The sequence below is a fragment of the Zingiber officinale genome, chromosome 5B, assembly GCF_018446385.1.
Source record: "Zingiber officinale cultivar Zhangliang chromosome 5B, Zo_v1.1, whole genome shotgun sequence".
NCBI classification, from domain to species: Eukaryota; Viridiplantae; Streptophyta; class Magnoliopsida; order Zingiberales; family Zingiberaceae; genus Zingiber; species Zingiber officinale.
The window spans coordinates 138,407,028-138,463,138 of record NC_055995.1 but is presented as its reverse complement, the minus strand read 5'-3'; the positions used below and the strand labels follow the sequence as shown (position 1 = coordinate 138,463,138).

The window sequence follows — 56,111 nt, the reverse complement described above, 5'->3', positions numbered from 1 at the left end:
ATGTTGCTGTATTAGAAAAGCCCTAATAGATTAACTGGATTAGATAACTAGGTAAAGAGAAGTCATACTAGGTCAATTGAAGTGGATACAAGGCAAAAGTTGACACCAAGTAGGAAGTTTAAATGGATCAAACGTCCAGCAGGTCGATGGGTCAGCGAGGATCGAAAATCAAAAGAAGCCCTGAGGTTGAAGGATCGGATCCTGAGCAAGAAATTCAAACAGGTCTAAAGGACCGGATATTTGACTGACAAATAAACTCTCTTTAATAGAGTGGGTAAAGATGTGTTTTCTTAAGGGGGAACAGTAGACGCATGTTCAACCCATGATTTCACTAAAAATCCAAAATTGGGACAAAATAGATGTGAGTTGTCTCTTTTATAATATTATTATTCTATCTATGCTACCTCTGCGCGATGCAAGAGTTTGAGATCAAAAGTTGGTCAAATCAAAGTACTCAGGGTGATCAGATAGGATCCATGTGGCTGGAGGTTCAGGTGATTAGAGAGGATACAAGCACTCAGAAGCAGATAAACTCACGATAGAGTCAGATCGGATGAGGCCTAGCTAGCTAGGGTCGTTCTGAGGTTATATGAGCAACCACAATGGGCTATAAAAGAAGCTATGGACAGCAACCTTAGTACAACACTACTTTCGATCGACTTTCAACTATAGTATTGCTATGAAATTCTGATGCAGTGCTTGCGTACTGCTCAGACAACCACCTTCAACCTCGAATCTTTAAAGTTATCAGTATACTGATTGTTTATTTAATTATTTAGCTCTTTCGTATTTTAAATTGTAAGGAACGGTAAATCGTTCCTTTCCTTGGATTATTTTTATAATCCGAATCTTTGCTTCTAAATCGTTATTCGAAAAAAACAAATTAAGTAAACTATCCATAAGAAGCCATTAAATGTAGATTCATTACATTAATGATCTTCTTAATGTCGATCCTATGAATATGGAGAAAGGTACATTTAAATATATAGACGTCAAAAGTACAGTGAAATAAATTTGAAGTCGTCAATTTCTAAAAATTAACTCATAATCATTACACCAAAAATATCATACATCCATCATCACACTTTAAGAGCACATCAAAAATCATTAAACAATCATGGATCTTAGACTAGCAGCACAAGCTACAAACGAATACAAATAAATACGTTTCTTTAATTGTATTTTATTTCCGCGGTATGCTTTTCAAATATAAATTAACGAAACTCGCTATTCAACCCACGTTTTTACAATCGTACACTTTTATGCTCCATATTAAAAATATTTTATACAAAACGGCAATATTTTTAGAGCTGTTTCGACTTTAAAACAGCTTTAATTTTGATCTAGTTATGCTCAAATAAATAAATAAATAATATCATCCTGAACAATTCAAATGTGGTGAAATTTTATATAAGCAATTCTAAAATAATATTATTTTGTACAAAATAGTTCTGAGGTGGAGTATAAAAGTGCATGTTGAATATAAAATTATAGATTGATATTATTTTAATATATATATTTTAAAAAAAATGTAGTGATTGAATAAATAAGAGTGTTTTTTTATTTTTCTACCAATATAATATTAAAGAAAGAAGGTTACTTATTTTAATTACAAATAAAGTAATAAAAATAAAAAATTATTCAAATATTTTATATATCAGTAATTTATAGAGATTATATAATTTTTTAGTATTTATTTTTAATTTAATTAAAACATTAATTGAGTAAGAGAGAGTGGAATAACGTAATGACGAAAATATCATTGTCTTGCTGCTCGGGAAGGCTGTCCTTTATGAAAGCAGATTCCATCCTCCGAAGTAAACAACCTCCGACTACGGACGTCATCTTGCCTTCCAGCAATAATCAAAATGAATACTAAGAGCGACGCCTTGATTGCACCGGCCGATCATTTGTGGAATTCGCTCGGAACGAGCTGCCTTTGGCGATGGCGACGATGGCGAGTGGATGACTTGATCATCTAGCTTTCATCTGCCTTCGCACTTCCTTAAAACGATCGTTTTTTCTTTCTCTCCGCCGAGTCCCAAACCCTAGATTCGTTTCTCCCCATTTCGCTGCTTCTCGATTCTCTACTACGCCGGCCACAACAAGCCCCCGCTGATTCAGGTTAGTTTTCTGTTGTTGTTTTTTTTTTCTGTTTAATTTGGTAGTGTTCATTCGATGGGTTATTCACTTACTCTGGTTATTCGCATTTATATGTGCAATTTCATTGAGAATTATATTACTTCTTGCCTTGATTAAAATCTTCCAAGGGTTTTTTCTTGTCAACTATTGTATGGGGTTGGGCTTTTCCTTTTCTTCCCATTAATTTGGTTCTACCTTCAGTTTCTTTATTCCTTTCAACATCAAGTAGTTTAGTCTTCATGTGAATCAACTCAAAGTATGTGTGGGAAATAACATGGCGGAAGTGTTCATGAAGTAATATTCTACCTCAATGCTACATGTACTCAGGGAAGTACACTTGCTAACTTCCTTTTTTTAAATAATATTTTAGAATCAAAATGGAAGGATCTGGTAGAGGTAGCAGTGCTGACGTTGTCTTGCAAAATTATAAGCTAGGAAAGACTCTTGGAATCGGGACATTTGGCAAGTTTAAAATTGCAGAGCATTTGTCGACGGGCCACAAGGTTGCTATCAAGATCCTCAACCGTCATAAAATAAAGAGCATGGAAATGGAAGAAAAAGGCATGTCTAGATCTTTCTCCATCTTGAATATATTCATTGCATTACTTAATAAAAATATCAGTAACCATTTTTCTAACACCTTGATTTACATTTCAGAAAGTTTGAGGATTAACATTGATTGAATATGACGATATTTTTTTATTCAAAAAATACAAATAATTTTAGTTCTTCTATGTTTCAGAGCCCTATTGTATGACCGTGTGATGTTAATAGTAAGTTCATCTAATAACCGGTTTGATTAGAATTGTGGTACCTCATATCTATTGAGGAAATGCTAATTAGATAAGAACAAAATCTACTTTGCATTGGACAATTTTACTTGTGAACTTGGAAGCTTTTCCCCATCTTTCTTCTTTATATGCTATTCTGCACTTGCAAACAACCTATATAGAAGGATCTAATGGTCATTAATTCTGCAAATTGCAAATACACAAAAATTTCAGAGCTCTTGATTAACAAGGAAATTAGCTTAGGATAATAAATTTTAAACTAAAAACATGCCTAAAATTTGTCTGAGATTGAGAAGTATTGTTGTTATAATACTCTTGATGCAATTAAAAAGATTATGTTAAAATAAGTCTGGGCATGGACTTTTTTTTTTAAATCTCTTTTTTACTTAAGTACTTTTATTTATGATTTCCTTCAATGGGGTCTAAAGCAATTTCTTCTTGATAAAGATTAACAAGTAAAAATGAACCATTCAAATATATCAGACGACTTATAAATTTTAGCATACTTCAAACTTACAACTAATTTTAGTTTTTCTCTTTTCCTGCCTCTTTGAAACTGAGACTATTTTGCTAGTCTTATGTAATCATATATTGTAAGATCTTAAAAGGATGACTCTTCTTTTTGCTTTCATCATTCAATCAATGATTAAACATCTTCTAATTTAAAGATTTTCTTCTCTATAGTGAGATTGGTGATTAGTTGTGCAACATTGTCCTCTAATACATATCAATCATCCAATATCCCAACATGCCCATTGCATTGACCATGCCATGTGATGTTTCGAGCAAATCTCAGACATTTTTAAGTTTATGTGTGATGCCCCACTGCCCTCTTATGTTTTCTGTCTGATTGATATATTTAGATGACATGATTTTGCATTGCAGTGAGACGAGAAATCAAAATTTTAAGACTATTTATGCATCCTCATATTATACGTCTTTACGAGGTGATTGAGACACATTCAGACATTTATGTTGTCATGGAGTATGTTAAGTCGGGCGAGCTATTTGATTATATTGTTGAAAAGGGGAGGTTACAAGAGGATGAAGCTCGTCGCTTCTTCCAACAGGTACTTGAGAATTCTTTCTTTCTCACACCTCATCCATAGATATATCTGAAAATCAGAGTTCTAACATTTTATTACCTAATGGGAATTCTGTAGATTTTTCTGGTTTGGTTCGTGTTTAGGTCATGCATGCTCAATGGTCAGAAAATCCTGTTTCATCCAAATGCTTCCAAGAACTATTTTCCCTTTAATTATTTTCTGTTCAGTGTGTCTTTGGGAAGAGAGATTCATCCATATTTTGTGTTGTTTTATGTGCCTTATTGAGATTGATATCACCTATAGAACATATAGTGTCATGTCTGACTTTCTTCCTTTCATTTTGGTTAAAAACCAATGTCATCACCAAATAGATTATATCTGGCGTGGAGTACTGCCATAGAAACATGGTAGTTCATCGGGACCTAAAACCAGAGAACTTGTTGTTGGATTCAAAGTGCAATGTTAAAATTGCCGACTTTGGCTTAAGTAATGTCATGCGTGATGGCCATTTTCTGAAGACGAGCTGTGGGAGCCCAAATTATGCTGCTCCTGAGGTATTTAGAAATTCCTCTTTGTTAGTCTCTTGTTTTCCGTTTTACTTGGACTTTTACTGTGATGCTGAGTTAATTCGTTTTAGGTTATCACTGGAAAATTTTATGCTGGACCTGAGGTAGATGTGTGGAGTTGTGGTGTCATTCTTTACGCTCTTCTTTGTGGTACCCTTCCCTTCGACGATGAGAATATACCAAACTTGTTTAAGATAATAAAGGCAAGAAATCTTCTAACTCATTTTTTTGTGTTCTGGTTCCGCAAGCATAGCATATTGATGGATTCACCATTGTCGATAATCCAGGGGGGGCTATATACTCTTCCTAGTCATTTGTCTGCTCTTGCTCGGGATTTGATTCCTAAAATGCTGGTGGTCGATCCTACGAAGAGAATAATTATTGGCCAAATTCGTGAACATGCATGGTTCAAAATTCGTCTTCCTTGCTATCTGTCTGTTCCTCCACCAGATACGTCACAGCAAGCTAAAAAGGTTAGTTGTTTTGGAATCGTTACTTAAGTAGTACTCTTTCTATTCTAAATACTCACCTAGAATTTCTAAGAACACGTATTATTTTTTAAAAAAAATCCTAAGAAGGTCTGATTAAGGAATTACTATTGACTACTAGATTTGTGGATCCAGTTGTGAAAAAAATGATACGGATTAGAAGAAAATCTCAATTTTCATGTTATTCTCAGACTATGAAGTTTCTTCCCCTTCTAATCAGTATATGTGTTTGAGATTTGTTACATGAATTCAGACTCCTTTTATTTGTAAATGATAGATACTATCATTTAAGACTGCTGTGTTAATTGCTTATATTTTTAATTTCTGACTCTTTTGATGCTGTTTCGGCTAATCAAAAATTTTCATATGTTTTACATTCTCAACCCGGTTCTTGGTAGATGACTTGAAGATTCTATAATCTGCCTCACAAACAGTTGACCATTCTGCAGATCGACGAAGACATCCTTCTGGAGGTGACTAAAATGGGCTTCGACAAAGACCAGTTGATCGAATCTCTTCATAACAGGATCCAAAATGAGGTATTTTCTGCAATCAAAGTGCTTCTCAGACAACTTCAACTGATTGTATTAGTCTTCATAAATTAGGCAACTGTTTCGTACTATTTGCTCGTCGACAATCGATTCCGCGCCACGAGCGGCGGCTACCTTGTCGGTGATTTCCAAGAAACCATGGTGCGCAGTGCTTAATCTAAAATAGAACTGCCATGGCTTGCTCATGAAACTATGGATTATCTGCATGCATTTTCCATTTTGCAGGATTATTTGCATACGAGTTCAAGTGACATAGCAATTCCAAATCGCCTACCAAGTTTCCCTCATACCGAAAGAAAATGGACCCTCAGACTTCAGGTGCTCTCACTTGCTCATCTCAACCAAAGCATTTAATAGGTCCTTTAACTTGCACAGCTTTTGGTCATCCAGACCCGAGCCCATCGTGAAATCATGACAGAGGTACTCAAGGCTTTGCGAGACCTGAATGTTTCATGGAAGAAGAATGGGCATTACAACATCAAGTGCCGTTATCTTACTGGCCGTGCTGACGGCGAAGGCAATGTCGAAACAGACGGTGCTGGAAGCATAACCACGGCAGTGAAGTTTGAAATGCAGGTAAAACCAATCTCAGCCATTCTTTCATTACAAGAGGATCAACCACACGTGTCTTTACGTGTTTTGCAGCTTTACAAGACCAGAGAAGAGAAGTACCTCCTGGATTTGCAGAGGGTGAGCGGTCCTCAGCTTCAATTTCTTGATTTGTGCGCTGCCTTCCTTGCGCAGCTTAGAGTTCTGTAACAAAATTGTCATTCGCACTCGACTGTCTTATAATTCTGGGAAATAATTCAACAATGCATTTTTTTTTTAAAGAAGATATTCAGTGCGTTTGAATACATGATTCCAGAGCTGCATCATCATAAAATAACTTTTTTTTTTTTACAGACTTGGGAAAAACATAACCCTAGAGTTTGGTAAGCAGTCAGGAGAAGAGGGATCAGCCGCCGAAGCCGTAGAGGGTGCGGCCCTGGCGTTTGAGTGAGTAGACAACGTCCATGGCCGTAACGGTCTTGCGGCGGGCGTGCTCAGTATAGGTGACGGCGTCGCGTATGACATTCTCGAGGAAGATCTTGAGCACGCCGCGGGTTTCCTCGTAGATGAGTCCGCTGATGCGCTTAACGCCGCCGCGGCGGGCGAGACGGCGGATCGCCGGCTTCGTGATCCCCTGGATATTGTCGCGGAGGACCTTGCGGTGCCGCTTCGCACCACCCTTGCCGAGCCCCTTGCCTCCCTTACCACGGCCGGACATGTCGACAAACGAAGACCACCAAAATCGAAAGAAACGACGGCCAAGCGGAGGGAATTTTGAGACGGTGTGGGCGAAAATAAGGGGCCGAAGATATTTATACAGAAGTTTCGGGGCTGCAGACAACGAGTGATCCGTGGGATGTTGCTTATCAGTCGTCCGATTCGGTTTCTAGAGCTCTGATCTGTCAGGTTGCTGAGTTCGGATCAGTGACGTGGACGGAAAGTTTGGGCTGACTTTCAGTATCCGTCGGGCCGTGTGTCCGGGCTTATTAAGATTTAATTGTGTAACATGAATTGACGTATTTATAAAATAAATTGGTTTTAAAAATTCTATACAAAATAGATAACTGAAAGCGCATCATCGAAATAATAATTATAGATAATGATACTTTAAAAATTGAATCCTAACTTCTTGACTATAAATCTATGCGCCCCCAATTATACTTACGATCTGAGGACTTGAAATTTCTATTTACTGATTTAATTAGGGGTGGTTCGGTATCTTACACTAAATCGTGCGAAAAATATTTATATCCATATCCTATTGAAATTTTAATATGATATAAATTTATATTATTTATATAAATTTTCAGTACGATATAGATTTCATAATTAATATAACAAAGTATGCCATTTTTTAAAATTATAAGGACAAATTTCTTTTTGGAAATACTCTGAGTTCAACTCATTTCAACAAATTCATTGATGTTTAAGCTATCAATCTGTTAGAACTTTACCCATAATATGTTGGAGGGACAATATTTATTTATTTGTTTGTCAAGATGACTTTAGTTGATAATCTTAAACTATCGGTCTAGTTGAATAGGTCGATCGTCAATTTAATATATCGATGAATTTTTTGAGTACTGAGTCGAGGACTTTGAAACCGATGGCTCAAGACGGGCGTCGACCAAATATGAAGTTTATATCTGAGTTACGTGAAGAGCGTCTCCCAAAGAATAAAGGTGCCTAGTCTTACAACGAAATAATCTTCTTAAAATAGATTCATCCCATCTGACGATGCTAAAAAATCATACTTGAACATCTATGACTTAGCACAGATTAATATGACAAACTAAACGTATACCTAAACATTATCATAAATATGTATCGAATCAAAAATTACTCAACAAAAAGATAAAGAAGAACTAAGAAATTTCTCATGATAGAAGTCTCTCTTTCTTTCCGCTTTATGCTCATGCTTACTTCTCGATTCTCCCTTCACGTTGAGATCAAGGCTGCTTTATAGAAGTGATCAACTGTATGAACAATCACCTTTAAGGAAGGTGGCATATTCTGAACATGTCAAGCAGCTTACATGCACATCAAATACATATGGCAGTCATGCAAAGTACTAACAAGGTTACTTTGCATGCAATGTGACGCCATGAGAACAACTGCATTATATGCAACTAACATGTGACTATGCAAGTGACATATGACGTTAAGAATTCAAGAAAGGTATAAATTACGAACTAATGTATGTGGACTCATTGTATCCCGACCACGGTCCATTTTGTATAATAATGTTCACACAAAAAACTTGGGGATAGTGTAATTGGGATTTTGGATTCACACCTCCTTATATACTATGATTAGTTATAATGCCATTAACTAAGTGTGAGACTAATATCCCATAAATCATATTTCTATTTATATTTTTCTAACAACCCTCACATAAATGGAAACAAAGTATGTGATAACCTTCTACAATTGAGTCGTGTATAGGAGAGGTAAGTGTTACCCTTTGAACCTAACCTTGTGAACATCTGTTTGCTCACTGGCTAAGCAGTGGACACGATGTCTTTGGACTATTTTCCATTTGTGTAAGCATGGACAAATTTCACCCAACACTCTCCCTGATATAGCTCAGGTCTCGTGAGTGTGTTCATTCTTGGCCATGAACACGTCTGGTTCTGTGAGAAGCGTTAAGAATTGTATCGCCATTTTTCTTCGAAGTAGCCCTACTTCTTACTCACATAGGTGATCTTTCGAGAGTATTTTCTATTACTCCAATGTGATCATTAAAAGCAAGAATGTTTACCCTTCATCTGATCACTGATTCATCGGGTCAATCCTCTATAATGATTGTCTTTCAATATAATTAGGGTGTCCCTTCAAACCTAGTTCTTAGGATCTCCAGTCAATATAGGTTGGGTTTCCTTTGCACCTATAGTCAGCATCGACACTTACATCAAGCTCATTCCTCACAATGAGCTAACAATTAACTCTCTATTTAACCCTTTGTTAGTGGATTTGCTTGATTATCCTTTCACTATACATAGTTCAAAGTGATAACTCTCGTTGAAAGTAGTTGCCTAATAGTATTGTGTTTACAATGTATATGTCGAACCTTACTATTATATAGATGACTCTGCGCTCGACCAATTGTAGATTGACTATTGCAATGTATACAAATTGCCGACGCAGTTTTCAACCATCACCATATTTGTCAAGAGCTACAAACTCAGATTTCATTATGGATCTAGTTATTATTATTTGCTTAAAAGATTTCTATGAAATAGTTGCACTTCCCAAAGTGAAGAAATATATGGACTTAGAATCTTTTATATCTGATATCTAATTTGTGTCGTTGCATCCTTCAACATAGTAGGATATCTCATGTAATGCAGTCTATAATCACGAGTATACCGCAAGTACCTTAATACTCTTGTTATCTATTTTCAATACTTAATATTGAGATTGTTCGTGTATCTACTCAGCTTGCTTACTACGTATGCTAAATTTGGTCACGTACAACTCATTAAATATATCAGACTTCCAATCACTCTGAGTACTCTAGCTGAGAAATACTCTCATCTTGATTTTCGATAGATGTTGACTCATATCTATCGGAGTTAATGCCACCGCAGTATCACCCTATCGCCCGGGTACCATTCAGATGTTTGATCAAATTCTGGGTTGGTTATCGTTCTATTTAACACTCATAGCCATGTCGACATTCATAGCTCGTGATTCACTCGCCGTTATACCTTGCACTCGTCGTCCACGTCTCGTTTGTCGCTCTGTCATGCCCCCTTGCTCGTATCTCACTCATCGCTTTACCCCGCATTCATCGCCCCGATCGGCACTTGTTTTTTACTTGTCATTTGCATAATTGCCCGATCACTTTGTTCAATATCGCTCAAGCGTCTTCCCGATATCACTCGATCTCCCTCAACATCTGATCGATCGGTGGCTCGGCATGCGCTTCGCATTATTTCTCGTCGCTCTATACTATTTGAGTCACTTGCTCGGCATCGCCACAGTTACTCGTTCAACGTGATAAGACAAGTCCAGTGATCTGATTTCGCGTTCGGTAGCGATTTTGTTTTGGGTTTGGTCTAGTCAGTCGGGCTTGCACCTCCTTCGACTAAACTTGAGGTGGAGACTTGTGATGTGGATATAGGTTGAGGGGTAGAGAAGAAATTAGGGGGAGGAAGGAGGGCATTTTGATCTTTTTGCTGGTTAGGGCTTTAAGAGGGGAAATGAGGCATTGTAGCAAAGGAGGGTGTTTCTTCTCCACCGCCGCCAACAGGAAGAAGGAGGAGGTCTTTCTTCCTCCCTCCCACACTCCTCGCCGGCGCCGCCGCCGGCCGCCACCTCTTCTCCTCTCCCTCTACTTACCGCGTCGCCACTTCGGCTCCCTCTTTCGCTGCCACCCTCGAGCGATGGCCGCCGGCGACGACCACCTCTCTACTCTTCCTTCTCCTCGCGACGCCGGCCATAGCCTCTCCTCTCCCTTCTCCTCATGACACCGGCCACATCATCTCCTTTTCCTTCTTCCTCTCCATGCCTCTGTCGTTGCGGGTCAGATCAACGCCAACACTAGGAGGGCTTTTTCTTCCATAGCTAAGAGGAACTAAGGGAGTAGCTCGTGTTTTCCTTCTTCGCTGCCACCACAGCCGCGAGGGACGCTGCCGCCACCCCCATTCGGTGCTGCCTTGCCGGAGGGTCTCGTCGCCGCCGGGTCCTTCTCGTGCCACCTCTGCCCTTCCTCTTCTCTCTTTCTCACACAGCCACCTCCTGCCATCGCCGGCTTAGATGCACACCGCCAGAGCCCTCATTTTCTCCCTCATTCACGCTGCCACGCCCCGACAGCCCATTGCCCGCCTCTTCCTCTCTTCCAGCTGCCACCATAGTTGTTGGAGCCGCTACTGGCACCTCAAATTCGTTGGTCCGGTTCTCCGGCGCTCGATCCGTAGTGTCGTATGCTTCCAATGTCGATCAGGCCCCGGAGCCCTCGTTGTCATTATGTTTTGACTAGACTTTTATGATGTTTTATGTCTTGGCTTGCGTGTCGATATTTGTATCCCGACCTAAGTGCCAATGTTTTTTTATCCCGGTCTGCGTGCTAAGGTCGCATCCAGTTTCATGCCACCGCGTTCAGCTCCGCGTCGTCAGATCCATCTCCTTGTCCGGCGCATTCATCTACCCTTCCGAGTCACGACAACTCGAGCAGCGTCCCATCCGAGGGCGCCCCTTGGGCTAGGGTACGTTTTTCGTACTCGCCCCTCATTTATTTCATTATTATATTATTGGTCTGTTACTCATATAATTGTTGGATCTGCCTCGAGTCTCGGGATTCCAGGGATCGGGGGCAACCCGGTCATTGGCTATAGGTAGCATTGACCATAGGACTTTTGACGACTTGGTCAACACAGAAGCCATCTCAGCACACCCCCCCTTCGGAACATCGCGACTCAGTCAACATTCCATCCACCTCACCCGACGGTCCATCCGACTCAAATTCCAGACAGGATCATCCACGTTTTGTCAAATATCGAAACTCAAATATCTAGACTCTAGGCTTCAAGCCTAGTCAACCTAGTCAACCTTGACCCAGGGGATATTGCACCAACATATTATATAGAGCTTAGAAAATAAGAAGCTGATTTTACCATTATCAATCGACCGATGCTTGCACCAGTCGACTGGTACTGGCCAACGGTAATTCGTAGAACCCACGATTATGCCAACAACTCTTTAACAATCTATTGATGCTATTACCAGTCGACTGATTCTTTTAACCCTCGGGTATAAAAATATTCTATGTCCTATCCTAATCGATTGCCTAATCGATTGATCTCATCATCAGTTGACTTGACTGGTAAAATGTTAAATCTATGGCATCATATAATAACGTTAAGTTGATAAGAAAAGTTCAAATGAAATCTGCAAACATTTAAACTTACCGGTGATATAGCGATGGGATATCTGAGCGGCATCAAGAGGGTCAAGTGAGAGCGCAATAAGAGCATTACCGATGACTATGACTGTAATACGTTGGTTTCTTTGAAACTGCTCCTTGAGTCCGTGAATGATGCTCGTAGCTTCAATATGGTCGTCCACATAATACACTGGTTGAAATTGACACTCAAGGGCGGCATCTTTATCAATATACTTTCGGTAATCCTCAAAACTCGTCGTCCCCAATGCATCGCAGCTGACCTCTCGCAAGCATTGGCTTGAAGAGGTTAGCAGCGTCTAGAGTACCTTTTGCTTCGCCCGCACCGAAAACCAAGTGGATTTTGTCGATAAGAGAATGACCTTGCTTTGGCCTCCTCAACCTCCCTGAGGATCGCTTTGACGCGGTCTTGAAATTCATCGTGGTCCTTGACTCCAGCGATCAGTGCACTCGTGTCGAGCGCCACAAAGTGAACATCCAGCAGATTACTCGGGACATGCCCGCGTGCGATACGCGGAGCAAGACCTCGACGATTTCTTGAATAAGATCGCAGTTGAAGATATTTAACATCACAAAGAGCATCTTCTTCAATACAATATCTTCTCCCAACTCATTATCAATATATTAAATAACAATAGATATTACTGAAAATCAGTACCAGTTTCTCATTTATCTGTTGATTTTTGAAATACTTTTATGCTCCATCTTAAAAAAATTTTTATACAGCAATATTTTTTTGTACTCTAAGACAGCTTCATCTTACAAAATAAATAAATATCACGTTGATGCGGTGGAATTTTATATTTAGTAATTTTAAAATAATATTATTTTATATAAATAATTATAAAATAATATTATTTTTAACAAAATTGTTCTGAGGTGGAGTATAAAATTATAGATGAATATTATTTTAATAATCTTTTTTTTAAATGTGTCAATATAATATTAACGAAAGAAGGTTACTTATTTTAATTAAAAATAAAATAATAATAAAAAATTATTTTAGTATTTCATATCAGTTATTTATAGTATATAATTTTAATTTAAATTAAATTTATTTATATAAATGGTTAAGGTAATATATAAAAAATATAACGATAAATATGTTAATATATCATAATAAATATAGAAATAATGATAAATATAGTTATAATTATTTAAAAATGGTAGATAATCCGTAAATTTCTTAATTTTTGATTAATATCCGTAATTGTTATTTTGTATAAAACTGACCATCGGTAGTCGGATTTCCCTCCCTTCGCACTCCCTTACACAGATATCGTTTTAGCGCTTCTTCCTTCTCTCTGCGAGTCCCAAACCGAAGTTCCGATTCTTCACAACGGTTGATTCAAGTTAGTTTCATGGGTTTTTGTTTTTCTTTCTGTTTTACACGTGCAATTTCATTGAGAATTTTGTTGTTACTTGTCTTTTTTCAAATTAATCTTCCAAGGTTTTTTTCTCGTCAACTATTGTATGGGTTTGAGCTTTGTCCTTTTCTTCAAGTTAATTTGATCGTACGTACCTTCAGTTTCAGTTGGGTTAAACAATTATTAGAACTTCTATGATGTTAAGCTTGTATACTAGTTCAACCTCCATCTTCCTCTTTATTCCTTTCAACATCATGTAGTTTAATTTAGTCTTCCTGTGAATCAACTCAAAGTATGTGGGAAATAACACGGCTGAAGTTATTCTTGCTATCTGTCAATTCTGTCGTTCAAGTAATATTCTACCTCAATGCTACATGTACTTAGGGACTTAAACTTTCTAACTTTTTTTTTTAATAATATTTTAGAGTCAAAATGGAAGGATCTAGTAGAGGTAGCCGCGCTGCTGTAGCCTTGCAAAATTATAAGCTAGGAAAGAATATTGGCGTTGGGTCATTTGGCAGGGTTAAACTTGCAGAGCATTTGTTGACGGGCCACAAGGTTGCTATCAAGACCCAAAGTCGTCATACAATAAAGAGCAAGGGAATGGAAGAAAAAGGCATGTACATAGATCTTTCTCCATTTTGAGTATATTCATTGCATTACTAGATAAAAATATCAGTAACCATTTTGCTAATACCTTGATTTACATTTCAAAAAGTTTGAGGATCACATTAATTGAATATGGCGATATTTTTTTTAAAAAAAAATACAGTTACTTTGACTTCTATTTTACTGAGCCCTATTGTTTGATGGTGTGATGTTAATAGTATAAAGTTCATCTAATAACCGGTTTGATTAGAATTGTGGATACCTCATGTCTCTGGAGGAAAAGCTAATTAGATAAGAACAAATTCTACTTTGCATTGGACAACCTAATTTTAGTTTTTCTCTTATCCTGTTTCTTTGAAACTTAGAGTACTATTTTATTTTCTAGTTTTATAGGATCAGATTATTGTAAAATCTGAAAAGATGCCCATGGAATCCCAACATATATTGTCTTCTAATACATATCAGTCGTCCAATATCCCAACATGCCCATGGAATCGATCATGTCATGTGATTCTTTGAGGAAATCATATTTCAGATTTTTTTAAATTTAATTTGTCTCATCTTATGTTTTATTTGTCTAATTAATATATTTAATTACATGAAATTGTTTTGCATTGCAGTGATACGAGAAATCAAAATTTTAAGACTATTAAGGCATCCTCATATTGTGCGTATGTATGAGGCGATTGAGACACATTCACACATTTATATTGTCACGGAGCATGTGGCGTCGGGCGAGCTGTATGATTATATTGTTGAAAGAAGGAGGTTACAAGAGGATGAAGCTCGTCGCTTCTTCCAACAGGTACTAATTGAGAATTCTTTCTTTGTCACACCTTAGTTTGTCCTTGATATATCCTAATTAAAATCAGAGTTCTGATACTTTATTATCTGATGGGAGTTCTCTAGCTATATTTTACTACTTTGGTATTCTCTCATTTCGGATAAATTAAAACCTACATCTTCACCAAATAGATCATATCCGGCGTGGAGTATTGCCACAGAAACATGGTAGTTCATCGGGACCTAAAACCAGAGAACTTGTTGTTGGATTCAAAGCACAATATTAAAATTTCCGACTTTGGCTTAAGTAACGTCATGCGCGATGGCTATTTTCTGAAGACGAGCTGTGGGAGCCCAAATTATGCTGCACCCGAGGTATTTAGAGATTTCTCTTTGTCAGTCTATTGTTTTCGATCGGTTTACTTGGACTTTTACTGTGATGTCGAGTTCATTACATATATTTGTTTAATTAGATTATCAGTGAAAAATTGTATGCTGGACCTGAGGTAGATGTGTGGAGTTGTGGTGTCATTCTTTACGCTCTTCTTTGTGGTACCCTTCCCTTCGACGATGCGAATACGCCAAAGTTGTATCAGAAAATAAAGGCAAGAAATCTTCTAACAAGCTCGGTTTTGCATTATTGTGCCAAAATTGTGATAAGCATATATATATAACATATTGATGGATTGGCCATTATATTGTCGATAATCCAGCGGGGGCTATATACTTTTCCTAGTCATTTGTCTGCTCTTCCTGAGGATTTGATTCGTAAAATGCTGGTGGTTGATCCTATGAAGAGAATAACTATCGGCCAAATTCGTGAACATGAATGGTTCAAGATTCGTCTTCCTCGCTATCTGGCTGTTCCTCCACCGCATACTTCACAGCAAACTAAAAAGGTGAGTTATCTATTCTAACTACCCTCGTACGTAGAATTTAATTCTGCTCGACTATATATCTAGCCGGAATCACATGAATTGATTCTATAATCTGCCTCACAAACAATTGACCATTCTGGCAGATCGACGAAGTCATCCTTCTGCAGGTGACTAAAATGGGCTTCAACAGAGACCAGTTGATCGAGTCTCTCCATAACAGGATACAAAATGAGGTATATTTAATTTCCTGCGAATAATCAAGTTAAGTGCTTCTCTGAGTAAAACAACTTTAACTAACTTTATCACTACTCTTCATAAATTAGGCAACTATTTCGTATTATTTGCTCTTCGACAATCGGTTCCACGACACGACCGCCGGCTACCTTGGCGGCGGTTTCCAAGAAACCATGGTGCAGGAGTGCTTGCATACGAGTTCAAGTGACATTGCAATTCCAAATCGCCTACCAGCTTTCCCTAATACCGAAAAAAAATGGGCTCTAGGATTTGAGGTGCTCTAATATAATTAACTTGCTCATCTCTCTTAACCAAAGCATTCAATAGGTCCTTTAATTTAACTTGCGAATCTTTAATTTGGTCATCCAGTCTCGAGCCCATCCTCGTGAAATCATGACAGAGGTACTCAAGGCTCTGCGAGACCTGAATGTTTCTTGGAAGAATATTGGAAATTACAACATCAAGTGCCTTTATCTTCCTGGCCGTGCTAATGACCAAGGCATTGTTGAAACAGAAGGTGCTGGAACCACGGCAGTACTGAAGTTTGAATTGCAGGTAAAACCATTCTTAATTAGTCATGCTTTGATTACCAGAGGATAGAGGATAGATCAATCATGTGTCTTTATATACGTGTTTTGCAGCTTTACAAGAGCTTAGAAGAGAAGTACCTTCTGGATTTGATGAGGGTGAGCGGCCCTCAGCTTCAATTTCTTGATTTGTGTGCTGACCTCCTTGTTCAGCTTAGAGTTCTGGGAAATTCAAACTGATTCAACAATGCATTTTATATATATATATATATAAATAAATAAGATATTCAGTGCGTTTGAATACATGATTCGAAAGCTGCATCTTCGTAAAGATAGACTTTTTTACAGACTTCGCGTAAACACTAATCCTAGACTTTAGAAAGTACTCGCAGAAGTTGGCTCAGCCGCCGAAGCCGAGAGTGCAGTCTTGCGGCGGAGGACCATGCGGTGCCGCTTCGCGCAGTCCACGGCCGGAGGCGTCGACAAAGGAAGAACAATTAAGAAAAAAAGGAAAGAGAAGGTTCGGGTTAGAAGGGATATAAATTAAAAAAATATGGGAGAAAATTTTAAAATATATATATATATATATATATAGAGTTTTGATCTCCTGCGCGCTCGCACAGTGCGCGACTGTGCGCGCGCGCAGGAGATCGGTCAATTTTTTTTTATTTTTTTAATTTTTTTAATATTTTAAATTTAAAAAATTAATTAAAAAATTTAACATTTCCTTATATAAATTTTTAATACCTTAATATATCCCCTTAACATATTACAATACTCAATAAAAGCTTAAATAAAAGCTATTTTAATTTTTTTTTAAAACCAAACACTATAACCTAATTGAAAAGCCTAAACCCCAAAGGTAAAATCTAAAAAAAAAAATAACTTTAACACTATACCCAAAGCCTGAACCCTAAAAATAAAATTTTTAAAAAATTTTTTAATTATTTTTTTTAATTCAAAAATTAAAAAAAAAAATAAAAAACAAATTAAAATCACTGATATCCTGCGCGCGCGCACAGTCGCGCACTGTGCGGCGCGCAGGATATCAAAACCGTATATATATATATATAGGAGATAATAATAAGCATAGTGTGTTAGAGTACTGGATCTTGTCCATAGTATAATTGTATCGTAACTATAATTTGATCGTAATTAATTATATTTTTTTATTGACTATCAAGTATAATATAAAAATATAAAATTTTTTATTAATAATATAAATTCAATTAATCTAACTAAAAATCTAATTCATCATTTTAGGACTAAATATATAGAGGTAAAATACCATTTCGTAAGGGATCATGTAGCTAGAAGTGAAATTGTACTTAACCATGTTGAGTCCAAATCAAACCTAGCTGACATTTTCACAAAACCCTTACCTGAACTTGAGTTCAGTATACCTAGAAGACAAATAAAAATATGTTGGGTAGAATAGTTCTTGATTTTCAAATCTCTATATCTAATTTTTTTTAAAAAATTATCTTCAAAATTACTTAATCTTAAAATTATCTTTTAAAATTCTAGGAAAAATAATGTTTTCAAAATCTCAATCTAATTAGTCTTTCAAAATTTGAACTTAGCCTAGAATCTTCCCCTTAAATATCATGCTCTCCTAGTTCAGTCAGAGCATCTCACAAACACACTAGACATAATTTGTTTGTGCTTGAAAAAAACTTAGAACGGCATGAGATGCATAGGATACAACCTGGACTCCAAAATACTTATTTCTATGCATCATAGTGAGTCTGGGCGTTAAATATCAACTTTACATTAATCAAATTGAATGATCCAGCACCAGCCAAAACTAACTGGATTACTAAATTAACTTGACTAACCAAGTGAAAACTGTTGCCCTCTAGGTATTCAGCCAATAGCTAAAGGTTAGACAGTTGGTTAAGGATATTAAAATTTCAAATTAACTCAGCTTGCACTTTAGGGCTCTGATACCTTGCTAAATGAAATTAGTTAATTAACAACTTATTTAACTCACTCATACGCTTAACATGCTTGATAACCTAAAATGGGTGAAATGGAAAATTAGAAAAATATAAAATATCTATATTTTTATATATTACATGCTTGAACTCCAGGCCCCTAGGGATTTATTTTGGCATTTATTAAGGGGAGTAAGTGGAGTCAAGCCAATTTCTTTTTAATAGTTAAACTCCTTGAAAGGCTAAAACAAATCCAATTATTTTTATCCAGAAAAAATAAGTTTTTAAGCTTTAAACTGTTTATTATCTTAACTATTTATCAATATCTCAATAAAGCCAAGTTATTTTTCAAATTTAACTAAGTATTTCAAAAAAGTTTTTTCAAAATTTAACTAAGTAGTTTTTTAAAAGGCTTTTTCACTTAATCCTTTTCAGTAATTTTTCCTTTCACTAATTTCACTTAGCTAAAAAGCTTTACAAGAAAATCAGTTTTAAAAAGTTAAGTGTTTATCAAAAATTTTCCCTCTATTTAGAAGTTCCTTTTCAAAGCTAAACTTTTTCATCTATCTTCTTAAAGTTATTGTGGATGAAAATTATTATTTCTCAAAACAAGCTAAGGTTTGAACTCAACTTATCCTTTACTCTTTCAGTTATTTTTGATATATGGCAAAGGGGGAGAGTATAAGAAAGTATAAGAAAATTCAAAGAAATTTTTATGCTTAATTCAAGGGGAGCTTTTGTAAAAGGGGAGTCTTTATACTTAATTTAGCTCTGCACTTAAGATTATGCTTGTCTTTTCATGCTTATCTTTTTATAGCATTATTTTCTTAACTTTGAATTGTTGTTGTCATAATAAAAAAGGAAGAGATTGTTGGTGCGGGAAGCATCCGACGATCGAACCTAGGTTTTGATAATCGCAAAGAGATTCAAAGTTAAGATTGCTTGTTATCTAACGTACTTAAATAAGATTTCAAGAAAGTCCTAACTGCGGTTAGGCAGGTGAAAACCCTATGGGGTGGTAACCCTAGGTCCTAGGGGGTGGTAACCCTAAGTGAAGGAAAATCCTAAGGGGCGGTAACCTTAGGTCCTAGGGGGCGGTAATCCTAGGTGGAGGAAAATCTTAAGGGAGGGGGGGGGGGGTAACCTTAGGTTCTAGGGGGTGGTAACCCTAGGTAGAGAAAACCCCTAGGTCGTAGGGGGTGGTAACCCTAAGCAGAAAGTCCAGTTGGTCTGGAGGACCGGACTGACACCAGGTAATCTCTCCTGAGGGGAGTAGGTGAGGACGCGTTTCTCGTAGAGGGAACAGTAGGCTTTGGGTCGACTTAGGGTTTCCGATTGGAAATATGAAGTCAGACCCAGACAGTCCATTGACTATCGATATTTCATTTAGTATACCTATTCTGTGCTAACTTTGTTTTGCAGGGTATATGTTTAGGACTAACACATTTTGCAGGAACAAAGAAACAATTTATACCTCGGACGAACAGTGTCCGAGGCGCCTCCATGGAACTTGGAGGCGCCTCGGGTGCAAGCCGAAGCCAGCTGTCCAGAGGAGCTGGAGGCGCCTTCATGGGGACTGAAGGCGCCTTGGACCAGGGATTGGAGGCGCCTTGGACGGCCATAGAGGCGCCTTCAAGCTGATAAGGTGCGATGAGTTCAGCAGTGATCCACACAGTTGACTCGGAGGCCTAGAGGCGCCTTGGATGGTATTGGAGGCGCCTCCAACACTGTATAAAAGAGGACTTCGAGCAGCTCCTTCAACAATTAGTAAAAACGCGATCTTTCATCAACGTGCTGCTCCAAAATACGCCCAGAAGTGCTGTTGCAAGTCCCCGACGACCCGAAGCTCCGAGATTCCGATTATTGTCGTCGGTATAAATTTCTATTATTGCATTTATTGTAATACATATTTGTAAACATTTTGCGTGATATAGTTGTTGCCCACAGTAAGCGATCAACGATCGCAGACCTTGGAGTAGGAGTCGCCCTAGGCTCCGAACCAAGTAAATTCTTGGGTCGTTCTGTGTGATTGTTCTTCTGTTGTTTTATTTCCGCTGCTTAAGCTCTCGAACGATTTCTGAATACGAAACGAGTGAAAGTCACGAGTGCTATTCACCCCCTTCTAGCGCTTCTCGATCCTATAGCGTTGCGAGTGTGTTTCTTGTTGTTTATTCCACTGCACACATCGAAGAAGCACATCAACGAGCGCGTGAAGAGCTATTCCCCCTTTCTAACATATTTCGACCCTAACAAAATTTGCATTTGTCTATGAATGATTTATATTAATTTGTTATCTTATATTTTATTTATCTTTAGATTTAAGTTTAGATATGAATTTATGAATGATTTATTAATTTGTTATCTTATGTTTTATTTATGTTTAGATATAAGTATTTTTAGATTTAAGTTTAGATATGAATTTATATTTATGTTGTATTTTCCTTGTACACATGTCGATGTGGATGAGAAAATTCTCGTTGCCGAACAATTGCTCTGTGAGAGCCTTTGCGAGCGCTATTTTACTGTCTTCGTCAGAGCCTAATAAAAGAAATGAACCTATGGCGATTTGGCAGGCTAAGACTGGCTCTCGATCGAAGAACTACTTCGGGACGGCTTGATTCTGCCTGACCACCCTCTCGCACAACCTCTCTACGAGGCCGATCAATCTCTCCTTCGCATTCCAACGGCTCGGCCGCGGCGCCGAGATTTTCATTGGCATCGCCCACGAGCATTGCTCGAGATTATCATTGACATCGCCCTCGAGCTTTGCGATGGTTGCATCTAACTCTTGCAATGATTCAAACTTGAAGTCTGCAAGACTGAACGATTCCCTGGGTCCCATTGCGATAGCACTCTTCGACGTCGCTTCAACATTTGAATTTCGTCCATCCTTCTCCTCATTTCATCGATCCTTCTCCTCTCCAAGTTGTCCTATCGAGTTGAATCCCTGGTCGTCCAAGTCGATTGTCTTTTCATGAAGCTGTAGCTCTAGTATCATAGAATAACGTTTTGTTGATAAGAAAAGTTTAAATGAAATCTGCAAACTGTGAATATCAAACTGTTGAGCAAGACCCTCAACGATTTCTTGAATAAGATCGCAGTTGTAGATATTTAACATCTCAAAGAGCATCTTCTTCAATACAATATCTTCTTCCAACTCATTATCAATATATTGAATAACAATTAGATGTTACTGAAAATCAATACCAATTTCTCATTTATCATTTGATTTTTGAAATACTTTTATGCTCCATCTTAAAACTATTTTATACAAAACAGCAATATTTTTTTTACTCTAAAACAGCTATATCTTACAAAATAAATAAATAAATATCACGTTGAACAATTTAGCTGCGGTGCAACTTTACATTTAGTAATTTTAAAATAATATTATTTTATATAAAATAATTCTAAAATAATATTATTTTGTACAAAATTGTTATGAGGTGGAGTATAAAAGTGCATTTTGAATATAAAATTATAGATGAATATTATTTTAATATATATTTTTTAAACGTACTATATGAATAAATAAGAATGCTTGTTTAATTATCTGTCAATATAATATTAACGAAAGAAGGTTACTTATTTTAATTAAAAATAAAATAATAAAAATAACGGTAAAGTGAAGAAAAATCTCCAATCCCATTCATAATTTTGCATTAAGTCCCTTTATCTAAAAAATTTTATTTCCACTCCCTACATACAAAGTTTTCTTTGCTTCAACTCCCCTCATGTAAATATCATGACCTAATTGCCCTCAAATTTTTTAGGTATAAAAAGTTCAAGAATGAGTATAATTTCTCCTAAATTCATTATCATTTAAACAAAATTTAGTATATTTTCATCAAATTGAGTACCATTTAAAGAAAATCGTATATATTTTCTATCAAAATTAACTCTCATATTTTTTTAGGTATTAAGTAAATATGTTTGACTAGGGAGTGAAAACAAAGAATTTGGGAAGTGGGGACTGCATGTAAAGTTATGTTTGTCGGGACTGTATGCAAATTTTCCCTAAAAATAATCTATTTTAGTATTTCATATCAGTTATTTATAGTATATAATTTTAATTTAAATTAAATTTATTTATATAAATATTAAGATAATATATGAAAAATATAATGATTGTTAATATCTCATAATAAATATAGAAATAATGATAAATATAATTATCATAATAAATAGTTTAGAATTTTTTTTTACTCTAAGACAGCTTTATCTTCCAAAATAAATAAATAAATATCACGTTGAACAATTTAAATGCAGTGCAATTTTATATTTAGTAATTTTAAAATAATAATATTATATATAAAATAATTCTAAAATAATATTATTTTGATTTTTGTACAGAATTGTTCTGAGGTGGAGTATAAAAGTGCATATTGAATATAAAATTATAGATGCACTTTATTTTAATAATCTTTTTTTTAAGGTACTATAGGAATAAATAAGAATGCTTGTTTGACGCGATTCTCTGTCAATATAATTAATATTAACAAAAGAAGGTTACTTGTTTTAATTAAAAATAAAATAATAAAAATAATTTATTTTAGTATTTCATATCAGTTATTTATAGTATATAATTTTAATTTAAATCAAATTTATTTACATAAATGGTTAAGGTAATATATAAAAAATATAATGATAAATATGTTAATATATCATAATAAATATAGAAATAATGATAAATATAGTTATGCTTATTTAAAAATGGTAGATAATCGTAAATTTCTTAATTTTTGATTAATATCCGTAATTGTTATTTTGTATAAAAACGGACCATCGGTAGATCGGATTTCCCTCCCTTCGCACTTCCTTACACAGATCGTTTTAGCGCTTCTTCCTTCTCTCTGCGAGTCCCAAACCCAAGTTCCGATTCTTCACAACGGTTGATTCAAGTTAGTTTTATGGGTTTTTGTTTTTCTTTCTGTTTTACACGTGCAATTTCATTGAGAATTTTGTTGTTACTTGTTGTACATCTTTTTTCAAATCTTGCAAGGTTTTTTTCTCGTCAACTATCGTATGGGTTTGAGCTTTGTCCTTTTTCTTCAAGTTAATTTGATCGTACGTACCTTCAGTTTCAGTTGGGTTAAACAATTAGAACTTCTCTGATGTTAAGCTTGTATACTAGTTCAACATCCATCTTCCTCTTTATTCCTTTCAACATCATGTAGTTTAATTTAGTCTTACCTGTGAATCAACTCAAAGTATGTGGGAAATAACACGGCGGAAGTTATTCTTGCTATCTGTCAATTCTTTCGTTCAAGTAATATTCTACCTCAATGCTACATGTACTTAGGGACTTAAACTTTCTAACTTCCTTTTTTTTAATAATATTTTAGAGTCAAAATGGAAGGATCTAGTAGAGGTAGCAGTGCTGATGTAGCCTTGCAAAATTATAAGCTAGGAAAGACTATTGGCATTGGGTCATTTGGCAAGGTTAAACTTGCAGAGCATTTGTTGACGGGCCACAAGGTTGCTATCAAGATCCAAAGTCGTCATAAAGTAAAGAGCATGGGAATGGAAGAAAAAGGCATGTATATAGATCTTTCTCCATCTTGAGTATATTCATTGCATTACTAGATAAAAATATCAGTAACCATTTTGCTAATACCTTGATTTACATTTCAAAAAGTTTGAGGATCAGAATATGGCGATATTTTTTAAAAAAATAATACAGTTACTTTGACTTCTATTTTACTGAGCCCTATTATATTGTTTGATGGTGTTATGTTAATAGTAAGTTCATATAATAACTAGTTTGATTAGAATTGTGAATACCTCATGTCTATGGAGGAAAAGCTAATTAGATAAGAACAAAATCTACTTTTCATTGGACAATTTTACATGTGAACTTAGAATTTTTTTTCCCCTTCTTTCTTCTTTATATGCTGTTCTGCACTTGCAAACAACCTATAAAGAAGGCTCTGATTGTCATTTAATCCTTCAAGTTGCAAATACACAACAACAAAAATTTTTGGAGCTCTTGATTGGCAAGGAAATTAGCTTAGGATCACAAATTTTAAACTAAAAACATGCCTAAAATTTTTCTAAGATGGAGAAGTATTGTTGTCATAATATATACTCTTATGCAATTAAAATAGATTATGTTAAAATAAGTCTTGCCATGGTCTTATTTTTTATTTTTTAATTTTTAAAATCTCTTTTCTACTTAAATACTTTTATTTATGATATCCTTCAACTTGTTCTAAGGCAATTTCTTATTGGTGAAGAATGATAAGTAAAAATTGACCATTTAAATATATCAGACATCTAATAAATTTTATATTCAAACTTAAAACTAATTTTAATTTTTCTCTTTTTCTGTCTCTTTGAAACTTAAAGTACTATTTTTCTAGTTTTATAGGATCAGATTATTGTAAAATCTGAAAAGATGTCTCTTATTTTTGCTTTCATCATCCAATCACTGATTAAGCAGCTTCTAATTTAAAATTTTCTTCTCTCCGGAGAGATTAATGATTAGGTACGCAACATATATATATTGTCTTCTAATACATATCAGTCATCCAATATCCCAACATGCCCATGGAATCGATCATGTCATCTGATTCTTTGAGGAAATCATATTTCAGACATTTTTAAGTTTAATTTGTCTCATCTTATATATGTTTTCTTTGTCTAATTAATATATTTACATGAAATTGTTTTGCATTGCAGTGATACGAGAAATCAAAATTTTAAGACAATTAATGCATCCTCATATTGTGCGTATGTATGAGGCGATTGAGACACATTCACACATTTATATTGTCACGGAGCATGCTGCGTTGGGCGAGTTGTTTGATTATATTGTTGAAAAGGGGAGGTTACAAGAGGATGAAGCTCGTCGCTTCTTCCAACAGGTACTAATTGAGAATTCTTTCTTTATCACACCTTAGCTTCTCCTTGATATATCCTAATTAAAATCAGAGTTCTGACACTTTATTATCTGATGGGAGTTCTCTAGCTAGATTTTACTAGTTTGGTATACGTTTTGGTCATGCATGCTAGCTCATGGAAGTAAAATCCAAATGCTTCCAAGAACTATTTTCCATTCAATTATTTTCTGTTCGGTGTGTCTTTGGGTAGAGAGATTGATCCATATTTTGTGTTGTTTATTGAGATTGACATGCCTGACTTTCTTCCTCTCATTTCTGATAAATTAAAACCTACGTCTTCGCCAAATAGATCATATCCGGCGTGGAGTATTGCCACAGAAACATGGTAGTTCATCGGGACCTAAAACCAGAGAACTTGTTGTTGGATTCAAATCGCAATGTTAAAATTTCCGACTTTGGCTTAAGTAATGTCATGCGCGATGGCCATTTTCTGAAGACTTGCTGTGGGAGCCCAAATTATGCTGCTCCTGAGGTATTTAGAGATTTCTCTTTGTTAGTCTATTGTTTTCGATCGGTTTACTTGGACTTTTACTGTGATGTCGAGTTCATTATATATATTCGTTTAATTAGATTATCAGTGAAAAATTGTATGCTGGACCTGCGGTAGATGTGTGGAGTTGTGGTGTCATTCTTTACGCTCTTCTTTGTGGTACCCTTCCCTTCGACGATGAGAATATACCAAACTTGTTTAAGAAAATAAAGGCAAGAAATCTTCTAACTCATTTTTTTTGCATTCTGGTTCCGCAAGCATAGCATATTGATGGATTCACCATTGTCGATAATCCAGGGGGGGCTATATACTCTTCCTAGTCATTTGTCTGCTCTTCCTCGGGACTTGATTCTTAAAATGCTGGTGGTCGATCCTATGAAGAGAATAACTATCGGCCAAATTCGTGAACATGAATGGTTCAAGATACGTCTTCCTCGCTATCTGGCTGTTCCTCCACCACATACTTCACAGCAAGCTAAAAAGGTGAGTTATCTATTCTAACTACCCTCGTACGTAGAATTTAATTCTGCTCGACTATATATCTAGCCGGAATCCCTCACAAACAGTTGACCATTCTGGCAGATGGACGAAGACATCCTTCTGCAGGTGACTAAAATGGGCTTCAACAGAGACCAGTTGATCGAGTCTCTCCATAACAGGATACAAAATGAGGTATTTAATTTCCTGCGAATAATCAAATTAAGTGCTTCTCTGAGTAAAACAACTTTAACTAACTCTATCTCAATGTTCATAAATTAGGCAACTGTTTCGTATTATTTGCTCTTCGACAATCGGTTCCACGACACGACCGCCGGCTACCTTGGCGGCGGTTTCCAAAAAACCATGGTGCAGGAGTGCTTGCATACGAGTTCAAGTGACATTGCAATTCCAAATCGCCTACCTGCTTTCCCTAATACCGAAAAAAAAATGGCCTCAAGGACTTGAGGTGCTCTAATTAACTTGCTCATCTCTCTTAACCAAAGCATTCAATAGGTCTTTTAATTTAACTTGCAAATCTTTAATTTGGTCATCCAGTCTCGAGCCCATCCTCGTGAAATCATGACAGAGGTACTCAAGGCTCTGCGAGACCTGAATGTTTCTTGGAAGAAGATTGGAAATTACAACATCAAGTTCCGTTATCTTCCTGGCCGTTCTAATGACCAAGGCATTGTCGAAACAGAAGGCATTGTAGCAAGATTACTACTGCTTAAGCCATCAATCAACCAAGCAATTAAGAACGGACAGAACTTGTGTGCACCGATACGACTGTAAAATAATTCCGTGAACAAGTTTAGTATTTAATTTGATAAGAATTTATTTATATTCGTTTAATAGGTATTTGAACAACTCATTTAACTATACGAATAAGGTTGAATTTATATATTTAACTCGTTAATGTTTGTAAATAATATTCGTGAATCATGTTCATGAATAAAACTTTTATCAATATACTAAATAAATATAAAAAATTTAAAATAAATAAATAATTTTATATTATCAAACTCAATAGTTAATCAAACAAGTTTAAAATGTAAAAGTTTCGAACAATGAAACAAATTTGAATTGAGATATCGATAACATCTAAATAAACCAAGTTCAAGTTTATAAAAAAAAATCAAGTCAAGTTTAAATAATCATTTTAACGACTTAGTTCATTTTAAATTTAGTTCGATTTAACTCGATTATCTTATCAACGAATTTAAAAATTACAAATCTTGGCTTGTTTACCCCTCTATGCACTGATAAAATACTATTATAATTAATAAGATATCTATGCATCAATTTTTAATTGTGACGTACTGTGAATTAATTTTCTTAAGTGGAAAGATAATTGTGAAATGTGGGCTTCCGTAGCAATAAGTCAATTGTGCATTCAAATTTAATCTGATGGTCGATAAAAAAAAATTTTAGTCAGAACGGTCAATAGCCTCCCATTAAGGCATCTGTGGATCAATCGCTATGAAACGACCCATGATAGGTTGGCCAAGGCGTTTAGAATTAATCCAGATGTCTTAATTCTTTATTTTATTTTTTTTAAAATAGAAAATTCCTTAAATCCTAAACTTGAAACATATTAAATACGTATATTATACAAGGCTAGACTCTCTGGTCCACAGAAAAATAGATTAGGAGATCGACCACTTATAATTACAGTCAAATCATAGCCACGATACGGTTGTAATTTGTTACAATCTTTTTCTGGGTTCACCGTCTCCCTAAGTTATAGTTTGAATCGTGATAAGTAATTGGAGGCCATCAGTGCCTAAGAAGAGAAATGAACTGATGGATCGATTTGGTAGGCTAAGACCGGCTCTGGATCGGAGAACTACTTCAGCTACCGTCTCAACTAGGGGTGTAAACGAATCGAATCGAGCCGAATATGCTGAAAAATTTAAGGCTCGAATTCGGCTCGAAATAGGTATATTCGAGTTCGAGCTCGATTCGAAGCTCGAAAATTTTAAAATGTTTGGTTCGAGTTCGGTTCGAATTAGGGTTCGGGTTCGAATTCGGCTCGAAATATTCGAACATGTTCGCCAACTATTCGAATTATTACTCGAAAATAGGTTCGAAAGGCTCGAAATTTATTTATTTAATATATATTTAACTTATATTAATAAATATTAAGGCTCGTGAGCGGCTCGCGAGCGGCTCGAACAATATAATTTGGGTTCGAGTTCGGCTCGAAAAAAAGTTCGAACATGTTCGAGTTCGGCTCGAATTCGATAAATTCGAATACGAATCGAATATTTTTCGAGCCGGCTCGAAAAGCTCGCGAGCCGGCTCGATTCGTTTGCAGCCCTAGTCTCAACGACCTAATTCTGCCCGACCACCCTCTCATGCATCCTCTCAACGAGGTTGATCAATCTCTCCTTCTCTTTCCAATGGCAATGGCTCGGCGTCGAGCTTTTCAGTGGCATCGCCCACGCGCTTTGCTCGAGATTATCATTGACATCACCCTCGAGCTTTGCTATGGCTGCATCTAACTCTTGCAACGTCGCTTCAATATTTGAATTTCATCCATATATCCTTCACCTCATTTAATCAATCTTTCTCCTCTCCGAGTTGAATCCTCTGGTCGTCCAAGTCGATTGCCTTATCAGGAAGGTGTCGCTATGGCATCATAGAATAACGGTACATTGATAAGAAAAGTTCAAATGAAAAGATTTAAACTTACCGGTGATATAGGGATGGGATAACTGAGCGGCATCAAGAGGGTCAAGTGAGAGCGCAATAAGAGCATTACCGATGACTGTAATGCGTTGGTTTATGATGTGGATATATCCTAGGGGTAGAAGAGAAATTAGGAAGAGGGAGGAGAGTATTTTAGTGTTTTCATGGGTTAAGGCTTTAAGAGGAGAAAGGGACACTGTAGCAAGGGAGCCTGCTTCGTTCGTGGTCTCGCTGCCGCAAAGCGGGAACAGAGAAGGGAGTTTTCTTCCTCCCTCTCACACTCCTTGTCGCCGCCGACTCCGACGTCGACGTGGGACGCCACCTCTTCTCCTCTCCCTCTCCTCACCGCTCCGCCACCGCTGCTCCTTTTTTCGCCGCCACTCTCTAGCTACGGCCGCCAGCGACGACCTCTTTCCTCCTTCTCCTCTCGACGCCGGCGACGACCTCTTTCCTCCTTCTCCTCTCGACGACAGCTTCCTCCCCTTCCTGCGCCAATGATGCCGGTCGCCACCTCCTTCCTCCTGCACGCAGCTGCCCTATCTGCCACTTCCCTCTCCCTTGGCACACCAACGCCCACAGCTACTGGTCACCCTCCCTTCGGACTACCGACGACCAAGCGTTGTCTCATTAGCGGTCTCCTCCAGGATATCGCAGCGCTGCTTCTTGTATTGCCTCATCTCAGGCCACCTCCGGATCATCCACATTGTCGTGTGTCGTTGATGTGGGTCGGGCCTTCGAGCCCGCGTTGTCGTTATATTCCGTCATTACTTGTATGATATTTGTTATGTCTCGGCCTATGTGCTGGTATCTTATCTTGGTCTGCGTGCTGATGTCTTATCTCGGTCTGTGTGTCGGTGTTGTATCTCGGTCTATGTGTCAATATTTGTATCTCGGTCCGCGCGTCGATATTTGTAATCCGGCCTGCGTGCCGACATCATATCCCGACCTACGTGTCGGTGTTTTATCCCGACTTGCAGCTCGTCTTCCAGTTCCGCGCCACGTCCGATTCCGCTTCATCAGACCTAGCTCTTCATCCAGCTTATCCATCAATTCTTCCGGGACACAATAACTCGACTAGCGTCCCATCCGAGGGCGACCTCCTGGGCCAGAGTACATTTTTCGTACTCGTCCCTTATTTATCTCATTATTATATTATTCACCTGTCACTCATATATTCGTTGGATCTGTCTCGAGGCTCGGGGTACCAAAGACTGGGATGACCCGGTCGCTGCTTGCAGGTATCGTTGACCAGGAGACTTTTGAAGACTTGGTCAACATAGAAGTCATCTCAGTACACCCTCTTCTAGAACACCACGACTCGGTCAATATTTCATCCATCTCATCCGACGATCCATCCGACTTAATTTACGGACGGGAACATTTTCTTTGAAACGGCTGCTTGAGTCGATGAATGATGCTCATAACTTTAATGTGGTTGCCCACATGATACACTGGTTGAAATTGACACTCAAGGGCAGCATCTTTATCAATATACTTCCGGTGCTACTCAAAACTCATCGTCCCAATGCATCGCAGCTGATCTCTCGCAAGCATTGGCTTGAAGAGGTTGGCAGCGTCTAGGGTACCTTCTGCTTCGGCTGGAGAACCAAGTGGATTTAGGCCTCCTCAACTTCCTTGAGTACCGCTTTGATGCGGTCCTGAAATTCAGCATGGTCCTTGACTCCGGCGATCAGTGCGCTAGCGCCACAAAGTGGACATCGAGCAGATTACTCGGGACATGCCCGCGTGCAATACGCTGAGCAAGACCCTCGACGACTTCTTGCAAGAACTCTCCGACCAGAGCAGGATTGTTTTTGAACTGCCGTGAGAGAATGCTGATGACCAAGTCGATCACTGAGAGAATGATCCCCGAGTATACATCAATAATGTCCGGGTTGAGCTTCCCGGCGATCTCGACGAGGCCACGGCCGTAGGTCTTCAAGACCTGCTGGAACTTGGTATCCCCATCCTGGGACACGCTCTCCCCCTTCCTCACCTCCGAATTCCCGCGGAGCTTTTCGACCTCGGCGCGAACACAGGCGACGTCGAGTCGTCGCTGATGCTGACATCTTTGAGGAGATCCCTGATCTGAGAATCCTCCAGGAGGCTTAGGAAGAGCTGGTCTACGGTGTGGTGGGAGTCGGCACGAGACTTTCGTAAAGACCGCGCGCGGCGAAGAAGAACGTCGACGAGGGACAGAGAGATGGGGATATCGTCGACGTGCTCAAAATCGTCGGCGTCCAAGGTTATATTTGACGAGTAATTTTAATTTTTTTTTTCCATTTCACGCTTGTGGGATTGATATATTATGTACTGCTTGTTCGAGAACAAAAATTTATGATGCTATTTATAATTCTAATAGATTCTCATATTGCTTCGGAGAATGATAAGTACGTAGAAACTAAATTCCATTTGTAAAAGTTCTTAGAACAACAAGTTTTTTGTTTATCTTTAATCAACTGTTCATCATCGAAGACTCTAGGTTTTGTCATTTTTCAAAACAAGGGCATTCATTGTTATTATTAAGAAACACCTTCTGTCCGATGTACTCATTAAAGCGATCAAACAAAAAGAAACAGATGCATTTTGGGTCTAGGTCCTCATGACTTTACTCTTGGGTTCTACCCAAAAGGTCTCATACCAATAGAGATATCATGCATCCTTTTAACCCCATGATATTTACCAAATCTTTTCAATGTGGGACTTTGATTGAACCTCAACAATCCTCCCCTCAAACGAAGGACCACAATTACTCTCATGGTCCGGGCCTCCCCGCGAGCATCGGGTTATCCTGACCTATTCTGGGTCTCCCCACAAGCATCCGCGCCTTGTCACCTTGACCTACTTCGGGCCTACCTGCGAGCATCCGGCCACCCTGACCTACTCGTCTCACCGCAAGTACTCGGTCACCTTGACATGCTCCTGGCCCCCCCGGCAAGTACTCGGTCATCCTGACCTGCTTTGGGTCTCCCCGTGAGCATCCGGTTTCCCTGACCTATTTGCCCCTTGCAAGTATTCGGTCACCTTGACCTGCTCCGGGCTTCCCTGTTAGCATCCGCGCTCGGTCATCTTGACCTACTTCGGGTCTACCTGTGAGCATTCGGTTACCCTGACCTGCTCCAGGCCCCCCGCGAGTAACTGGTCACCCTGACCTGCTTCGGGCCTCCCTGCGAGCATCTGGTAACCTTGACCTACTTGCTTTTGTACAAGTATCCAATCACCATGACCTGCTCTAGGCCTCCCACGAACATCCGGTCACCCTGACCTACTCCGGGCCCACCCTCAATTCGTTCAAGGCTGCCCCATATGGTATCTGGTCTAGACCATGACTATGATACCATTTGTTGTGACCAAAGGATGTCCACATATCTCTACAATGACATGATATTGTCCACTTTAAACTTAGACCCTCATGACTTTGTTCTTGGGCTCTACCCAAAAGGTCTCATACTAATGAAGATATTATGTTTTTTTTTAACCCCATAATTTTTATTAAATTTTTTTAATGCAAGACTTTGATTGAATCAACAATGCACCACGATGTTAACATGAGATAAAACATGAAACGTCCATGAGAGTTGAGACGTCAGTACTTGCTGGACAATGATCATCAACCGAGTTCTTGAAGTTCATAATTATTAATCTACATCTCTTTCCCAACTTCCTAGGCTGAGCTCCCATTTCTTTCACGGCTTTAGATGGAAAGTTTGGGCCGACTTTCAGTATCTTTCGGGCCGTGCGTCCGGGCTAAGTAAGATTTTAATTAACCTATTTATAAAATAAATTGATTTTGATATTTTTATTTCCTGATTTTAATTAGGGGCCTCGGTACTTTACACAAAACCACGAAATTTTTTTTATATCTATGTCGTATCAAAATTTTGATATGATATAAAATCATATGATTTATACTAAATTTTTAGTATCGTTAAAGTATATAAAATTTTAATACAATAAAATACCGTACAAATTTATTTGATAACATTAGTACAATATAGATTTCATAAATAATATAAAAAAGTATGTCATTTTTAAAATTATCAAGGGTAAATTTATTTTTGGAAATACTGAGTTCAACTCATTTCAGCGAATTCATTCCTGTTTAAGCCATCAAATATAAATATATATATACCAAATATGATTTATTACCGGACACCGGAACAGAATCAATCTAGACAACGAGTTGACCAATATAAGAGAATAAAATTTGGTTAAATGTATTTTAATTAACTTGAAACGGTCAAATTGACTAAAAAATCTAGAAAAATGAAGACTTTACAAATAATTTTTTATCTCAATTCATTTTATCTAGAAAAATGGAGAATAATGGGCAGCCAAATAATTATCTTCCCTTTTTTTTATAATAAGAGTGACTTTTCTTTCTATAGGCTTAACAACTGAGTGGTACCCCACATCGCCACGACTTTGAATTGCCCGGCCCAAGTCAAGTGCCCCTTGCCGCCTAAGTAAACTAGTACATTGCCCCGTGCCGCCCAAGTCAAGTGCCCCTTTAAATGCCAACCCTCCTTCCTCTGCTTCTGCGGCACATACCTGCCCTGTCTTTTCCCGCATCGAGTGCCCTTTCAATACCACCCCCAAATGGCATCTACGTCTCTTCTCGCCGACGTTGCTCTCCTAGGCCCGCCCGAGATCCGCCGCCTGGCTCCTCCTCGCCCCTCCGCGGCCCCATCGGAGGTGTCGTCCGATCGCTTCCTCGCCCTCATGGATGCGGGATTCAACGCCGCCGCGCCGCGTCCGCTCATGGGCCTTACGGAGAACCTCTCCCCCACTTTTCTCTCCTCCGGCGATCCGTGCCTCGACTTCTTCTTCCAGATCGTTCCGGGGACTCCGGCGCCGACTGTCGCAGGGCTCCTCGGCTCCGCCTGGGCGAAGGACGCTCCCACCGCTCTCAAGCTAGCATGCCACCTGCGTGGCGTCCGCGGCACCGGCAAGTCTGACCGCGAGGGTTTTTATTCATCGGCGTTGTGGATGCACCGCCACCATCCGAAGACTCTCGCGCTCAACCTCCTGCCCATTTCTGGCTTCGGATACCTGAAGGACTTGCCGGAGATCCTCCACCGCCTGGTCGCCGGCGACGATGTTCGTGAAAAGGCCAAGGCTGCGCGGCCACCACGTGGTCCAAAGCGCCGTGGCTTTGGCCGCCGTAGGTTCCGCTTTTCCGGCCGCCACAAGTCCAAGAAGCGCCAAGTGACGAAGAAGCAAGTTACGAAAGAGGAAAGGATCGCGGCCGATCTCGCAAAGGGGAAGGTCCTATCGGCGCAGGCAGCAGAAATCCGGCGGAGGAAGCGAGCCGAGATGGCGGCGCGAGCAGTCGAGCGCTACGCTCGCGACCCAGACTATCGCTTCCTCCACGACCGCGTCGCCGATGTCTTTGCCGAGCTCCTCTCAGCCGATCTCCGCAACCTCGGCGAGGGAAAGTTGACGAAGATCTCCCTCGCCGCCAAGTGGTGCCCTTCGCTCGACTCCTCGTACGATCTATCCATCCTCCTCTGCGAGGCCATAGCGCGGCGACTCTTTCCTCGGGACTCCCATCCCGACTACGCTTCGCTCGAGGAGGAGCATTACGCTTACCGCGTCCGCGATCGCCTCCGGCGAGAGGCGCTTGTTCCCCTGCGCCGCGCCCTCGAGCTCCCGGAGGTATACATGAGCGCCGGCCAGTGGAGCGTTCTCCCTTACAACCGCGTAGCTTCTGTGGCAATGAAAAACTACAAAGGGATTTTCACCAAGCACGATCGCGACCGCTTCGCCCAATATCTATCCGACGTTAAGAAGGGGACGGCCAAAATCGCCGCCGGGGCGCTCCTTCCCCACGAGATCCTAGCGGACGCCGGTGACGAGGTCGCGGAGCTGCAATGGAAGAGGATGGTCGAAGACCTCGCCAAGAAGGGTAGCCTAAGCAACTGCATCGCTGTGTGCGACGTCTCCGGCAGCATGTCCGGTACGCCGATGGAGGTATGCATCGCGCTCGGTCTCCTCATCTCCGAGCTCAGCGAAGATCCATGGAAGGGGCGGGTGATCACGTTCAGCGAGAGGCCGCAGCTGCACCAGATCGAGGGCGATTCTCTGACGGAGAAAACGGCGTTCATACGTAGCATGGAGTGGGGAATGAACACAGACTTCCAGAAAGTGTTCGATAATATCCTCGCGGTTGCCGTCGAGGGAAATCTGCCGCGGGAGGCGATGGTGCGGCGGGTGTTCGTGTTCAGCGACATGGAATTCGACGTGGCGTCTGCGAATCCTTGGGAAACGGACTACGAGGCGGTGTGCCGGAAGTTCCGGAAGGCAGGGTACGGGGAGTCGGTGCCGGAGGTGGTGTTCTGGAACCTTCGAGACTCCAGGTCGACGCCGGTGCCTTCCTCACAGAAGGGGGTGGCGCTGGTCAGCGGCTTTTCCAAGAATCTGGTGAAGCTGTTCTTAGAAGGAGACGGGATTCTCAGCCCGCGGGCAGTGATGGAGACGGCGATAGCCGGAAAGGAATACGAGAAGCTCATGATCTTCGATTGACATGTTTCCATCTTCGCAAATAAGTTTCCACCGTAGAACTTTGAAAATCCAAATATAAACAATTTCTATCAAAATTAATAATCAAACTAGACAAAGAGAATGGAAGCTTGGGTTAATTAATTACCAGATGGTATGATTCAGATACAACTACGTCCCACGCAGCATCTGTTACGGACAATGCGACACCTCTCTGAGCAAGACGAAGTGCAATATCAACCATTTGAAACCTAGCCACCTTTCTAAGTTGATCATGAGATAACGGATCAAATATCACTATCTCATCGAATCGATTGAGGTCCTCGGGCTCAAAATGCTGCCTGACCTGCATAATTTTAACCATAAAGATTCTCTCAATATTTCCATAGAATAAAAGTAAGTGAACTATAGATAAATTAATAAGCACACCTCGTCGATAAGTATTTCCCTAGCAATCTGCAGCGGTGAATCTTTCTCCGTTCTGGTAAGATTAGAGGTCATGATAATAACTGTGTTAGTGAAGTCCACATCCCAGTTTTGGCCGTCAGCTAACCTTCCTAATCCAAGCATATGAAGAAGGCTTTTTAACACAGATTCATGAGCTTTCTCAACCCGGTCGAAGAGAACGACGCTATAAGGCTTTTTAACACAGAATCTTTATCAATATACTTTCGGTAATCCTCAAAACTCGTCGTCCCAATGCATCGCAGCTGACCTCTCGCAAGCATTGGCTTGAAGAGGTTAGCATCGTCTAGAGTACCTTCTGCTTCGCCCGCACCGAGAACCAAGTGGATTTTGTCGATGAATAGAATGACCTTGCCTTTGGCCTCCTCAACTTCCTCGAGGACCGCTTTGACGCGGTCCTGAAATTCACTGTGGTCCTTGACTCCGGCAATCAGTGCACTCATGTCGAGCGCCACAAAGTGAACATCGAGCAGATTACTCGGGACATGCCCGCGTGCGATACGCTGAGCAAGACCCTCGACGACTTCTTGCAAGAACTCTCCGACCAGAACAGGATTGTTTTTGAACTGCCATGAGAGAATGCTGATGACCAAGTCGATCACAGAGAGAATGAACCCCGAGTGTTCAACAATAATGTCCAGGTTGAGCTTCCCGGCGATCTCGACGAGGCCACGGCCGTAGGTCTTCAAGACCTGGAACTTGGTATCCCCGTCCTGGGACACGTTCTCCCCCTTTCTCACCTCCGAATTCCCGTGGAGCTTTTCGACCTCGGCGCGGACACGGGCGATGTCGCTGATGCCGGCATCTTTGAGGAGATCCTTGATCTGAGAATCCTCCAGGAGGCCGAGGAAGAGCTGGTCTACGGTGAGGTGGGAGTCGCCGCGAGACTTCTATAACGTCAAAGAGGGACGGAGAGATGGGGATATCATTGACGTCCTCAAAATCCTCGGGGGGATTGAGGAGAGGAGAAGACGGTCGTCTTGTGATTCATGGCGGATATATTATCTTGTTTGTGCTCTGTGTCCCTTCTTCTACTGCTACTTTATTTATGGCGGAAGAAAGCTATATAAGCTTTGACAAAAATAAAAATCGAGATATTTCATGAAGGCTTCTGAGAGAATCGATTAGTATCGGTCAATTATCTTCTTCCTTATCTCATGAGATTCATATTGGTAAATTCATCCTTTTCCTTATTCCATGAGATTCGAATCAATCAATTCATCATCTTACTTATGATATGAAATTCGTATCGGTGAATTCATTATTCTTTTTACATACACTAAAAAAAACAAGTTTATCAACGGAAATATCCATCGGCCTTCCATCGCTACATTGTCATACCGACGGAATAATTTTAGTTGGTATAATATCCGCCGGCCAACATTCCCGACCGAAACATAATTCCGTCGGTATTATATACCGACGGAAATTTAGTTTCTGTCGGTAGGTATACCGACGGAAATTAAACTCCGTCGGCATTGTTAAAACATGACACCTAACCACAAATTACGATATTTCCGACGGAATAGGCTGTTCTGTCGGAAACTACCGATGGAACCTCTTGGCCCTTCGGTAATTTCCGACGAAAACTCTTATTCCGTCGGCAATTTCCGACGGAACAGTCTATTCCGCACATGGATGCGTGGTGGAACGGACGAAGTAGCGTTCATCTAGAACAAGTTCATCAAAAAGCATCTGCACAACCAGGCATGATGATAGAGCAAATAATTCTCAGAATAACTAAACTGTAAGGATATAGATTTGTATGATCTGAAAAAACTGATATCAGGATGACCCGTGGTCACACAAAGAATCTGAGACAGAAAAGGATGTCCAATGTAGAAATCGGCAACATAGGACGTCGGCGCAATCGATAGAAAATAGATGTCGGCGACAAAATCAACAACAGCAGGACAGAAAATAGATGTCGGTGCAGAAATCAATAGCAGCAATAGGAGACGACAACAGCAACATGAAGCAATAACAGGGGGCGGGAGAAAAAATTAGGTCAAAGAAGGAAAATCGCTCTGATACCATGTAAAAAATAAGAGAAGAGAAAAACTAGCCATATTATTGAATCCAAATTGATCGAGAAATAAAAAGTACAAGACCTTATATAGTTAATTACAAGAAAAAATCTAAACCATAAATTGAAAAAGTAATAGACTATATCTAAATCCTAAATTGAAAAGGTAAAAGACTAAATTGCCCTCAAGTCTATAACAAATAATTCTGTTAGATTATATTATCTAAATTATATAATCTAGCACATGGATGCATGGTGGAACGGACGAAGTAGCGATGCAGGACGATGAAGAAGGATGACGAAGGACGCTGGAGAAGTGGTCGTTAAATAGAAGCCAAAGATTCGTGTGAGCCTTCTCATTCGTTCTAACTGTCAGATACAAACAAAACTTGCCTTCGGAATCTTCGACAGTGTCTGCTCCGCACCGAATTCACCAGTTCCAGTTGCAGCGTCGAATCATCGCTGCAGCATTTGTCGCGAACTTTAATTAGCGATTAATTAATTAATTAATGTCAAATAAATAACATTATGAACTAAGTACATCATTATTGTTTACTAAGAGAGGTTTTTGGAGATTTATTAAGCGTCTTCATATTTGTGTTGGGCCGACTTTTAGTTGGGTCCAGGCTAATCAAAGATTTTAGTTGAGTCCTGAGAATTTGACCTACATAAAATAAATTGATTTTAAAATTTCTTTTTCATACCATTTATTATTGTTTTTTTTTAAATAATAATTAGTTTTGAACCTTTTAAAAATATTTTTTTTATTTATTATTTTTTTAAAATTACATGATCTATTTATAATGAAATATATTTTACGAGGGCAATCAATCGATCACATTACCAGTTGACTCGAAAATCATGATTATATTACATTCGATAGAATATTCTTATCAAGCATAATTTCCAACAAATCAAATCATATTGTGCAAGATTTGATTTAGATATGTGCTGAGCTAGTCAACAAGAAAATAAATCATGGGTCAAATTGAGCTTGCAATATAAAAATATAAAATAAAATAAACAAAATACCCCATAAACAACACATTTTGTTTAAATGTATTTCAATTCATTTTTTTAACTTTAAAATATAAAATTGACTAAAAACAATTTTAAAAACTAATTGACTAAAAACAATTAAAAAACTCTAAATTTTAAGATATTTTTCTCTCATGTTTTCTTTTTATATATATCTATTTTAAAATTTTATTTTACTATTATGTATGCACATGACTTTTCCTCTACCCACATACTATTTAAATGTCAACCCTACTTCCCTCGCTTCGGTAAATTAAACCGTAGACGTACGATATATATTATCCGATCTACTTCACCCACATCGAGTCCTATTCCAATGTCACCCCCAAAATGGCGTCTCCGCCTCTTCTTGCCATAGGGATATCATGTCATTATGGAGATAATATCCTTTTGATCCCAACAAATAGTCTCAGAGTCATGGTTCAGACTAGATGTCATATGGTGTGACATTGAACGAAGTCGCGGGGACGTCCGGAGTAGGTCAGGGTGACCAGATACTCGTGGGAAGGCTCGAAGCAAGTCAAGGTTACCGGATGCACGCGGAGAGGCTCGGAGGAAGTCAAGAGTGTTGGTCCCAGTGCGACCGACTAGAGGAGATGAATAGTCTACAATCAAAGTTAGAATAAAGCAATCTCTTGCTTTTGCTTAGCAAGAATGCAAAATTAGATTAAGCAACTATAGATAATTAACATTAATGAAAATAATAATAACTTTAAAAGAACAAGTAAGAAGGCCAGAATTTACTTATTTACAATCTAGGTGGTTGTTAATCTAAGACAGATGAAAGTACTGGAAAAATCTCCTTCGTGAAAAGCGGAGAAGTCTCTTACACACTTTGATAGTTTAGAAAAATACTAGGAAATGAATACAAAAGTTGTTATTGATTTCCTAACTCCATGAGTCTTTTTATAGCCCTTGAAAAATCCTATTCATAGCTTGGAGGCACCTTCAATTGATTAAGTTTTATCCGTTGAGGATAAAACTTTATCTTCAACGAGCGGCTATTGAAGGCGTATTCGACATTGTTCATGCGAGGCATCTTTCAGGGCATTGAAGATGCCTTCCATAAGGCAAATCAACCTTTTATCTTATCTTTGTTCGCGTAGGTGATGATTCGGTTAACCGGAATTGAGTTCACCCAAACCCAACTCCGACATTCTCCTCAAGCAGGCTTCCTCCCCGGCTTTTCGTTCCTCGAACGTCATGCTCGTCCTTCTCATCCATCGATGTACTCTTTCGCAGCTTCTCGTCCCTCGGATGCACTGAGCTCGTTGGCTCCCTTCCCATGTTATCTTTCTCGTCCGTTGCATCTTCCATTCGACTTCTTGTGTTCCTAAGTTCCTATATATTTAGACACAAGGCATCAAACATAACAGAACCTAATTTTACTTGGTTGACCACATTAAAATTACCACGAGATATTTACAATCTCCCTCTTTTTAATATGCATCAACACAAGCACTAGTAGAATTTTAGCTTTTTACTTCGTCGCTCTTTACTTCGGCGATTGTTAATTACGAAGTAATATAAACAATTAACTTCGTTAATAATACTAGCGAAGTAAAATATTATTTTTTACTTCAGAATTTAAAAAACAAGGGTTTCACTATTAATTTTAATAATATTTTACTTTGTTACATTAATTTTGATAAAGTAAAAAATTTAAAAATATATAAATAATTTTTTTTGTGAAGTAAAAAGATAACCTGATAGGAATTAATTAGACTTCTAATTTCCCATCTCACTTCTAATTTTTACAAGTCTTAATTAACATTATAATCAAGACGGTAGGGCAACCTCTCTATTAAACAAAATATATGACATTAATTAATTAATCGTTAATTAAACTTTGCCACAATGTCTGTAGGGACGGATCGACGTTGTTGCAACTGGTGACTTTGGCGCGGAGCAGATGCTGTTGAAGATTCCGAAGACAAGTTTGTATGTTCTTTGTCGCGATAGACGAATCAATCCTATATTACTCAACATCAGTTGAAAGCAGATCTTCTAGACGAACTTGTCACTAGCATTGCTCAAAACAAATGCTCGGAAAGTCTGAAGGGCACACGTGTCGTGGCTTTTAGCATGGAAGCATTGCGGCTTACCACGGGAGAGAACCCTCAACAAATCCTCCTAACTTTTCCGTCCGAAGCTAACGAGGTCGGGTAAAATTATTTTCTTTGTAGAAAACATTATTAAGACTCTAAAATTTACTGTAATATTCTTTTGTACCCGGGAACAGTCATGTATGCATGCTAGATAATCTTGGAAGATGAAACTTCCAATCAACGACAATATTGCTAATGTTGTCCCGAAGAAATTCATGTTCCACGAAGGAAATAATATTGCCCCTGCGGCTAGCCTCTCTAGCTTCGGACAGAAGAGTTAGGAGGACTTGCTGAGGGTTCTCTGCCGCGGTTGAGTTCCAAGAAGTTGTTTTAAGCAATGCTAGTAACAAGTTCATCTAGAAGATCTATTTTTTCAAACTCCATAGATATTGAGTAATACAGTATTGGTTCGTCAATTGTGGCAAAAAACATTAGATAAATAACAAATGCTTACTTATAAGTTTCTTCTCTTCCACAAGATCCTGGCCGTAGTTCTTCAACATCAGGAAGTTGGCGAAGTTGGTGAATGCCTGTTGGAAGTCTAATAAAGTCATGGTTGCGTGGTGGAATGGATGAAGGACGATGAAGAAGGGTGATGAAGAATGCAGTGGTTAAATAGAAGCAACAGGTTCGTGCGAGCCTTACCATTCACTCTTAACCGTCAAATACAAACAAAACTTGTCTTCGCAATCTTTGACAGCGTCTGCTTCGCGCTGAATTCGCTAGTTGCAGCAGCGTGGAGTCCTCATGCAGAATTTGTCGCAAAATTTATGTCACGCACCGGGGGAGTCCCTGCCAGAAGAAATTTCGACAGCATCTCCCCTGTACGGGTGATAATTTGAAATTTTCTACATCAATCTAGATACTTCGACCAACATGGCTGGAACATATGTATATTAAAGATACAACAAACAAACATCCACGCAGTTTAATAGCAAATAAACTAAATTAATGCAATAATAAAGAAAACTCTCAAAAATCCTAATCATCTACACCCATAAAGCACAAAACTCTAGCATACCTCTGAAAAACCCATCGTCAAATAATAAAACGTACAAGATCCAAATGCCAAGCTATAAGTCTGAAATAAGAAAACTCAAACTGTGCGAACTCGTCGCGACACACAGTGATGGGGGACTAACGACTGGAACCTCCTGAATAGCCTCAACCTGAAAATAGTAATAATGGGGTGTGAGTCCTACACTCAGCGAATACCTAGTTGACATGCATAGTAAACTATAACAAATAGCAATAACTATGCGTACAGTCTCCTGATATAACATATAGAAAATGCAACACTGTAAAACAAAGGAGTAACAGATAACCAAAACACGGGTATAGGGATATCAAGGTCGTCAGACCCAAAGTATCATAAATCTTGTATGCATGTCAAACAATGCATCCATCCAATATGCAGCATATAAAGTGCAACAAACACAAACAATAAATACAAATAATGCATATGATGCTAATAACATGTCTTGGTCATCCCTGACGTCAGTCAGCCATCTCACACACGATGGTGAGATCGAGAGGGTAGGGTTGTTATAACCGTGCACTATATCGTCACTGCTCGATGAGTGACCGAGTGGACAGGATGCTGTCGGAGTACACCTAGCCTCCTACCCCAAATCATAAGTTGGGGAGCGCAATGCTCTCATCTCCCTGAGCCAGTCCAGAGGAGGGATCCCTGCCGGCTACCACGTTGCGTCACACTACCCATGAGCGGACCAATGAAGCCAACCAGAGCAACCTACTGCACACACCCTGCTTGAATAAAAACCACTAACCCATGAGTGGTTGTGTGTGCAGATCCATGTAACTCGCAATACGCTCAACAATATTGGAGCTGCCAACTACTCAGCATGCAATCATGCAAGATGGTGCATGTCACTAAGCCGGGAAATATCCTAATCCTATCCCTCTCCATATAATGTGTACCAAGATATGTGGATCAAATAATATAATCTAGGTACATATGTCAAGTAGGTTATCTAACCAGTTCAGTATATCATAGAGCATTGCATGTCACTACCTTATAACATAAATAATAAACAGGTAACAAACAATACATGCTCGAAAATAAATAGTGACATGCCAATGTAGATATAATCATAATTATTACTCCTTGTTAAAATGTACTAAACATATCAACAAGACGTATCAAAATGGATAGGTCAAGGTACCCGCCTCCAATGTAGATCGAGCTAATCAACCTCTATGTTGATGTGCTCGTCCTGAATCCGAATCCTGTAATAAATCGTACAGTTTAGCTAAGTTTTTATTTTAAACAAAATAGCTAAACTAAAATCCTTATTTACCAAGAACACTAATTCATTTATTAAATCTCGATTAGCTACATAACCCGAGTCTAATCCGAGACTTAGATTAAATCTATTATTTAAATCCCTAATTAAATATAATTCACAAGTTAATTAGGGTTAGCTCCATTAACCCTAACCCTTCCAAATCAACGCCAATGTATAAATGAAATCACCTCTAAACTTACCTAATTTGCCCTCCTCTGTTGAATCGCAGCCGGAGTAGTTGCTGCCAGAATGATGCCCGGAGCTAGGTGGAGCCACTAACCTCCAAATCCACACTAAAATTCCCAAACCCTGTTGTATAGGTCAAATATCCATCATATAGCTTACAATTCCAGTATAGGTCATGAAATCAAATCCTGCTAATCCAATACCTTGCAAGCTTCACCCCAAATCCAGATTCGCAGCCTTCTCTCAGGCGAACTCCACTTGCTACTGTGGTGGTGAACCGGTAGAGGACGGCAATGGTATTAGGGCATTGGGTTAGAGGGGCGGCGACTAAGGAGGATCGCAAACTAGGGCACGAGAAAGAGATACGTCGGCGAAGAACCTAGGGCACCGACGGCGCGAGGAAGATGAGGATCGGTGAGGCGATGCCGCGAAAGGCTAGACCATGGTGGGAGCTCGGCCGAGGAGTCTCGGTGGTTGGCACAGAGGATATCGGAGAGGGCGTCGGCACCTAGGGCAAAGGATCGCTCAAGCTGAGGAGAGGGAACCTAGAGCACCGATAGGGGAGCAGAAGAAAGGGGAGAAATTGCTCGTGGTTTCCTTGACCGAAGGGTCTTGTATGCAGGGAGAAGAAGAACGGACGCAAGGAAGAGCGACGATTCGGCGCATCGGTTAAGGAAAAGAAGGAAACGACCAGCGCTGCATGAGGCTTGGGGGAAGAAAAGAAATGGCGACGGGGAGGAAAATAAAAGAAAAGGAAATAAAATAAATAGCTTTTCCTCGTTAAAAGGGGTAGCCTAAACAGACTTTCTTGTGGCCCAGTTTTTATCCCCGTAAATTCTTCATACGAGATATGAAAAATTTTCAAAAATCCCCTTATGGATATTTGCCCCTTTTCGGTATTTTACAATTTAATTAGCGATTAATTAATTAAAGTCATATGTTTTGTTTACTAGAGAGAGGTGTTTGGAGATTTATTAAACGTCTTGGCATTTGTGAACGACCGACTTTTAGTGGGGTCCGGGCTAATCATGGAAGATGGAACTTCCAATCAATGATAGTATTGCTAATGTTGTCCCAAAGAGATTCATGTTCCATGAAGGAAATAATATTGCCCTGTGGCTAGCCTCTCTAGCTTCGGACGGAAGAGTTAGGAGGACTTGCTGAGGGTTCTCTACCGTGGTTGAGTTCCAAGCAGTTGTTTTAAGCAATGCTAGTAACAAGTTCATCTAAAAGATCTATTTTTACAAACTCCATAGATATTGAGTAATATAGTATTGGTTCGTCTATTATGGCAAAGAACATTCGACAAATAACAAATGCTTCCTTATAAGTTTCTTCTCTTCCACAAGATCCTGGCCATAGTTCTTCAACATCGGGAAGATGGCGAATGCCTGTTGGAACCCCAATAAAGCCATGGTTGCGTGGTGGAACGGATGAAAGACGATGAAGAATGCGGTGGTTAAATAGAAGCAATATGTTCGTGCGAGCCATGCCATTCACTTCTAACTGTCAGATACAAACAAAACTTGTCTTGGCAATCTTCACCAGCGTCTGCTTCGCGCCGAATTCGCCAGCTGCAGCAGCGTCGAGTCCTCCTGCAGAATTTGTCGCAAAGTTTAATTAGTGATTAATTAATTAAAGTCATATGTTTTGTTCACTAGAGAGAGGTGTTTGGAGATTTATTAAGCGTCTTGGCATTTGTGTACGACCGACTTTTAGTGGGGTCCGGGCTAATCATGGAAGATAGAACTTCCAATCAACGACAGTATTGATAATGTTGTCCCGAAGAGATTCATGTTCCACGAAGGAAATAATATTGCCCCTGCGGCTATCCTCTCTAACTTCGGACAGAAGAGTTAGGAGGACTTGCTTAGAGTTCTCTGCCGTAGTTGAGTTCAAAGCAGTTGTTTTAAGCAATGCTAGAAACAAGTTCATATAGAAGATTTATATTTTCAAACTCCATGGATATTGAGTAATACAGTATTGGTTCATCTACTGTGGTAAAAAAACATTCGACAAATAATAAATGCGGTGGTTAAATAAAAGCAACAGGTTCGTGCGAGCCTTACCATTCGCTCATAACCGTCAGATACAAACAAAACTTGTCTTCGCAATCTTCGACGGCGTCTGCTCCATGCCGAATTCGCCAGCTGCAGCAACGTCCAGTCCACCTGTAGATTTGTCGCAAGGTTTAATTAGCGATTAATTAATTAAAGTCATATGTTTTGTTTACTAGAGAGAGGTGTTTGGAGATTTATTAAGCGTCTTGACATTTGTGTACGACTGACTTTTAGTGGGGTTCCGGCTAATCTTGGAAGATGGAACTTCCAATTAACGGCAATATTGCTAACATTGTCCCGAAGAGATACATGTTCCACGAAGGAAATAATATTGCCCTTGCGGCTAGCCTCTCTAGCTTCGGACAGAACAGTTATGAGGACTTGTTGAGGGTTCTCTGTCGCGGTTGAGTTTTGAGCAGTTGTTTTAAGCAATGCTAGTAACATGTTCACCTAGAAGATCTATTTTATTCTAACTCCATGGATATTGAGTAAAACAGTATTTGTTCGTCTGTTGTGACAAAGAACATTCGACAAATAACAAATACTTATAAGTTTCTTCTCTTCCACAAGATCCTCGCCGTAGTTTTCAACATCGTGAACTTGGCGAAGTTGACGAATTCCTGTTGAAAGTCCAATAAAGCCATGGTTGCGTGGTGGAATGGATGAAGGACAATGAAGAATGCGGCGGTTAAACAGAAGCAACAGGTTCGTTAGAGCCTTACCATTCACACCTAACCGTCAGATACAAACAAAACTTCTCTTCGCAATCTTTGACAGCGTCTGCTCCATGTCGAATTTGCACTGCTGTAGAGCGACAAGTCCTCCTGCAGAATTTGTCGCAAAGTTTAATTAGCGAGTAATTAATTAAAGTCATATGTTTTGTTTACTAGAGAGAGGTGTTTGAAGATTTATTAAGCGTCTTGGTATTTGTGTACGGTCGACTTTTAGTGGGGTCCGAACTATTCTTGGAAGATGGAACTTGCAATCAATGGCAGTATTGCTAATGTTGTCCCGAAGAGATTCATGTTCCACGAAGGAAATAATATTGTCCCTACGGCTAGCCTCTCTAGCTTCGGACAGAAGAGTTAGGAGGACTTGCTGGGTTCTCTGCTGCGATTGAGTTCCAAGCAGTTGTTCTAAGTAATGCTAGCAACAAGTTCATCTAGAAGATCTATTTTTTCAAACTCCATGGATATTGAGTAATACAGTATTGGTTCGTCTATTGTGGCAAAGAACATTCGACAAATAACAAATGTTTACTTATAAATTTCTTTTCTTCCACAAGATCTTGGCCGTAGTTCTTCAACATCGGGAAGTTGGTGAAGTTGCCGAATGCCTGTTGGAAGTCCAATAAACCCATGGTTGCGTGGTGGAACGATGAAGGACGATGAAAATTGCGGTGGTTAAATAGAAGCAACAGGTTCTTGCGAGCCTTGCCATTCGCTCCTAACCGTCAGATACAAACAAAACTTGTCTTCGCAATCTTCGCCAGCGTCTGCTCCGCGCCGATTTCGCCTTATGCAGCAGCGTCGGGTCCTCCTGCAAAATTTGTCACAAAGTTTAATTAGCAATTAATTAATTAAAGTCATATGTTTTGTTTACTAGAGAGAGGTGTTTGGAGATTTATTAAGCGTCTTGACATTTGTGTACGACTGACTTTTAGTGGGTGAGGGCTAATCTTGGAAGATGGAACTTTCAATCAACGGCAGTATTGCTAATGTTGTCCCGAAGAGATTCATGTTCCATGAAGGAAATAATATTGTCCATGCGGCTAGCCTCTCTAGCTTCAAGAAAAGTTAGGAGGACTTGCTTAGGTTGTTCTGTCCAAAGTTTCAAGCACACTACAAGAAAAAAGCTAAACAACAACGCTTTTTTGGCGTTGTCGTATGTACTTAAAAAGTGATGTTGTAGATGGTGTTGTAGAAAGTCATATCAAAGACAACGCTTTAAAAGCGTTGTGGTTGGTCACAAAGACAACGCTTTTTAAGCGTTGTCTTTTCGCTCTTAAAAAGCGTTGTTATAGATGCTGTTGTAAAAATGCACATATCAAAGACAACGCTTTAAAAGTGTTGTGGTTGTCATAAAGACAACGCTTTTTAAGCGCTGTCAATTGAGTAATACAATGTGTTAGTAACAAGTTAATCTAGAAGATCTATTTTTTTGAAACTTCATGGATATTGAGTAATACAGTATTGGTTCGTCAATTGTGGCAAAGAACATTCGACAAATAATGAATTCTTACTTATAAGTTTCTTCTCTTCCACAAGATCCTGGCCGTAGTTTTCAACATTGGGAAGTTGACGAAGTTGGTGAATGCCAGTTGGAAGTCTAATAAAGCATTGGTTGAATGGTGGAACGAATGAAGGACGATGAAGTAGGACGAAAAAGAATGCGGTGGTTAAATAGAAGCAATAGGTTCATGCGAGCTTTACCATTTGCTCATAACCGTCAGATACAAACAAAACTTGTCTTCGCAATCTTCGACGGCGTCTGCTCCACGCCAAATTCGCCAGCTGCAGCAGCGTTGAGTCCTCCTGTAGAATTTGTCGCAAAGTTTAATTACCGATTAATTAATTAAAGTCATATGTTTTGTTTACTAGAGAGAGGTGTTTGAGATTTATTAAGCGTCTTGACATTTGTGTACGACCGACTTTTAGTGGGGTTCAGGATAATCTTGGAAGATGGAACTTCCAATTAACGACAGTATTGCTATTGTTGTCCCGAATAGATTCATGTTCCACAAAGGAAATAATATTGCCCTTCGGCTAGCCTCTCTAGCTTCTACGGAAGAGTTAGGAGGACTTGTTGAGGGTTCTCATCGCAGTTGAATTACAAGCAGTTGTTTTAAGCAATGCTAGTAACAAGTTCATCTAGAAGATCTATTTTTCAAACCCATGGATATTGAGTAATATAGTATTTGTTCGTCTGCTGTGGCAAAGAGCATTCGATAAATAACTATTACTTATTTATAAGTTTTTCTCTTCCACAAGATCCTGGTCGTAGTTCTTCAACATCAGGAACTTGGCTAAGTTGACGAATGTCTGTTGAAAGTCCAATAAAGCCATGGTTGCGTGGTGGAACGGATAAAGGACGATGAAGAAGGACGATGAAGAATGCGGCGGTTAAATAGAAGCAACAGGTTAGTGCGAGCCTTACCATTCGCTCCTAACCGTCAGATACAAACAAAACTTGTCTTCGCAATCTTCGACAGCGTCTACTCCACGCCAAATTCGCCTGCTGCAGTAGCGTCGAGTCCCCGTGGAGAATTTGTCTCAAAGTTTAATTAGCGATTAATTAATTAAAGTCATATGTTTTGTTTACTAGAGAGAGGTGTTTGGAGATTTATTAAGCGTCTTAGCATTTGTGTACGACCGACTTTTTGTGGGGTCCGGGCTAATCTTGGAAGATGGAACTTCCAATCAACGACAGTATTGCTAGTGTTGTCCCGAAGAGATTAATGTTCCACGAAAGAAATAATATTGCCCCTGCGGCTAGCCACTCTAGTTTTGGACAGAAGAATTAGGAGGACTTGCTGAGGGTTCTCTGCCGTGGTTGAGTTCCAAGCAGTTGTTTTAAGCAATGCTAGTAACAAGTTCATCTAGAAGATCTATTTTTTCAAACTCCATGGATATTGAGTAATATAGTATTGGTTCGTCTATTGTGGCAAAGAACATTAGACAAATAACAAATGCTTACTTATAAGTTTCTTCTCTTCCACAAGATCCTGGCCGTAGTTCTTCAAAATCGGGAAGTTGGCGAAGTTGGAGAATGCCTGTTCGAAGTCCAATAAACCCATGGTTGCGTGGTGGAACGGATGAAGGACGATGAAGAAGCACGATGAAGAATGCGGTGGTTAAATAGAAGCAACAGGTTCGTGCGAGCCTTGTCATTCGCTCCTAACCGTCAAATACAAACAAAACTTGTCTTCACAATCTTCGACAGCTTCTACTCCGCGCCAAATTCGCCAGCTGCATCAACGTCGAGTCCTCTTGCAAAATTTGCCGCAAAGTTTAATTAGCGATTAATTAATTAAAGTCATATGTTTTGTTTACTAGAGAGAGGTGTTTGGATATTTATTAAGCGTCTTGCATTTGTGTACGACCGACTTTTAGTGGGGTCCGGGCTAATCATGGAAGATGGAACTTCCAATCAACGACAGTATTGATAATGTTGTCCCGAAGAGATTCATGTTCTACAAAGGAAATAATATTGCCCCTGCGGATAGCCACTCTAGCTTCGGACAGAAGAGTTAGGAGGACTTGCTGAGGGTTCTCTGTCGCGGTTGAGTTCCAAGCAATTGTTTTAAGCAATACTAGTAACAAGTTCATCTAGAAGATCTATTTTTTCAAACTCCATGGATATTGAGTAATACAGTATTGGTTCGTCTATTGTGGCAAAGAACATTAGACAAATAACAAATGCTTACTTATAAGTTTTTCTCTTCCACAAGATCCTGGCCGTAGTTCTTCAACATCGGGAAGTTGGCGAAGTTGGCGAATGCTTGTTGGAAGTCCAATAAACCCATGGTTGCATGGTGGAACGGATGAAGGACGATGAAGAAGCACGATGAAGAATGCGGTGGTTAAATAGAAGCAATAGGTTCGTGTGAGCCTTGTCATTCGCTCCTAACCGTCAAATACAAACAAAACTTGTCTTCTCAATCTTCGACAGCATCTACTCCGCGCCGAATTCGCCAGCTGCATCAACATCGAGGCCTCTTGCAAAATTTGCATCAAAGTTTAATTAGCGATTAATTAATTAAAGTGGGGTCCCGACTAATCTTGGAAGATGGAACTTCCAATCAACGACAGTATTTCTAATGTTGTCCCGAAGAGATTCATATTCCACGAAGGAAATAATATTACCCCTGCTACTAGCCTCTCTAGCTTCGGACAGAAGAGTTAGGAGGACTTGCTGAGGGTTCTCTACCGCGGTTGAGTTCCAAGCAGTTGTTTTAAGCAATTATAGTAATAAGTTCATCTAGAAGATCTATTTTTTCAAACTCCTTGGATATTGAGTAATACAGTATTGGTTGGTCTATTGTGGCAAAAAACATTCGACAAATAACAAATGCTTACTTATAAGTTTCTTCTCTTCCACAAGATCCTGGCCGTAATTCTTCAACATCGAAGTTAGCTAAGTTGGCGAATGCCTGTTGGAAGTCCATTAAACTCATGGTTGCGTGGTGGAACGGATGAAGGACGATGAAGAATGCGGTGGTTAAATAAAAAAACAGGTTCGTGCGAGCCTTGCCATTCGCTCATAACCGTCAGATACAAATAAAACTTGTCTTCGCAATCTTTGCCAGCGTCTGCTCCGCGCCGAATTCGCCAGCTGCAGCAGCGTCGAGTCCTCCTGCAGAATTTGTCGCAAAGTTTAATTAGCAATTAATTAATTAAAGTCATATGTTTTGTTTACCCGAGAGAGGTGTTTGGAGATTTATTAAGCGTCTTGGCATTTGTGTACGACCGACTTTTAGTGGGGTGAGGGTTAATCTTGGAAGATGAAACTTCCAATCAACCGCAGTATTGCTAATGTTGTCCCGAAGAGATTCATGTTCCACGAAGAAAATAATATTGTACATGCGGCTAGCCTCTCTAGCTTCGGACAGAAAAATTAGGAGGACTTGCTGAGGGTTCTCTGTCGCGGTTGAGTTCCAAGCAGTTGTTTTAATCAATGCTAGTAACAAGTTCATCTAGAAGATCTATTTTTTTTAAACTCCATGGATATTGTGTAATACAGTATTGGTTCATCTATTGTGGCAAAGAACATTCGACAAATAACAAATGCTTACTTATAAGTTTTTCTCTTCCATAAGATCCTGGCCGTAGTTCTTCAACATCGGGAAGTTGGAAAGTTGGCGAATTCCTGTTGGAAGTCCAATAAACCAATGGTTGCGTGGTGGAACGGATGAAAGACGATGAAGAAGCACGATGAAGAATGCGGTGGTTAAATAGAAGCAACAGTTCATGCGAGCCTTACCATTCGCTCCTAACCGTTAGATACAAACAAAACTTGTCTTATGTATTATTTACTAAAGAAAGGTGTTTGGCGATTTATTAAGCGTCTTGGCATTTGTGTAGATCGACTTTAGTAGGGTCCAAGCTAATCATTGAAGATGGAACTTCCAATCAATGACAAGATTGCAAATGTTGTCCCAAGAGATTCCTGTCCCCGAGGGAAATAATATTACCACTACTGCTAGCCTCTCTAGCTTCGGACAGAAGAGTTAGGAGGACTTGCTGAGGGTTATCTGCCGCGGTTGAGTTCCAAGCAGTTCTTTTAAGCAATGCTAGTTACAAGTTCATATAAAAGATCTATTTTTTTAAACTGCATGGATATTGAGTAATATAGTATTGGTTCGTCTATTGTGGCAAAGAACATTCGACAAATAATAAATGCTTACTTATAAGTTTCTTCTCTTCCACAAGATCCTGGTCGTAGTTCTTTAACATCGGGAACGTGGCGAAGTTGGCGAATGCCTGTTGGAAGTCTAATAACCCCATGGTTGCATGGTGGAACGGATGAAGGACGATGAAGAAGGACGATGAAGAATGCGGTGGTTAAATAGAAGCAACAGGTTCGTGCGAGGCTTACCATTCGCTCCTAACCGTCAGATACAAACAAAACTTGTCTTCACGATCTTCGACAGCGTCTGCTCCGCGCCGAATTAACCAGCTGCAGCAGCGTCGAGTCCTCCTGCAGAATTAGTCGCAAAGTTTAATTAGCGATTAATTAATTAAAGTCATATGTTTTGTTTACTAGAGAGAGGTGTTTGGAGATTTATTAAGCGTCTTGGTATCTGTGTACGGCCGACTTTTAGTGGGGTCCGAGCTATTCTTGGAAGATGGAATTTGCAATCAATGGTAGTATTGCTAATGTTGTCCCGAAGAGATTTATGTTACACGAAGGAAATAATATTGTCCCTACGGCGAGCCTCTCTAGCTTCGGATAGAAGAGTTAGGAGGATTTGCTGGGTTCTCTGCCGCGGTTGAGTTCCAAGCAGTTGTTCTAAGTAATGCGAGCAACAAGTTCATCTAGAAGATCTATTTTTTCAAACTCCATGGATATTGAGTAATACAGTATTGGTTCGTCTATTGTGGCAAAGAACATTCGACAAATAACAAATGCTTACTTATAAGTTTCTTCTCTTCCACAAGATCCTGGCCGTAGTTCTTCAACATCGGGAAGTTGGTGAAGTTGGCGAATGCATGTTGGAAGTCCAATAAAGCCATGGTTGCGTGGTGGAACGGATGAAGGACGATGAAGAATGCGGTGGTTAAATAGAAGCAACAGGTTCGTGCGAGCCTTACCATTCGCTCCTAACCGTCAGATACAAACAAAACTTGTCTTCGCAATCTTCGACAGCGTCTTCTCCGCGCCGAATTCGCCAGCTGCAGCAGCGTCGAGTCCTCCTGCTAAATTTGTCGCAAAGTTTAATTAGCGATTAATTAATTAAAGTCATATGTTTTGTTTACTCAAGAGAGGTGTTTGGAGATTTATTAAGTGTCTTGGCATTTGTGTATCACCGACTTTAGTGGGTTCCGGGCTAATCTTGTAAGATGGAACTTCCAATCAACGGCAATATTGCTAATGTTGTCCCGAAGAGATTCATGTTCCACGAAGGAAATAATATTGCCCTTGCGGCTAGCCTCTCTTGTTTCTGACATAAGAGTTAGGAGGACTTGCTAAGGATTCTCTGCCACGGTTGAGTTCCAAGCAGTTGTTTTAACAATGCTAGTAACAAATTCATCTAGAAGATCTATTTTTTCAAACTTCATGGATATTGAGTATTACATTATTAGTTCGTCAATTGTGCAAAGAATATTCGACAAATAACAAATGCTTACTTATAAGTTTCTTCTCTTCCACAAGATCCTGACAGGAAGTTGGTGAATGCCTGTTGGAAGTCCAATAAAGTCATGGTTGCATGGTGGAACGGATGAAGGACGATGAAGAATGCGGTGGTTAAATAGAAGTAACAGGTTCGTGCGAGCCTTACCTTTCACTCTTAACCGTCAGATACAAACAAAACTTGTCTTCGGAATCTTCGACAGTGTCTGCTCCACGCCGAATTCGCCAGCTGTAGCAGCGTCGAGTCCTCCTGCAGAATTTGTCGCAAAGTTTAATTAGCGATTAATTAATTAAAGTCATATGTTTTGTTTACTAGAGAGAGGTGTTTGGAGATTTATTATGCGTCTTGACATTTGTGTACGACCGACTTTTAGTGGGGTCCGGGCTAATCTTGGAAGATAGAACTTCTAATCAACGGCAGTATTGCTAATGTTTTCCTGAAGAGATTCATGTTCCACGAAGGAAATAATATTGCTCATGCGGCTAGCCTCTCTAGCTTCGGACAGAAGAGTTGGGAGGACTTGCTGAGGGTTCTCTCGCGGTTGAGTTCCATGCGCTTGTTTTACAATGCTAGTAACAAGTTCATCTAGAAGATCTATTTTTTCAAACTCCATGGATATTGAATAATACAGTATTGGTTCGTCTATTGTGGCAAAGAACATTCGACAAATAACAAATGTTTACTTATAAGTTTTTCTCTTCCACAAGATCTTGGTCGTAGTTCTTCAACATCAGGAAGTTGGCGAATGCCTGTTGGAAGTCCAATAAAGCCATGGTTGCGTGGTGGAATGGAGGAAGGACGATGAAGAATACGGTGGTTAAATAGAAGCAACAGGTTCGTGCAAGCCTTAACATTCGCTCCTAACCGTCAGATACAAACAAAACTTGTGTTCGCAATCTTCGACAATTCGCTAGTTGCAGTAGCGTTGAGTCCTCCTGCAGAATTTGTCGCAAAGTTTAATTTGCGATTAAGTAATTAAAGTCATATGTCTTGTTTATTGGGGTCTGGGCTCATCAAAGATTTTAATTGAGTCATGAGAATTTGACCTAGTTATAAAATAAATTGATTTTAAAATTTCTATTTCCTACCGTTTATTATTTATTTTATTTTAAAATAATAACTACTTTTGAACCTTTTAAAAATATATTTTTAATTATTTTTTTAAAATTACTTGATCCCCGCCAATCACCTTTGGAATAGTGACTAGCACATATTGGAGGTATTATCTCGACTTTACTGAAATTCAAACCCCAGACCTCATTATGATAACACCTCATGTGCTAACCACTAGATCTATCCGAAGAGACCACATGATCTATGTATAATGAAATATATTTTACGAGGGCAATCAATCGGTCACATTATATTACCAGTTGACTCGAAAACTATGATTATATTAACTTCGATAGAATATTCTTATCAAACATAGTTCCTTAGGATAGATTTGATTTAGATATGCGTTGAGTTAGTCAATAGAAAAATAAATCATTGTCAAATTGAGCTTGCAACAAAAATCGACAGAGCAATAAGATAAAATATATAATAAAATAAATAAAATAATTCGGTAAATAACACATCTTGTTTAAATGTATTCCAATTAATTTTTTAACTTAAAAATATCAGATTAACTTAAAAATATTATGGACGTGAGTTGAGCTAAACAGATTAGTTCAAAATTATAGATTTAAAGCCAATCAATTTGAAAATATTTAGTTCAAATTAAATGGAGAGTTAGGTTCATCTAACTCAATCAAGAAAAAGTTGTCTTCTAATAATTTCAACCTTTAAACCCAATTCACCTCTTGAGCCCAATCATTTATAGTCCAATTTCAATCTCTCTTATCAAATCCGGATCCAAACTTCTCATTCCACCCAAAATCCAAAACCCATTAAGAACCCTTTCATTCCCCTCACCTCTTTCTCACGCACGGAGGCGCTGACACCTACGCAGTTTCTCCCCGACCACGCGCGCGCCGCCACCACTTCTTCTTCCTTCTTCACCAACGGCCGGCGGCCACCTCTGCTCATCCATCGCCGCCGGACAGCCATCCATAACCCAACCTTTCCCCATCTTTCCATCTCTTTCTCACGGAAGAAACTCGACGCCCCAAGCTCACAGAACGCAGCTTCTCCACACGCGGCTTCATCCGAAGCCACCCTGCTCTCCACGGCCGAAGCTGCTGCTACTTTCTTCATCCGGATTAGATCTGGACAGAACAAGCTCCGACAATCTTCTTCAGTCGCCTCTCTTCTCCACGTCTCATGCCGTCAGCTGCCCCTTAGCGATTCTCCACCTTCCTCATCTCCGACGCAGAATCTGATTCGACAACTCTCTTTGGCATGGTTGTTTTGGAATTGGATGGTTGATGTTTTTTAAACGTTGATGAACATGTTCACTTGCACACACTTCTTGGTTTAATTTAGTTTATGCCAACAATGTGTTTGATGAATTGTCTTCCATTAGATAGAATTTAATTGATCTAATTTTAGTTTACTTCTTGCAATGCTTTGTTAGTTAGATGTTTTATGTTTTCGCTGGATGTTTGTTTTTCATTTGATGCAATTAGGACTAAATTTTTTTAATGCTCTATATTTCATTCAATACTTACTTTATGTTGCTTTTAATT

The 56,111-nt window shown here is 39.2% G+C and overlaps 4 protein-coding genes and 2 pseudogenes across 5 annotated transcripts; 4 read left to right on the top strand and 2 right to left on the bottom strand.

The window, feature by feature from the left end:
- Window positions 1-1,841: 1,841 nt before the first annotated feature.
- Window positions 1,842-6,629, top strand: LOC121986328 (SNF1-related protein kinase catalytic subunit alpha KIN10-like). 2 transcript variants are annotated; one of them, XM_042540209.1, is made up of 12 exons: window positions 1,842-2,124; window positions 2,513-2,703; window positions 3,819-4,003; window positions 4,351-4,533; window positions 4,617-4,748; window positions 4,833-5,018; window positions 5,483-5,572; window positions 5,639-5,725; window positions 5,810-5,902; window positions 5,975-6,160; window positions 6,230-6,274; window positions 6,488-6,629. In XM_042540209.1, the coding sequence occupies exons 2-12, from the start codon at window positions 2,520-2,522 to the stop codon at window positions 6,518-6,520; spliced, it is 1,404 nt and encodes a 467-aa protein (XP_042396143.1). In that variant the 5' UTR covers window positions 1,842-2,124; window positions 2,513-2,519; the 3' UTR covers window positions 6,521-6,629. The 2 variants fall into 2 exon arrangements, with proteins under 2 accessions (XP_042396143.1, XP_042396142.1); XM_042540208.1 differs by lacking the exon at window positions 6,488-6,629 and having other exon boundaries at window positions 6,230-6,438.
- Window positions 6,371-6,851, bottom strand: LOC121986329 (histone H4-like). The gene has a single exon (XM_042540210.1). The coding sequence runs from the start codon at window positions 6,849-6,851 to the stop codon at window positions 6,540-6,542; it is 312 nt and encodes a 103-aa protein (XP_042396144.1). The 3' UTR covers window positions 6,371-6,539.
- Window positions 6,852-13,837: 6,986 nt separating this feature from the next.
- Window positions 13,838-16,676, top strand: LOC121987127 (SNF1-related protein kinase catalytic subunit alpha KIN10-like). Its single transcript, XM_042541023.1, has 9 exons — window positions 13,838-14,021; window positions 14,635-14,819; window positions 14,990-15,172; window positions 15,271-15,402; window positions 15,511-15,696; window positions 15,819-15,908; window positions 15,999-16,184; window positions 16,279-16,464; window positions 16,551-16,676. Exons 1-9 carry the CDS (start codon window positions 13,838-13,840, stop codon window positions 16,674-16,676), a joined length of 1,458 nt encoding a protein of 485 aa, XP_042396957.1.
- A 7,049-nt stretch (window positions 16,677-23,725) lies between these two features.
- Window positions 23,726-29,434, top strand: LOC121987126 (annotated as a pseudogene).
- An 867-nt stretch (window positions 29,435-30,301) lies between these two features.
- Window positions 30,302-33,508, bottom strand: LOC121987125 (annotated as a pseudogene).
- Window positions 33,459-35,486, top strand: LOC121986325. Its single transcript, XM_042540206.1, has one exon. The coding sequence runs from the start codon at window positions 33,536-33,538 to the stop codon at window positions 35,459-35,461; it is 1,926 nt and encodes a 641-aa protein (XP_042396140.1). The 5' UTR covers window positions 33,459-33,535; the 3' UTR covers window positions 35,462-35,486.
- The last annotated feature ends 20,625 nt before the right edge of the window (window positions 35,487-56,111 follow it).

What these genes read in the sequence shown, in the direction of transcription:
- LOC121986328 (XM_042540208.1), top strand. Translation starts at nt 2,520, where the DNA reads ATGGAAGGATCTGGTAGAGGTAGCAGTGCTGACGTTGTCTTGCAAAAT. An exon ending in ATAACAGGATCCAAAATGAG is followed by an intron (nt 5,573 to 5,638) that starts GTATTTTCTGCA and finishes TTCATAAATTAG; the next exon opens with GCAACTGTTTCGTACTATTT. An exon ending in AATGGACCCTCAGACTTCAG is followed by an intron (nt 5,903 to 5,974) that starts GTGCTCTCACTT and finishes TTGGTCATCCAG; the next exon opens with ACCCGAGCCCATCGTGAAAT.
- LOC121986325 (XM_042540206.1), top strand. Translation starts at nt 33,536, where the DNA reads ATGGCATCTACGTCTCTTCTCGCCGACGTTGCTCTCCTAGGCCCGCCC.
- LOC121986329 (XM_042540210.1), bottom strand. Translation starts at nt 6,851, where the DNA reads ATGTCCGGCCGTGGTAAGGGAGGCAAGGGGCTCGGCAAGGGTGGTGCG.
- LOC121987127 (XM_042541023.1), top strand. Translation starts at nt 13,838, where the DNA reads ATGGAAGGATCTAGTAGAGGTAGCCGCGCTGCTGTAGCCTTGCAAAAT. An exon ending in CAAGGGAATGGAAGAAAAAG is followed by an intron (nt 14,022 to 14,634) that starts GCATGTACATAG and finishes TTTGCATTGCAG; the next exon opens with TGATACGAGAAATCAAAATT. An exon ending in ATAACAGGATACAAAATGAG is followed by an intron (nt 15,909 to 15,998) that starts GTATATTTAATT and finishes TTCATAAATTAG; the next exon opens with GCAACTATTTCGTATTATTT.